At 45.8% G+C, this 71,742-nt stretch overlaps 1 protein-coding gene and 2 pseudogenes across 1 annotated transcript; 2 read left to right on the top strand and 1 right to left on the bottom strand.

The window, feature by feature from the left end:
• The first annotated feature begins 618 nt into the window (after nucleotides 1-618).
• PTGS1 (prostaglandin-endoperoxide synthase 1) lies at nucleotides 619-24,981 on the top strand. The gene is made up of 11 exons (XM_043469468.1): nucleotides 619-722; nucleotides 816-905; nucleotides 7,249-7,365; nucleotides 7,776-7,916; nucleotides 8,268-8,411; nucleotides 11,223-11,404; nucleotides 11,515-11,598; nucleotides 13,495-13,741; nucleotides 16,091-16,377; nucleotides 22,348-22,495; nucleotides 23,854-24,981. The coding sequence occupies exons 1-11, from the start codon at nucleotides 716-718 to the stop codon at nucleotides 24,207-24,209; spliced, it is 1,803 nt and encodes a 600-aa protein (XP_043325403.1). The 5' UTR covers nucleotides 619-715; the 3' UTR covers nucleotides 24,210-24,981.
• A 15,752-nt stretch (nucleotides 24,982-40,733) lies between these two features.
• On the top strand, nucleotides 40,734-41,912 carry LOC122442506 (annotated as a pseudogene).
• A 6,535-nt stretch (nucleotides 41,913-48,447) lies between these two features.
• Nucleotides 48,448-49,381, bottom strand: LOC122442667 (annotated as a pseudogene).
• Between the last annotated feature and the right edge of the window lie 22,361 nt (nucleotides 49,382-71,742).

The following is a 71,742-nucleotide window of genomic DNA, read 5'->3' on the forward strand; positions in this document are numbered from 1 at the left end:
TTAGAGGTGAGACTACTGAGGACCAGAGAGGTTAAGTATCTGGTCCAAGGTGGCTCAGCTAGTAAGCTGTAGACTCTCGATTCGAATTAGGTCTCCTGGACTTGGAACCTGTGTTCTTCCTTCTGGCAGTAGAGGTTCAGGCAGAGGCAGGTGGCCTTGGAGGGCAGGGTTTCAGCCCTTGGGAGATGCCAGTCTCCTTGTTGGATCTGAGGGTAGTGCATTTCTCCTCCAGGACATTACTTGAAGACCAGCCTGGACTGCTCTTTTTCCAGCCTCCTTCCACATGGGGTGAGGGTAGGGGAAGGGTATGTGGTTCTCAGCAGCAGATTCTAGTTTGAGATACCCCCAGCTCTGCCCTGAAGCCCCAGGTGGTCTCAGCCCTGCACATCACCTCTGGTCCTCAGTTTCCTATCTTACCAAATGGACACAATTCTGGGGCTACTGGGTTTTAAAAGCTCAAGTGTCTCAAAGATCGCGGGTGAAAAACCCACCTTAGTGGCCTGGCCCGTCACAGAATAATTGATAAAATGTCTTGGCTGGAGGCAGAGCCGAGGAAGTAAGTGGGAGGCGGCCGAGGTGACAGCTGGCTGGAGAGGTGGAGCCAGGGAATGGGTGGGGAGGGGGCGGGCCCGAGGGGCCGGAGCTCCGGGGCAGAGTTAGAGACGCGCTCCAGGGGCCTGAGTCCGTCTCCAGCTCGCAACCGCCACCCTGCACCATGAGCCGTAAGTCCGGCCCCGGTGCCTCCGGATTCCCTCGTGGCCTCCCCGTGGGGCCTTGAATGCCAGGCTCAGCCTTTCAACTCTCTCCCTTTGCAGGGCAGAGTATCTCGCTCCGATTCCCGCTGCTTCTCCTGCTGCTGTCGCCCTCCCCCGTCTTGCCAGCGGACCCCGGGGCGCCCGCGCCAGGTAGGCGGCCTCTTTGCTGCCCCAGAAGAGCCCCGGTCCTGCGTCCCTGCCTCAGCACCCCACACCCCCTCTCCCCTCCCGCCAGCCCAGCTTCCCCTTTCGGCTCGCGGTGCCTGGGAGGGGGGAGGGGGCTGTCTCTCGGTGGGATGGGGGCTCTGTGCAGACCCCCGGGGGTATGGCCTGGGCTAGGTCCCCAAGGGGTTCTTTTTGCCGGAAAAGGGCAAACTGGGATCTTGGGCGGCTTTGGGAAAAGGGACCGCGTCTCTCCAGGCCCCCTCACCTGTTCTGGGACCCCAGCGGTCCCAGCCGACTCGGTCCCCAACAATCCTCGCTGTTTCCCCTGCGGGCCCCTTTCGAAGGAAGCCGCAGGCGTCCGGGGAAAGCAGGCTGGCGTGTTCTCTTTCTCCAGCCTCTAACTTTCCAGGCCCCTTCTCAGCCCTGGTGGAGACGATCTGCCCGGGTGAGGACCCCGCGTACACCAGCCATTCCGGGGAGAGTGGAGGGGGAAACACACTTACAGGGCTGAGTTGCTTCCTCTGGAGACTGAATCTTCACCTGGGAGGTCCCCACTGCCCAGATGAGTTAAGGGAGGCTCAGGTTGGGGCCATAGCACCCTCAAGCTCACCCAGAACACGGTGGACTCAGGGCTGGAACTTTCTAGGCGTTTTGCAGGGTCTTTCTGCAGAGTCCTCCGTGCCCTCGTCTCTCCCGGCCAATGGACCCCAGTTTCTTCACCCCGAAGATGATGGGGAAAGTTAGATCCTGAAAAATTCCCCTGCCTGGCACCATGCATGTACCAGGTTCCAGGTGGAGGAATGCAGCTCCTCCTTCCCATAGCCTCCCTCCCCACGCAGTTTCTGTGTGTGTATGTGTGTGCACGTGTGTGTGCATGTGTGCACATGCAAGGTCTGGACAGAGCTTCACCAAACTATGTGAAACCTCCCCGGGGGTCTCCATATCCCATCTGCAAAATAGGGGCAGGAGAGGATGGGGAGTGATCTGAGCCTTCTGTTGTGATGCTCAGAGGAGAAAGAATTCAGTGCTCAGAGGAGAGGGGAAGGACATCTCTGTGGACTGGGAATCAGACCAGGCTTCCTGGAGGAGGGGGTTTGAGTGCGTGGCATTTGGGGAAGCCAAGGAAAGGGTGTTCTAGGCAAGAGTTTTGGCATGTGTAGAGGTCTAGTTTGTTGGAAGATGAGGAAGAAGACTCCTGTGGCCAGCACTTTACAGTTTACAAAACCTGGCTGTGGGCATCTCTGTTGTTGGTGTTCACAGCAGCCCTGCCAGGGAGACGCTAGTCCCATCCTACAGAAGTGAGCTCTGAGGCCCAGAGGGGCGAGCCATTTGAGTCTCTGCTGCCATTGGTCTGAGACCCCGGTAGCAGAGCCTGGACTGACCACGTCATCCCAGTGGCCCGTTGCGTTGGCCCCTGGACCAGCCCAGCACTTCCTCTGAGGCCCCGTTCAGCCCCATCCAGGCCCCCAGGGCCCCGAGGCTGACCCTCCCTGTCCTCCTGTGTCTGTTCACCAGCTCTGAGTGCGCCATAGTTGTGCCCTTTTGCTTTTAGCCTTTTCTGTTTATCTTTATATTGTAAGTGTTTAAACAGAATTGTGTTTTTCACACCACAAACATTCCCAGGGGATTGCTTTATGCCAGTTCTTGGCTGGAGCCTGGAGGCTGAGCTGGGAGGAGCTCGCAGGCCGACAGAGGAGACAGAAATGCCCACAGACTGCCATCCAAGGGGCTCAGGGCCATGACTGAGGGAAGCTCAGGGGTGTGTGGGGCTCGGGGGTGGGTAACAATTATGTCTCAGGTGTGAGGAATTGCAGGAGGCTTCTTGGAGGTGGTGACATTTGACCTGGACCCTGGAGGACGTGGTGAGTGAGAGGTAAAGTGGTGAAGTTTTACTCTCAGACTCTGGAAGGGCTCTTCCAGGCAGAAGCAAGGGTATGAGCAGAAGCCTAAAGGTCTGAGTGATGGGAGTGGACAGGCATAGGAAGCCGTAGGACAGAGGCAGGTGTTGGCGGACATGGGCCTTTGGATGCAGAGTGAGGAGTGGGACTTGGGGCTCAGGATATCCCCCTGGGAGCAGGGAAGTGAGATGGGGTAGATGACTTGGAGGCTGGGAGACCATGAAGGAGGCTGCTGTAAGGGTCGAGGAAAGGACGGAGGACAGGTTGGGGTGGGTTGAAGGTTTTGCTACCTTCCCATCGCCAAGTCTCTGGGTGAACTGAGGTGCAAGGTGCCCGGACACTTAGGAGAGGCATCTGCCCTGAAAAGCCAAAGCCTGTGTCTAGTCCCCAGAGTGGCAGCAAAGGCTGATCCCCCAGGAGATGAGGGCTTACCTGGGGGTAGATGGTGAGGAGGATGCTGCTTCTGCCTCTCTTGTGATGGGAGGTGGAGTCCGGCTTGGAGGACAGGACTGTGTCGGGGCATCCTCAATGCTCAGGTTCATCCCTTCCAGCTCTTGGACTTGGCTGAGTGCTCCCCCCTCGACTAGGGATGGGGCATGACCTAACCGGAGCTCCGTGCCAGGCGGAGGGGCCTGAGGCCAGCTAACCCTGGCACGTGGGGCAGGCTTCCTGTGGCCCGCCGCCTCCTATCTGAAGCACCAGCTGGGGCTGTGGGTTGGGAGGGGGCTTCCTTTCCAGCTGGGCTCTTCCGGCCTCTGGGGCCTGGTGCGGTGGTCCCTGGCTCCTGGCCGCTGCCTTCGCTGCGTGTAGGGGCTGGGGCCCACGTCTGGGCTGCTCGGGGCTCTTTTTTTTTTCTTTGGCTGCCAATCCCCTGGAACTTCTCTAAATATTATTCTTAGGGAATTTCAGTCCAGCCTCTTTAATGGGTCCTCTTGCTGCCTGGTGCCTCCGCATCCAGAGAACTTGGTGTTCCCTCACTCTGCCTAGAACCCTGACTCTGGGCTGAGGGACACTTCCTTGCCGAATCCTCAGAAAGTTCTGGAGCCAGGCAGCCCCAGACTGTCCTCATCAGTGGGCATGTGTGCGCTTTGGGCTTGCTGATCAACCCCACCTCTGGGGTGGCTTGAAGACTCAGAGCAAGCTGCTGGGTTCTTTGCTGATGGAGGGGCGGGGATCATGTTGATGCAAGGAATCGAGATGTTTGGAGATAAGTTAGCTTTATCCAGAGTTGAGAAGAAGAGAGAAAGAGGGGGAGGTTTCCTTAGAGCCTGTCTGTCCCCTCTCCTTCCTGGAAAACACTGAAAAATGAGGCCCACAGGACACAAGGTGTCTGCCCACGGACATGCTGTGAAGAGCAGGCACTCTCCCATACATCTTCATCCAGCAACTGCTTGGTGCCCGGCCCTGTGCTGGGTGTGGGGACTCCAGACGCTTTACAATCAGTGTCTGCATCTCCCCAGGTCTCTCTCTTGATGGTTTATTGTGCAGCATGTCCTCCACAGGACACATGGAAGCATGCGGGATTTAAGTTAGACTGAAGGAAGGCCTTCCTTTGTGACTAGTTCCCAGAGCTCTAGTGTGGCAGGGGATGGTGATTCCTCTGGAGTCCTGGTTTCATTCATTCAGGATTTTCAGGTCCACCTTGAAGGAAAGGTAATAGACCTGCCTCACCTAGGGTCATCCCCAGCCTATGAAACAAAGGGACTCGTCCTCCCTGCATCCCTTCCCCAAATCCTGGCCTGGGCACCTCCAGGAGGAGGAAAGGAGGGGAAAGGAAGCGAGTTCAAGTCTTGCCTCTAGCAACTTTGAAGCAGTGGGGCTTGGGTGAGTCCCCTCATCTGTGGTGGTGGCGGGGGGTCCCGGGGGAGTCTCACCAGCCCCCACAGGTGCAGATAAGTGAGGTGGATACACAAGGTTGGAGAGTCAGCAAGAGCCCTGGCTTCTGGCCTGTCATGACAGTCCAGCCATGGTCAGCCTGGGAGAGGGCGGAAAGTGACACCCAGCCTCCTCTCTGCCCACCCTGACACCCTGGGGCCTCCACCGACAGCTGCAGTCCTTATTGAGGGGGTACTTTTCCTGCCTTGGGGCCACTGGTGTTTATGGAAAGATCTCAGAGGAGGAGGAGGGAGGGAAAGTTGGACAGCTGGTCCAGGGGGAAGGGCCTCTCCTGGCAGGAGAGGGATGCCTTGGGCAGGAGCTTCTGAGTCTGGGGGGCACGGCTCTGCTGCTGCTGGGCTCCAGGCAGGAAGCCCTCAGGCAAGACTTCAGAACCAGCTGTGTGTGCGGGGGTGGGAGTTGGGGGAAGTGGATGGGGAGATGAGAGAGCCTCTTTGACCAAGCTTGGAGTGCCGGTCTCCTCACTTCATTTTAAATTCCACAAACATTTGTTAAGCTCTGTATTTCCTTGATGGCTGGATCTCTCCAGGACCTGGGGTTGAGCCCCAGCTGTGCGCACGGCCTCTGGGAGGGAGGAGAAAGCCCAGGAAAGCCCTTTCTCTTGGAGGCTTGTGGTGGAGCAGAGCAGGTTGGGACGTGGGGCCAGGGAGAGCGGAGTGTGGACGTTTGGGGAGGCTTTCTGGTGCATGCGCAGTGGGCAGGGTCGGGTTGATTAGGAGGGAATTTACTCGGGAGAAGCTGCAGCCTGGGTCAGCGAGGAACAGAGCTTTTCGGCTTTGCGGCTGCGAGATGGGCTGCCCCAGGACCAACTGGAAGGACTTCTTGAGTTGGGTTTGGGATCCCTGCTGGCAGAGGGATGGGGAAACAGCTCAGAAAGGGCTGGGCCTCAGCGCCTATGCCTGCCAAGTGCTAGGATGTTCTGTGTACCAGGGTTGGGAGCTGGGCAGTGTGGAGGCATGGCAGAATGGCAGGCTGTTCTAAGCAGGAGGGAGAGATAAGTTCAGGATCTCCGAACCTGCTGCAGGACTGATCCAGAGCTCCTTGGCGTTTCTGGACCTGTGGCTGTGGGAGGGGGAGGCGGGTTCTGCCAGGCCCCTGCCGTGGGTCCCCCCTGCACCTGCCTGTCCGCCTGTGTTGGTCTGATAAGGCCTCTTTGTCCAGACTTCTTCCCACTGGTTCCTTCCTTTTACACCCTGCAGGGGCCATAGAGTTGCTATTGTGGGGCCATGGGAGTTGCCAGGGCTTAAGCAAAACTATTTGCATGATTCTGTGACGGGAGGAGACATAAATCCTCTGATCCCAGCATCCCGAGGTGACTTCTCCAGCTCCTCACGCCTATTGCTGCCCTCTTGACCCCCCATAATCAGATGCACAAAGAATCGGAGTTCCCTGTCACGTTGGCTCTGAGCCCAGAGAAGGAAGCATGTTTGCAGGAGGAACCTGGCATTTTCTGCGTAAGGCCCGGGAAGGAGCTGCTGCCAGGAGCCGGGTGCCCTGGGTCTGCAGGAGGCCTGACTCTGTTCCATGGCCTTGGCCAAGCTGGAGAAGCTCTCCCTGAGCCTCTGTGTCCCTTGCTGAGCCCTGAATGAGCACCGAGTGAGCTCCAAAGAGTCTCTGACCTGGCTGTTGGACGATCACTAGAGCTGTGGTCGGGGAGACCTGGATTAGACACGAGGAGGGACTTCCTGGAGGTCCATTCTCCAGGGGGTTGGGGGGAGGGGTGATTCCAGAGCTCCACTCGCCCTCTGGAGAGAGTTTTCCGGCCACATGTCTCCTGTTCCCATGGGCCCTGATCTCCCTCAATGTCCTAGAGCCCAGACCCCACCCCGAAGTGGGCCAGGGCTGGATCTATCAGGAACGGGAGCCACGACTCCCCTCAAACCTATTCCCTGTCCACGGAGTTCTGGGAAATGTCTTTCCTTGGACTTGACTGCTGAGTCCATGAGGGTGGGGGTAGAAGGGAAGGGATGGGCAAGTGGTCTGGTACTACTTGCTGGGTGACCTATCTGGGCTTCCCCTTGTCTGGCCTCAATTTCCCCATCTGTTGAGACACCTGCTCTTCCTTTCCTTCTGCAAAAATAGAGGGATGGTGGGCAACCTCATCTTCTAAGTGTCCAGGTGCCCAGAGGCTAGGGGCTGGCCTGAGAACCCCGATCCTTTTCTGAACCCCATAAATTCTGCCCTTGGCTCTGACTTGGCAGAAAGTGAATGCTCTAGAAGCCTGTGGCCGCAGCATCTTATCAGCTGTGTGCCTAGCCTTCAGTGTCCCAGCCTGAGGCCTGGACGCGTCTGCACCACTTTGGTGGCAGTTGGGAGGGAAGGGGGACTTCCCTTGGGGGCCTGATGTGGGCAAGACTGAAAACGCAGAGTGAGGTCTGGAAACGGAAGGGCCAGGGGCTTTCTGTTCATGGCTGTGGGGACAGAGTGGGCGCTAAGGGGAACGCAGACGTCGGGTGAGTTAGAACAGAGCTGTGACTGGACTCCATGCCTCTGGCCCCAACGAGAGGGCTCCCTGATCTGTTTCTCCCCCACAGTGAACCCCTGCTGTTACTATCCATGCCAGCACCAGGGTGTCTGTGTTCGCTTCGGCCTTGACCGCTACCAGTGTGACTGCACCCGCACGGGCTATTCTGGCCCCAACTGCACCATCCGTGAGCAGGGCCTCCAGCCCATACTCCTTCTCCCCTGGGCTTGTCCCCCACTTCCTACCCTTGTCTCTGGCCACAGCCCTCTTTCCTTGCCTGCTTTTGACCTCTGATGCTGCCCCCTCCAGCACAAGCCCTTACTCTTGACACATCTCACTCCCTGCTTACGGGCTCTGTAGTGAGTCTACACTGCCCAGCTCCGGCCTTACTGACCTCCAACCCTGGTCCTGTCTCCTGGCCCCCGTCTGGTTCTGGCTCTGTCACGTGTCAACACTCCCAAGGTCCTATGCTTTACCCTGACTCCTAAATCCCACCCTTGTCCATCCTGGCTCTTGTCCCCAGTTCCCACCTTCTCCTCTGGCTGCTTCCAGTCTTGCTAGGAGGGCCCATCTGAGTGGCTCCCCCTGCCCCCACAGCTGAGATATGGACCTGGCTCCGGACGACTTTGCGGCCCAGCCCCTCTTTCATCCACTTTCTGCTGACGCACGGGCGCTGGCTGTGGGATTTTGTCAATGCTACCTTCATCCGGGACACGCTCATGCGTCTCGTACTCACAGGTAGGTGGCAGGGGGGTAGGGTCCCTCTAATCTAGGGGAGCAAGAAATCCTGCCAGTTGCTATAATTCTTGGCATCTGATCAGGGCAGTGGCAGGGGGTGAGGGGGTGGGGGTTGGGTGCCAAATAAAAAAGAAGAACCCAGGGAATTCCATGGTGGTCCAGTGAGTAGGATGTTGTGCTTTCACTGCTGAGGGCAATGGTTCAATCCCTGGTCAGGGAACTAAGATCCCATAAGCTGCTATGCAGGGTAGCCAAAAACAAACAACTAAGAAAACAGTCCAAGAGAGGTGGGGAAGAGGGGTGTAACTGGGGGCAGGAATCCCTCATCACCACCATTTTCACCCTCTGCAGTGCGTTCCAACCTTATCCCCAGCCCTCCCACCTACAACGTAGCGCATGACTACATCAGCTGGGAGTCCTTCTCCAATGTGAGTTATTACACTCGCATTCTGCCCTCCGTGCCCCAAGACTGTCCCACGCCCATGGGCACCAAAGGTAATGGTGATGGGGTGAGGAGGCTGAGCCTGGGGTGGGTCACAGGAGATGCTCAGCTCCCTTTGGGAAAAAGCAAGCAGAAGAGCAATGACTGACCCATTTCACAGATGGGTGGACCAAGGCAAGACATGCATATCCAGAACGAGGGATGAGGACAGGGCTGGGAAAAGAGGACAGAAAGAGGTTGTGGGAGGGTCTTGTCTGAGGTCAGTGGCAGAGTCGAACTAATGCTCCCGTATTTCCAGGGTTCCTCTTCACCCAAACTTTGTCTACTAAGTGGGTGGGATCCTGCTGCTATGAGGGTGACTTAAAAACTGGAATGGAGGGAAGAAAGAATAGTGATCTTTTTACCAGGTGCCAACTCTGAGTTTGGTTCATTATTAATGTGAATAGTCTTACGTGCTTCATCAGTACAGTTTACACATAAAATCGCAGTTTTTCTTTAGTTGTTTAAGAACCTACTTGATCTCATCGGCAGGAGTCTTCCTCCAAAGACCTTCTTCCTCATCCACTCCTGATTGTCCCCAGACCTGGGGGTTTACTCAATTTAGAGCCATCAGTTCAGCTTCAAGCCCACAAAGGGCGAGACATTAATCCACCACTGCCGCTGCTTCAGTTCCCACCACATGGTGTCGCTGTTGAGCACTGGGCCCGTGCAGCCCGGTACTTGTGAGCTTTTGCAGGTTCATAACCTTCCATATCGGAGAAGGCAATGGCACCCCACTCCAGTCCTCTTGCCTGGAAAGTCCCATGGACGGAGGAGCCTGGTAGGCTGCAGTCCATGGGGTCGCGAAGAGTCAGACATGACTGAGGGACTTCACTTTCACTTTTCACTTTCATGCATTGAAGAAGGACATGGCAACCCACTCCAGTGTTCTTGCCTGGAGAATCCCACGGATGGGGTCGTACAGAGTCGGACACGACTGAAGTGACTTAGCAGCAGTAGCAGCAACCTTCCATCAGTATCAGTGTCCTTATTTGGGTCTCAAGGGCACTACTCCGATAGTTTGCACTCACCCATGTAGCCACTATCCCAAAGCATGGTCATTCTGCCAGGAAAGCTAGTCTCTCAGAGCTTCTGGACTCTGCCAACACTTTGCTGGCCACCAGTCCTTTGCTGTTGTTCAGTTGCTCAGTTGTGCCTGACTCTTTGTGACCCCATGGACTGCAGTATGCCTGTCCTCTGTGTTCTTCACTATCTCCCAGAGTTTGCTCAAACTCATGTCCATTGAGTCGATGCTCAGTGACAATCTGAATGATAGATCCAGATTACAGTGTGCAGACTACTCCCTCTAACTTCCCTTTGGGGTACTTGATGACCTTTCCCGCTACAGGAAATCAGTCAGTCATTTCAATCTAAAGAGTTATTCTGTTGACATTGGGCCTCATAGATGTATTGTGAAAGATTGCCTTTTCTGTAAGGCAGTCTTGGGTACCAAGTCATCTGACACTGACTTACTTAAGGAAGGCTTCTTAATGCTTGTCCTCACAGTGATAGACACATGCTTCAAGATGACTTGTCTTTACCCGAGACATAGAAAGTTCTGGCATCTTTTAAAACAGATTGGCAAACTCCAGCCTGAAGGCTAAATCCGCCCCACCCCCTATTTTGCAAATAAAGCCTTGTTGAAACACAGTCATGTTCCCTAGGTATTATCTGCCTTCCTGCAGCACCAGCAAATCTGAGTAGATGTGACAGAGACCATTTTCAACAAATCCTCAAATATTGACTATCTGGACTTGTACAGAAAAAGTTTGCCAACTTTTGATTTGAGAGATTCCATCTCACTGGTTTTCTGTCATGCTTACATGGGCACTCCTCAAATTCATTCCATAAGATAGATATCATTTGCCCTATTTTATAGATGAAGAAATTGAGGCTCAGAAAGATGGAATGACTTCTCCATGTTCACACTCTTAGTAAATGGCACAACCCATTTCAAACACAGCAACCTTGTTCCAGGGCTGGGGAGTCCAAGTTTTTTTTGTTTGTTTGTTTTTCCTTTTTTCTTTTTGGAGGCAGGGAAGGGTTAACTTGTACAAAGCAGCAAACATACACAAAAGTTGAGAGAAAACGATAATGAAGTCCTATGCATCCATCTCCAGGTTTTAAGATTTGTCCACAATTTGCCAATGTTACTGCATCTATCCCCTTCACCTTATTTTCTTTTTAACTGGAGGATAGTTTCTTTACAATGTTGCATTGGTTTCTGCCATACAGCACCATAAATCAGCCATAAGTATACATACGTCTCCTCCCTCTTGAACCCCACCCCCACCCCATCCCACCCCTCTGCTGCTGCTAAGTCACTTCAGTCATGTCCAACCCTGTGTGACCCCATAGACGGCAGGCCACCAGGCTCCCCTGTCCCTGGGATTCTCAAGTCAAGAACACTGGAGTGGGTTGCCATTTCCTTCTCCAATGTGTGAAAGTGAAAAGTGAAAGTGAAGTTGCTCAGTCATATCCGACTCGTAGTGACCCGATGGACTGCTAGGATGTCACAAAGTAGTGGGTTGAGCTCCCTGTGTTATATAGCAACTTTCCATTAGCTATCTATTTTACATATGGTAATGTATATATTTCAGTTTTAAAAGCATATTCCAAACATCTTTCCATTCCACCCGTGAATACTTCTAGGGTCTTTTGGTAGAGAAGGTGCAAGGGGTGGTCTGGTGGGAGGGAGGTGGTCCTGTGGGGTCCACTCTGGGATTCCTGCGTGAATCAGTTTAGTCTGGAAAACCTAGAAGGCTCTGGGGCAAGGAAGATCCAGACAGGAGGCAGCTACTGCTCTTTCCTACCTCCCCAATCAGGGAAGAAGCAGTTGCCAGATGCCGGGGTCCTGAGCCGTCGCTTCCTGCTCAGGAGGAAGTTCATCCCCGACCCTCAAGGCACCAACCTCATGTTTGCCTTCTTTGCACAACACTTCACCCATCAGTTCTTCAAAACTTCCGGCAAGATGGGTCCTGGCTTCACCAAGGCGTTGGGCCACGGGGTGAGTACCTAGGAGGGGTCTGGACTTCTCTGGGCCGCATGTGGCACAGGTAGGTTGTTGCTGGTGGGGCAGGACCTGGGGATCTGAGCAGACTCTGTCTGTGTCTTTAGGTAGACCTCGGCCACATTTATGGAGACAATCTGGAACGTCAGTATCAGCTGCGGCTCTTTAAGGATGGGAAACTCAAGTACCAGGTAGCACTGGGCCTGGGGATGGGGCGTTGGAAGGGTCTTCCACGGTCTCCCCTGGTAGAGGGTGTTGGTGGGGGGCCTTGGTGGTGTGCTATGGCAGAAGCCGTAGGTGCATGGGAGGAGAAGAGACAGTAAACCCTGGGAGAAGGTGCCAGGCAAGAGAAGCAGACAAGGAGCAGACGTGGGCTCTCGTGTTCTCTTGGGAGGTGGGTTTTGGGGCTCCACAGAAAATGGACAGTTACAGTCTGCATTTGGGCACTATGGTGTGCTGGGCAGGTGAGCAGTGGCCGTGATAGTTGTAAGCCCTGCCCTCAAGCCCACAGACACAAACCCTAGGGTGCTAGTTCCATGAGGACTTTTTGTTTAAACTCACACTGTCCAGTTATGTGAGAGCCACATAGGTGATTATCTCATGCACTCCTCAGATCTACTGCATAAACTAGGTACCATTTGCCCTCTTTCATAGATGTGAGTCACATCCAAGTTATTAAAATTTTTCTAGTGGCCACATTAAAAAATGTAAAAAGCAACAAGCAATATTGATTTTAATAATATATTTTGAATTTAACCCAATATATCCAGGATATCCTCATTTCAACATTAATCAACACAAAAATTGTCAATGAAATATCTCACTTTTTATGCTCAACCTTCACATTCTGACCCATGTCTTATACTTACAGCACATCTCAATTCGGGTGCCAAGTTTTCATTGGCGATTCTGATCAGCATTTAGATTTCATAAAATTTGCAGTTGAGGAAGTAGATTCACATGTCCAAGTTGTTCTAAGCATAAAGACTTTCCGATAGCTGGGCTCTTGATTTAAAAATGTAAATCTGAAGTAAATGAAATTAAAAATTGAGCTCTTCATTCACATTGGCCACATTTCTAGACCTCAGTGGCTGCACGTGGCTAGTGGCTTCCACGCTGGACCATGCAAATTGAAACAAACAAAAACCAAGGTGGAAAGTTCACTGCTGAATCTTTCGAATTAAGAGCAGAATCTGGCATATCATAGGTCCTCGATGTTTATTGACTGAGTGAATGAGGAAACTGCCATATAATTAATTACACTTGTGAGAGCTACCTCAGGGGGAGAAGCCAGGAGAGTGTGCAGGGGCTGGGGAAGGCTTCCTTAGGAATTATGAATAAACCACGAGTTGCATGAAGGATAAGGAGGAGTCAGGGAGGCCAAGAAGGGCCCAGGGCTGTCCAGATTCTCAGGTATCAAGGCTGGAGAGGGGCAGTCGCTTGAGTGACTTTGAGGCAGTGAAACAGGGGAGATGCTGCTGGACATCTGATGAGCATGGGTCGTATTAAGGATTTCTGATTTCTGCCAAGAGCTGAGAGAAGACTTGGAAGGTTTTTAAAGCCAGGGTGTGATGCTAGATTTGGATGTTTTAAAGCAAGGGTCCCCTACATTTTTGGTACCAGGGACCAGTTTCGGGGAAGACTATTTTCCCATGGACCGGTGGGAGAAGGGATGGTTTCAGGATGATATGAGCGCCTTATATTTACTCTACACTTTATTTCTATTATTATTACATCAGCTCCACCTCAGCTCATCAGGCATTAGGTCGTGGAGGTTGGGGACCCCTGTTTTAAAGCACTGCTCCGGCTACAGAGCTGAGAAGAACGTCTAAAGGATAGAGTCACTTACAAGGGGAGTCAGGGTGGAAGATGAGGGTGGCTTGGAAGAGCATGGTGGCCGTGAGGAGACAGAAAGGGACTCATGTTAGGAGAGCTTTAGGAGATAGAATACACAGGCCTTGGTTGGGAAGGCCGGACAGCGGCCCTGCGTGCTATGGGCAGCTGTCAGTGGCAGTGGGCAGATGTCAGCCATGTAGGTGCTGGCTCCCCGCCCCCTCCCCAGGTTACCAGGTGGCTCCATCCCGCAGATGCTCAATGGAGAGGTGTACCCGCCGTCGGTGGAGGAGGCTCCGGTGCTAATGCGCTACCCCGAGGGCATCCCGCCCCAGAGCCAGATGGCCGTGGGCCAGGAAGTGTTTGGGCTGCTTCCTGGTCTCATGCTCTACGCCACCATCTGGCTGCGTGAGCACAACCGCGTGTGTGACCTGCTGAAGGCTGAGCACCCCACCTGGGGCGACGAACAGCTCTTCCAGACGGCCCGCCTCATCCTCATCGGTGAGGCATCCCCCCAGCCCTGCCCTGGAAAGTCACCCTCTCTGTCCTGAGAAGTGGCAAGTGGAGGGTTTGGGGATAGTGAGATTAGAATCCTGAGCAGGACCCTTCCCCTAGGCGAGCCTCACTTTCCAAATCTGTACAATGGGAATAATGATGCTTTTATTTTATTTTTTTTTGGCCATGTGGTGTGGCAGGTTGGATCTTAGTTTCCAGACCAGGGATTGAACCCACATCCCCTGCATTGGAAGGCAGAGTCTTAACCACTGAACTGCTGGGGGGGTCCTGGGAATAATAATGATTTTAAGGATTAGTTGATATGATGAATGGGAAAGTATTAGGCACATAACAGGCCTTCAGAAAATGGGACAGTGTGATAGTTGATTATTCCCTGGGTGGCTGACAGCAAATCTGATCAGCCACCCTAAGTCTCAGTTTCCCCATCATACTGCATCCAGGAGCACTTGAGGGCATCCTCAGCAAGTACAGGTCAAACCCCAGCTTGCCTAGGCTTCAGAATACTTGGGTTTCCTGCCCTGCATGCATCTGCCTTCCTGAAGGTTGGTAGCTTCTTGATGACTCAAGGACAAGATATTTTTGTGTCCCCTACGGGGGCGAGTCTGTAGCCTAAAATGTCAGATGGTTTCCTGCCTGGGAGCTTGGCCCCCAACACTCCTGTCCAGACCGTGTTCACTCTGAGTCACCAGTGAGCCTCTGCCCCCGCCTCTGGGCATCTCTGGGCATGGCTGTTACCAATTTTAGTACCCGAGTCAATGGAGCCTGGAAGAGCCACGCACCAGGTGTAGGAATGACCTAAAGAACGAGAAGGGGCTGGTTCAGAAGTCCCAGGATTGCAGAGACTTTGACCAGAGAGGGCAAGTCTGTGTCTGCGGGCTGCCCAGCACACTGACAGGTGATGAAGCTGTGGCCAAAGGCAGGACTCCGAAGGCAGGGCACCTCTAGTGCTTCATTCAACCCTCCCCAACAGCCTTACGACTCAGCCGTGATTATCCTTGTTATGAAAGTTAGGATGCAGAGAGGGTAGGTGAATTCTCCAAGGCCTTTCAGCGGAGAGAGACTTGAACCAGATCTGGTTGCCGCCAGACTTTATGCTGCTTCTACCATGTCACGCAGGGAGTACTTTCCTGTGTGGGGAGGGAGTGTGAGCCTTAGTCTGATCTTTTGTGACATGTGCGTTTGGGGAGGGGATTCCTACTTCTACACATGTGGACCCTCCCTATTATGCCAGGCCCTGTGCCAAGCAGTACAGATGTGTTCATTGTCTACTCCTCCCAGCGACCCTGTGAATATTATTACACTGATGTCATTATTTTTTTAAAATTTCCTTTGTGAACATGTTTTGCTTATTTTCTTATTTATTTATGTTTTGGCTGCATCATGCAGCATGTGGGAATCTTAGTTCTACCCCCGGTGCCCCACCATCCCACCAGCAATTGAACTTGCTCCCCCTGCAGGGGAAGCATGGAGTCTTAACCCACTGGCCTGCTAAAGAAGTTCCTATAGTGATGTTATTATAATACACATTTTACAGATAAGGAATTTAGGGTAAGTCACACAGCTCCAGCCCAGGTGGCTGGAAGTGGTGACGTCAAGATTTAGACCGGAGTCTGCTGCTTGCAATTCCAGTGGCTCCCACTCAGTTTGCTAAAAGTCAATTTGTCTAGTGGCTCATTGGCCAAAATGTGTTTCTTTTAATGGCTAGTTCACCAGTTTTCATTTTGCTGTGGAAGATTCATTTTGTGTCTTCCTTGGCTCTTTGCTCTGAGCTGGTTCCAGAGAGGGCAGAGGAAAATTACTCATAAGAATTCAATACATAGGAACATATGGGGATTATATTCGGGAGGAGATTCACTTAGGTCTGCCATGTCCCTTGTTTGTTGCTGCAGCTCTTAGAATGGTCTCTTGGGAGCTCCCATCACCCTCCCCCAGGTCAGGCCTGCTGAGATTCCCTCACTAAGTTAATCTCCACCCGCCCATCTTTTGTGGCCTCACTAAGCCTCTTTTAATGGGACTGTGGCCACCATGGGTCACAAAACCCATCCCCAGGTACTTCTTCTCCATCAGTCAGGCCTGTGACCTTCCCATGGAACATGGGACTAGCTGGTGGCTTCTGTCTTGGGACAGTCTCCTGTCTTATCCAGCCTGAGACAGAAGGTTCCATTTTCACAACCGGTGACAAAAAGACAAGGTGAAAGTGGCCCAACAAAGTCAAACAACCTTAACAAGGAGAAAGAAGTCGAACCAAGCCCTTTGCATGAACCAGCCTGTTTCCCAAGCCCGATGGCTAGCTCCCTGTGCTCTGCTGACCCCGGGCCCCATCCTTCGTCCCAGGGGAGACCATCAAGATTGTGATAGAGGAGTACGTGCAGCAGCTGAGCGGCTACTTCCTGCAGCTCAAGTTCGACCCAGAGCTGCTGTTCGGGGCCCAATTCCAGTACCGCAACCGCATCGCCATGGAGTTCAACCAGCTGTACCACTGGCATCCCCTCATGCCCGACTCCTTCCGGGTGGGCCCCCAGGACTACAGCTACGAGCAGTTTCTGTTCAACACCTCCATGCTGGTGGACTACGGGGTCGAGGCCCTGGTGGATGCCTTTTCTCGCCAGCCTGCAGGCCGGGTGAGCCTCAGGGGAGCGCTGGGGAGGGAAGCTGGGCTCCAGGATCCAAACCCCAGTTTTCTGTGAAAGGGAGAGAGTGTCACCCCTCCAGGGTGGTGGTGGGAATCATTCCTTCTTTCATTCTCTTGTTCTTTCATTCATTCAATGATATCAAGCTTTACTCCAGGCGCTGGGGATACAGTGGTGAACAAGGTCAATGTCATTCTTGGGTCCTTGTATTTTTTTGGCACATGCCACCTCTAGTGGCTCAAACGGTAAAAAAAAAATATCTGCCTGCAATGCAGAAGACCTGAGTTTGATCGCTGGGTTGGGAAGTTCTGGCAAAGGGAATGGCAATCCACTCCAGTATTCTTGCCTGGAGAATCCCATGGACAGAGGAGCCTGGCAGGTTACAGTCCATAGCGTCATAAAGAGTCCAACATAACTGAGCGACTAACACTCACAGTCACCCTAAAAGGGCTTCCCTGGTGGCTCAGTGGTAAAGAATCTACCTGCCAATGCAGGAGGCTTGGATTTGATCCCCAGGTCAGGAAGATCCCCTGGAGAAGGAAATGTTAACCCACTCCAGTATTCTTGTCTGGGAAATCCCATGGACAGAGGAGCCTGGCAGGCTATGGTCCCTGGAGTGGCAGCAGAGTGTTAGCGACTAAATGACAACAGCTGACCCTAGAAAGGAACAAGTCATGTGATGACTAACATAGTCAGAGCACTTACTACAGGTTAGGTGCTGTGCCAAGGTCTTTCCCGATATTCTCAGAATTCTAAGAGCAGGTGAAGAATCACATTATAGAAGCCCACAATGCTCTGGGAACTTGGAGACAGACTTTACCCCCCAGAGCTGGGGGTTGTGGATAAGAAAGCGATCGTTGAGCAGGGATCCAAAGGATGGATAGGGGTCTCCCAGGGCAAGAAGTAACATTTGTGACCTGGGGTCATTGTGTTAGGATGGAGGGGGTGGCATGGCAAAGGCCCGGGGTCAGAGGGCATGGCAGTTTGAGGACCAAGAAGACATTCAGGGTATGGTGATGTATGCAAAAGTGCCTACATAGAGTAGGTCTTTATTAACTTATAGGCCTCTGTTTTGGGCTGAAGTCCCCCTTGCCCCAAATTCACATGTTGAAATCTTAACTTCCAAGACCTTAGCATGTGACTATGTCCGGAGGCAGGGTCTTTAAAGAGCTGATTAGGGTAAATGGGGTCATTGGGTGGGTCCTGCCATGACTGGTGTCCTTAAAAGAAGAGGAGATTAGGATATAGGTGTGCAGAGAGGGAAAGCAAAGGGAGAAGATGGCCATCTCTAAGCCATGGAGAGGCCTGAGAATGAAACCAACCCTGCTGACACCTTGGTCTTGGACTTCTAGCCTCCAGAACTGTGAGGAAATACATTTCTAGTTTTTTGTTTGTTCGTTTTTTAAGTAATTTATTTATTTATTCTGGTCTGTGCTGGGTTTTCGTTGCTGTGCGGGCTTACTCTAGTTGAGGTGTGCAGGCTTCTCATTGAGGTGGCTTCTCTTGTTGGGGAGCACAGACTCTAAGTGCATGGGCTTCAGTAGTTGGGGCATGAGGGCTTAGTAGTTTTTGCTTGTGGGCTCTAGGGAACAGGCTCAGTAGTTGTAGCACGCGGGCTTAGTTGCTCTGAGGCATGTGAGATCTTCCCAGACCAGGGGTCGAACCTATGTCCCTGGCAGTGACCCGCCCCCCCCCCCCCCAGCCTTCTGCCACTAGGAAAGTCCTATTTGTTTTTATTTTAAGTTTTTGCTTATTTATTATCTGTTTTTTTGGCTGTGCTGCCTGGCATGTGGGATCCTATCCCTGACCAGGGATAGAACCCATGTCCTCCACAGCGGAAGCATGGAGTCCCAACCACTGGATTACTAGGGAAGTCCCCATTTCTACTTGCTTAATCCATCCATCTGCGGCACTTTGTTACGGCAGCCTGAGCAAGCTATTAGTCCTACCCATGGGATGTTTAACCAGCTCCCTCCTCAATCTTCCCTTCCCCACGTTTGGGAGCTCCCATCTCCTCCATCCTAGCTTCCTTCCTATCCTGCCACTCTCTGCTTTATCCCTAAGCCCTACCATGAAGGTGTGGCACCACGTGGATTTGGGTTTCCTCCTGGTAATTTGACTGCAATTATCATAGGCTACCACCAATGGGGTTAAGGTCTCTGTTCTTAGTGGGGGCACAGAAAGGAGCAGAGACAGTCGCTTGTGTCGGTGGCGGCATGGCTCCCAAAGACTTTTCAAGCAGTGGCCCTGGTGATGTGTGTAAAGAGTTCTGCTGTTTCCTGACGCCAGGCAGAAGGACCAGTGTACCAAAGGTTCTCGGGATATTTCAGGATAACAAAGAATGTGAGAAGTGATAAAACAGGGCTTCCCCCGAGAATTCCCGCACCTGGTCGCACTTCGGGGTTACTGTGACCAACACTGAGATAGCTGCTTTGTGTTCTTTATCTCAATTTCACCACAGCCATATCAGATAGAGGCTTCCACCTTCCTCATGTTTGCATAGGCGGAAACAGAGCCTTAGCATGAGTAATTTGCCTGTGGTCCCTGTTTTTGTTGCCCAGAGCTACAAAAGGACCACAAACCAAGGGGCTTTAAGCTGCAGACATTTATACTTTTCCTTTTTTATTTTTCTTTTTTAGAGGTTTAAAATATCACCTTTATTACTGATAAAGCTGATTCTAGAAAACTTAAATAATCTATGCTGACAAGCAGGCTTTTAAATACTAAACCCCCAAATTAGACAAATTTGGTTACCATGACATGGAGGCATCGAACCAAGGAAAATATCTCCCAACCTCCTCCTCATCCCCCAGAACAAGGAGTATGAGAGGAAGCATACTCTGGTGTCAACTGAGTTCAGAAGCAGTAGTGAGGAATGCTTGTACAATGCACGCCTAGTTATTGCTCTAAAACTCACCAGTGATACTACGTCACTCCTCTTCTGATAAGCAGTGAGTGGGAGAGCCTGGAAAAAGATGCTAAGACTGTTAGGCTACTGGGGTTTCTCCATAAACAAAGTAGTGAAGTGAAATCATTAGTTGCTCAATCATGTCTGACTCTTTGAGACCCTAGGGACTGGGTTTCCCTGGTGGCTTAGTGGTAAAGAATCTAACTGTAATGCAGGAGACCCAGTTTGATCCCTGGGTCAGGAAGGTCCCCGGGAGGAGGGCATGGCAATCCACTCCAGTACTCTTGCCTGGAGAATCCCTTGAACAGAGGTGCCTGGCAGGCTATAGTCCATGGGGTGGCAGAGTCTGACACGACTGGGCATGCATGCATGCACACATGGACTGTAGCCCGCCAGGCTCCTCTGTCCATGGGATTTTCCAGGCAAGAATACTGGAGAGAGTAGCCATTCCCTATTCTAGGGGATCTTCTTGACCCAGGGATTGAACCTGGGTCTCCCACATTGCAAGCAGATTTTTTACCATCTGAGCCAGAAACATCCAGAAAAGGAAATAAATATTCCCAGCTGACACCTGAGAATTAATGCCTTTTATTCACTGATCCACTCAAACCTCCATTAAACATTTATTAAGCATTACTAATATCTAGACCATTAAAAGAGATCCATCTTTAAACATTTCTCTAGAAAGCCCTTAGAGTTAACTCCCACAAATGGTAATCATAAATTCTTTCTTTCTAGTTCTGGAGGCTAGAAATCCAAAATCAGGGTATGGCAGGGTCATACCCTTGCTGAAGTCTCCAGGGGAGAATTGGTCCTTGCCTTTCTCTCAGTTTCTGGTGGTGACGGACAATGCTTGGGGTTCCTTGGCTCATAGAAGCATCACTACTACATGGAGTCCTCCTTGTGTCTCTGTTTCCTCTTTTTATCAGGACACCAGTTATTGGATTAGGGCCCACCCTAATGCAGTATGACCTTGATCACATCTATGTCCATATAAAGTCACATTCACAGGTGCAGAGGGGTTGGGACTTCATTGTATCTTTTTGCAGGGGGGTTGGGACTTCAATGTATCTTTTGGGACACACCCAAGTCAACATACAATAGCCTCCCAGTTCAGCTGAGATTGGTACCAGCTTCTGTTGGCTTTACCTCAGGGTGTATGCTTTTGGCCATGTATGTTTTTCCTCTTTCTTACCCAGTTGTTCTTGTTTTATCCAAATTGAACACTTTCTTGAGCATTATTATCAAATCATCCAGAGCAATAGAACTTTCTTTAGACCTATGCTCCTTAACAGTTATGAATCAGATTTTTCTGGAGTCCTTTTTTTTTACTTTTGGGCTGTGTTGCTTGGCTTCCCAGGTTGTACTAGTGGTAAAGAATCCACCTGCCAGTGCTGGAGACATAAGATATGTGGATTTGATCCCCGGATCAGGAAGATCCTGTGGAGAAGGGCATGGCAACCCACTCCAGTATTCTTGCCTGGAGAATCCCATGGACAGAAGAGCCTGGTGGGCTACAGTCCAAGGGGTCCCAAAGCTTGAGACAGGACTGAAGTGACTTAGTATGCATGCATGGCTGTGGAATCTTAGTTCCTCGGCCAGGGTTGGAACCTGGACCCTGGGAAGTTAAAGTGCTAACCACTGGACCATCAGGGAATTCCGTTTGAAGCACCTGCTTTGTGTCACCAGATTACCTGGGCTTTGAACCCCATTTCCATCCCTTCAGAGGATATTGCCCCTTGGTCTTGGAGTAAACTCTATTTACTTAAACTAAATGTGCTTATATATTACACTTTTCATGGTGAGATTTTCGCTCCTTCCCTGCTTACAACAATTCCTCTCCCAGGAGGCTTGGCAAAAAGAAGGAGAAGCAGATGGGGTCACCTGCATTCCTGTGTGCAACTTTTTCTGGTCTGGATGAAGTGACTTAATGCTCTGTGTTCCTACCTCCTAGCTCAGTTTCTCTTTTCTAGTGGCAGCCGGTTCTTAGGGGTTCACTTTTTAATACCAGACACTCAGTAAATTTTGTTTAATCTCAATTCTGTGCTACAGAGAGTGGAAAACAATAGAAATAGGTTCTTCAGTATGTGTTCGTGCTGAGTTGTTTCAGTCCTGTACAACTCTGCTGGACACTATAGACTATACACCAGCCGCCTCTATCCATGGAATTCTTCAGGCAAGAATACCAGAGTGGGTTGCCATGCCCTCCTCCAGGGGATCTTCCTGACCCAGGGATTGAACCCGCATCTCTTAGGTCTCCTGCATTGGCAGGCAGATTCTTTACCACTGGCACCACCTGGGAAGACCTGGGTTCCTCAGCAAGAGCCATTAAAAGACTAAATATCTTTGTTCTGTGATAAGAACTGATTTGGGGAATGGCAGACACATCAGTTCTGCCAGGTAGAGTTTAAAAAATATCCTAGGGAAGTCATAAAGTTTTGGCCCCCTCAAACTAATGTTTGTCCATTCATCTGTTTCCATCACTTAAAAGCTTAGAAACCTTTCTGCCTTTTATTTCAAGATCTGAAATGCCAGTCCCCTCTGCTTGAGCTCTTGACTGTGGCCATTTTGGCCATCTCTCTGCAGAGTCCTAGTTGTTGTACCTAATAGCTCCAGAACCTTCCTTAACAGGATGTTGGAGGTCCTCACCTAAATTCAAAGGGCTGGGGAACCATGTGTCCAGTGAGTGACAAGAGGAGTCCTCCTGGCCCACTCTACAGTCTAAAGATGAGGAAGCTGATGGGACTTCCCTGGTGGTCCAGTGGTTAAGACTCTAAGCTCCCAGTGCAGGGGTGCATGGATTCCATCCCTAATTGGGGAATTAACATCCTGCTTGCCACTCCATGTGGCCAAAAATGCAAACACAAATACAAATAACTAAATAAGATGAGGAAGCTGAGAAGCATGGCCATGCAGACCTAGGTCGGGTTCCCAGCTTGGTGCTTGCTCGACTGAGCAATACTTTCTACTCAGGAAGGACTCCTGACCTGAAGGTCTTCTCCAGGACAACATGGCTTGGCTCTCAGACCACCGCCGTGTTTATCTCTTGGCAGATCGGTGGGGGTAGGAACATAGACCACCACATCCTGCACGTGGCTGTGAATGTCATCAAGGAATCACGGGAGCTGAGGCTGCAGCCCTTCAATGAGTACCGCAAGAGGTTTGGCATGAAGCCCTACACCTCTTTCCAGGAGCTCACAGGTGAGCAGCTGCTTCCTGGCCATGATTCTTGCCCTCCAGGGGCTCACGCTGAAGTGAGGGAGACCTTGAGGAAACAGAAGGGGTGATCCATGTGGCCAGCCCTGTGACCGTGGGATTTGAGGGGTGAGAGAGTGCCGGGGTGGCAAGGGTTGCCGATGACTCAGCCTGGGGAGAGAAGGTGGCTTCTCATCTGGGTTTGAAGGATAAAAAGGGATTTTCCAGTGAATAACAGAGGGAAGAGCTTTCTAGGTGGAGGAACAGAAAGTACAAAAGCAGAGGGGTTAAAAAGAACGAGCCTTGCAAAGGTCCTGGCCTATTCAGGAAAACAGTCCTAGGTGTGGCTGGAGCAAGAGGCTTGTGAGGAAGAGGGTGGTGTTGGTGATAGGAGGCTGGCTCATACCATGTGGAATCTTGGATTCTATGCTAAGGTTTTGAGTTTTATTCTGTCTAGTGGCTCCTAAATCCCATTTATGGACCAGCTTCCTAAAACTCACTTAGAAAACTAATTAAAAATACCAAATCTGAGATGTCTCTTCTAGAGATTCTGATTCAGTAGGCCTAGACTTAGCACACAGGTGGTGCCCAAGAATATATATGTGTGTGTGTATATACAGATACGTATATAGACACAATAGTATGTATACATATATACATATGTGTGTATATATAAAATACAAATATGTATATAACACTCACATATATAATATATGTATTATATATATATATAAATATTTGTTGTTGCTCAAGATACCCAGTTGTTGGGAAGCCAAGTTCAGAAACTCTTGTCACAGATGATGAGGGGGCCACTGAAAGGCTATGACCAGGGTGTGACCTGACCCCTGACGTGTACTGGTGCCCCATGGAGGGTGGACTTGAGGAAATGGGTAGTGATGCTTCACGTCTGTTTCCCGTGACAGTCCAGAGAGACAGAAAGAACACTGTCGCTAAATCTTTATGTGAACTTGGACAAGTGTGAACTTGAAGCTCCAGTGGAATGCAGGGTGTTGGACCAGGATAAGGCCTTGAAACCTGCCCATGAAGGAAACTAGATGGGGAGCTTCTCTCTGTTGTAAGGATCAGGTAATCAGGACACAGAAATATGGAGTGAGTTGTTTCAAGGTACACACTGGTTGCAGATCTAGGCCCTTGACTCCGTCTGCAGTAGCAAATTCCTTATCTCCAGGCAGCCCTAGAGCAGGGTCAATCAGCCAGGTCAGATTTTAGGGCACCTGCTCATTTGCTCAAGTTGATCTTCTGAAGTCCCTTCTTCTCCCTGGAACAAGGTGCACCTAGAAGGTTCCCTCCTGAACCTTAATGGATGGCATTGTAATTCTGACTCTGGCTCCCCACTCTTGCAGGTGAGAAGGAGATGGCAGCTGAATTGGAGGAGCTATATGGAGACATCGATGCTTTGGAATTCTACCCAGGGCTGCTTCTTGAGAAGTGCCATCCGAGCTCCATCTTTGGGGAGAGTATGATAGAAATGGGGGCTCCTTTTTCCCTTAAGGGCCTCTTAGGGAACCCCATCTGTTCTCCAGAGTACTGGAAGGCAAGCACATTTGGTGGTGAGGTGGGCTTCAACCTTGTCAAGACGGCCACGCTGAAGAAGCTGGTTTGCCTGAACACCAAGACGTGTCCATATGTCTCCTTCCACGTGCCAGACCCCCGCCAGGAGGACAGGCCTGAGCTGGAGCGGCCACCCACAGAGCTCTGAGGGGGCTGGGCAGCAGCATTCCGGATGGTAGAGCTTCCTGCTTGTCGTTCCAGAATGCTGAGGGGTGGATCGTCTTTGATGTTGGGTTTCTGATTTGGCGTCGAGAGCATCAGCGTAGACATTTAGAACTCTAGGTCTCTCACCCATGGTCTGGAATACTGTGGTTCTTGTTTGTCATTCTAAAATGCTGAATTCCTGGTGAACCATCGAGAATGTTAGGAGTGGTTATCCCTTCAGCATGCCAGAACCCTGGGTTCCTGGGTGACCACCCAGAATGTCAGATTTCTAGTTGATCCGGAATTTAGGCATTCTGAAATCTGGGACTCCTGATTGGAATCATCTAGAAAGTGAGGGGGTTCTTATTTTGCATTCTAGAGTTCTGGGTGGCCCTCCAGAATGTCGACTTTCTGACTGGTTATCCAGAATGTTGTGCTCCTAGTTGCTGATCCCGAACAGTGGCTGGCATTCTAGATCAGTCCTGATCTGAATGTCTTGAGTGTTGAGAATTCATTTTCCTGTTCAGTGAGACAGCCACGGAGCAGGAGGATCTCATGTCCAACAAGAACGCATTGCCTGGATCTGTGCCTGCATGGAGGGGGGCAAGGAAGTGGGGTGTCCGTCTTCTCAGTGGGACCCCAAATGAGACCCTGGATATGGAGAGAACAGGTGGCTTTCTCCAGGCCATTGGTTGGAAGCCACCAGAGCTCTGTTCTCATTCAGGTCTCAACTCGGCAGCTGTTTTTCATGAAGTTAATAAAATGCTTTTTCCAAATTGCCTGCTATCTGTATCTCTTTTGATCCCATCCCCAGAAGCAGGGGTAATACAGTAGTGACCTTTCTCCTGACCACAGGCTACAAGTGCTGGAGGTTTGCAGGAGGAGATTTTCCTCTGGGATTCCCGGGGCCTGTCACTGTCTAGATCTTTCATCACTGATGTTTCATCCTGCCCCTCCCAACCCCACCCCCACCCTCCTGACATGGGTTAGGCATTGCCTTTTCCAGGCTGCTCTCCTAAAATACACAACTTCCCAGCCCCAGGAAATGTGGCATTCAGTTCCCACCATCTGATTAGAGCAACTTCCTCTCTTAACTGAGCGTGCAGCAGAGTTGAAAGGCATTTGGGGAGGAGAACATTTACTCTGTGCCAGTTTTACATATTTCATTTCTCAGTTATTTTCAACCCAACAGTGTGAAGTTGGTGGTATAATTCCTGTTTCCAAACCAAGGGAACCGGGACTTCCCAGGGGGCCCAGTGTTTGAGACTCTGCCCTTCAATGCTAGGGGTGTGGGTTCCATGCTTGGTTGGAGAATTAAGATCCCGCATGTCACATGGCCAAAAAACAAAACAAAAACATTTTAAAAAACAAGGAAATTGAGACTTAGGGTGGTTAAGTGACATCCCTCAACATGCCAGAGCTAGATTGGGACCCAGGTCTGGCTGAATCTAAAGCTGGGCTCGTTCCCCCAGCTGGCTTCTTTTGCTTCCTGATTTGACTAACTTCCAGGCCTGATCTTGCTTGTCTGGCTCAGGGTTAAGGGCAGAGGTGGGGTGTATCCTCCACCTTACTTGTAAGGTATTTGTTTAGTCACAAATGTTTATATTCCTAATTGCGTGCTAGTTACTGTCTCAGACTTGGGGCTACAGCAGTGAGTGATCAATAGATAAGGTTGTGCAATATGTCTTTTGTTTATTTCATACATTGTACAGCACACAGAATGTAGCCACTATTTTATAATAACTTTAATTGGAGTATGGTGGCTCAGATGGTAAAGCGTCTGCCTACAATGTGGGAGACCTGGGTTCGATCCCTGGGTTGGGAAGATCCCCTGGAGAAGGAAATGAAACCCACTCCAGTACTTTTGTCTGGAAAATCCCATGGACGGAGGATCCTGGTAGGCTACAGTCCATGGGGTCACAAAGAGTCGGACACGACCGAGTGACTTCCCTTTCACTTTAAATGGAGTATAATCTATGAAAATACTGAATCACTATGTTTTACACCTGAAATGTAATAAAGTAAATCAACTCTACCTCAATAATAAAATAATAATTAAAAAATATCTCCTGTAAAAAAAAAAAAATATCTCCTGTAAAGTTCAAAGTCTTAAGAAATGACAGGCTTCAGTCTGCATGGAGCTCACATTCCAGCGAGGGCAGAGCAGACAATAAAGAGGAAAACAATGAAAGATGAGCACTCAGGTGAGTGTGATCTCCCTTCTAGCTCACACTGTCCTACCCTGCTTGACTCTGGAGCCCTCAGACTCTGCCCAGCCACACAGACCCCCATAGCCAGCAACAGAGGAGGAGAGGTCAGAGGGATGAGGTAAGAGATTGGAAAAGCTTCTTCATGCTCCCACGTTGGGTTTAGAGTTCCTTGTGAGGAATGATGACAGAAACAATGCAGGAAATTGGGGTCCAAGCTGAGGGTCCCTGGCTGGGTCTACTGTCTTGTGGTCCAAAAAGTCCTTGTCTCTCTTTAGCTGACTGGGGACTGCTTCCATCATTTCTCTCTGGTCCTGCTGAATTAAGAGAATGCCACCCTTGCCTGCTCCCCCAGCCGCTCTAAAGTAGAAGGACCCTTTGGGTGCTTGGAGTGGGCATGGCATAGCTGTGTCTTGTCCTTGCAGGGCCTGTATCTATTTCCTCTCTTCTTCTAATGCTTTGACTTTGCTGAGAATCCTTCGCTCTGTGTTAATTTCAGTCTGGTGGCTCCATCCAGGGTCCCTTCCTGGCCAAGAGGTGGGCCTGTGAATCCATCCTGGTCAGTGAAACACCCTCTTTTTATACACCAGCCCCTGTGTAAAGTTGCATGGAGACTGAGAAGACTGGGCTTTTCCCCCACAGCTGGGCTCTCTCTCTTCTCTCTTTCTCTCTCTCTCTGTTTTTGGCTGTGGCCGATCGTCATGTGGGATCTTAGTTCCCTGACCAGGGATTGAACCAGCGCCCCATGCATCTCCGCATTGAGAGCATGGAGTTTTAATCACTGGACTGCCCCAGAAGTCCCCACAGCTGGGCTCTGAAAACACTGTCCATTTGTTCTTGCTTTCAACATCTCCAGGGAAGCCTGGATTGATAACCTTCTCAAAACCTTAGCTGTTCCTTCCATTCTGGGGGGCTGGTCCATGAATTCCTCTGTCACTTAAATTGGTCAGAGTTGGGAGTCTGCTGCTTATAACCAAACACGAATAGCTGCTGACAGATGCAGTAGGATGGCTCTGGAAGGAATTGAATCAGCAGAGACACAATCAGCCTAGAGATTTAGAAAAAGCAGCCTCGGGTAGGGTGGATGGCAGAGTAGAGCAGGAAGGACCGCAGCGAGGCAGAACGTACTGAGGCTGTGGCTGTGGTCCAGCCAAGACAGGATGGCCGCTGGGTGCCAGGTGAAGGGCTGTGGGGATGGGAGGATGGGATAGATCCTAGAGATAGTCTTTTTTGAATAAAGATTCCTAGATTAAGGGGACTTTGTTTTGTATGGACAACTGTGTGTGGAACTTTTGTAAATAGAAACTCTATCAAATGTACCAAGAAGACTTCTTAAGAATGAAGGATCTTTGCAACTCTGTTTACAATAACTAGGACACAGAAGCAACCTAGATGTCCATCAGCAGATGAACGGATAAGGAAGTTGTGGTACATGTACACAATGGAATATTACTCAGCTATGAAAAAAGAATGCATTTGAGTCAGTTCTAATGAGGTGGATGAAGCTGGAGCCTATTATATAGAGTGAAGTAAGTCAGAAAGAGAAACACCAATTCAGTATATTAACGCATGTATATGGAATTTAGAAAGACGGTAACGACGACCCTATATGCAAGGCAGCAAAAGAGACACAGATGTAAAGAACAGACTTTTGGGACTCTGTGGGAGAAGGTGAGGGTGGGATGATTTGAGAGAATAGCATTGAAACATGTATATTATCATATGTGAAATAGATGACCAGTGCAAATTTGATGCATGAAGCAGGGCACTCAAAGCTAGTGCTCTGAAACAACCCAGAGGGATGGGGTAGGGAGGGAGATGGGAGGGGGGTTCAGGATGGGGGACACATGTGTACCTGTGGCTGATTCAAGTCGATGTATGGCAAAAACTGCCACAGTATGGTAAAGTAATTAGCCTCCACAATTAAAATAAATCAATTAATTAAAAAAAAAAGAATAAAGGATCTTTAAATTTACACCCATGGCTGATTCATGTCAATGTATGGCAAAAACCACTACAATACTGTAAAGTAATTAGCCTCTGATTAAAATAAATTAAAAAAACCTTTTTTTTATATTGGAGTATAGCCAATTAATAATTTTGTGATAGTTTCAGGTAGACATTAAAGGGACTCAGCCATGCAAACACATATATCCATTCTCCCCCAAACTCGGCTCCCATCCAGGCTGCCACATAATATTGAGCAGAGTTCCTTGTGCTATACCAAAGGTCCTTGTTGGTTATCCATTTTAAATAGAGTGTGTACATGTTCGTCCCAAACTCTCTATCTTTTTTCCCTGTCCTTCCCCACTGGCAACCACAAGTTCACTCTCTAAAAGTGAATCTTCTGTTTTGTAAATAAGCTCATTTGTATCATTTCTTTTTAAATTCCACATATAAGGGATGTCATATGATATTTCTCCTAGGAGTTGTTGTTGTTTAGTTGCTAAATTGTGTCCAACTCTTGCGACTCTATGGACTGTAGCCCTCCAGGCGTCTCTGTCCAAGGCAAGAATACTGGAGTGGGTTGCCATTTCCTTCTTCAGGGGATCCTCTTGATCCAGGAGTTGAACCCATGTCGCCTGCATTGCTGGCGGATTCTTTACTGTTGAGCCATCAGGGAAGCCCTCCTAAGAGTGAAGGATCTTAATGTTCATAATTTGAGTGCTCATTCCTGGAATTTTGATTTGAAGGGTGTGGTGATTCATTTTCTGTGTCAGCTTGGCTGGACTACAGTTATTTAATCAAACACTAATCTGGGTGTGGCTGCCAAGGTATTTTGCAAGCTACTTAATACTGCAGTCAGTTGATTTTGAGAAAGGAGATGACTCCTGCTAATGTAGCTGGGCATCATCTAGTTTGAAAAGCCTTAAGAACAAAAGCTGATGCTTCCAAGAGAACATATGTGTATGTAACTGAATTGTATATATAACGCATATATGTAATATATATGTAACAGAATCATTTTGCTGTATACCTGAAACTAATATAACATTTTAAATCCACTCTACTAAAAATAAAAAAATAGTAGTAGAGTGGATTTAAAATTTTAAATTAGTTTCTGGTATACAACAAAGTGATTTAGTTACATATATATTACATATGTGTATTATATGTATATATTCTTTTCCAGATTCACTTCCATTATAGGTTAATACAAGACATTGAATATAATTCCCTGTGCTATACAGTAGGTCCTAAGTTGTTTACCTATTTTATATATAGTAGTGTGTATGGGTTAATCCCAAACTCCTAAATTCTGCTTCAAAACAACAATATCAACCCCTATCTGAGTCTCCTGCCTGCTGGCCTGCCCTATGGATTTTATTCTGCCCTTCTGGATTTTGAGCTTCCCAGGTGGCTCAGTCGTAAAGAATCTGCCTGCCAATGCAGGGGTCACAGGTGACAGGAGTTCGATCCCTGGGTGGGGAAGATACCCTAGAGGAGGAAATGGCAACCCACTCCAATATTCTTGCCTGGAGAATTCCATGGACAGAGGAGCCTGGTGGGCTACAGTCCATGGGGTCCCAAAGAGTCAGACATGCCTGAGTGACTGAGTGCGCTGTGGATGTTAGACTTTCCAACCCTGACAATGGTGGGAGCCAGTAAACCAAAACAAAGCCATTTGTATCTATATATATCTCTGTATTTATGTCTATATCATCTCTATTTATCTATCTCCCGCATATACACACACATACATATATATATTTATTTTTATATCTATATTATTTCTATATATCCATCTCCCCCATATACATACATACATATATAAATATATGTGCTATTGTGCTAAGAGCCCTGAGTGGATCACCCCCTGTAGCATTCAGGGTTCTCCAAAGAAGTAGAACAAATGGGTTCCTCTAGCCCATTTCAGCAGGAAGGAGTTGATTAAAGGACATTGTGTAGCTCATGGAAACAGCTGTTGGACCAGAGAACGAGACTCAGAGGCGTCACACCCAGGAACAGCAGCTACTGCCCGAGTGAAGATGCCTCTGCTGCTGCCGCGGGACACAGACATCTCCGACTGCACCTCTGCTGACTGGACCCCACCACTGCTGCCCCTGAAAGCTGGCTACTGCTACCCACCCTTGCCAGAAAATGCATTCATTCTGCACAGTGCCTACTTGCTCACTTTTCTCTACTTCGAATTCAAGTCACTTTTACTTCACGTCTGATTGGTAGAGCCTAGCTCACAAACCTGCACTCTGGCTCCAAGAGGAGGTGGGAAAGTGAGTTTTTTGGCTTGAACATTGGGAAGGAGGGACCCATAATGTGGGATAGTCTCCATCCATGGGAGGGTGTTCAAAGAGGCTGGCAAGCAGAGATAGTCCACCTTGGTGGATCTGAGTTCTTAAGTTCTGTTTTGCACCTGAGAACACTCCAAAGAACATCACAATGGCACCACTGTTGACCTGAACACAGCTCAACATTATTGCCAGCCAAGAACTTATCAAGTGAAATCACGGAAGTGCAGAAGATCAGAGATACAGCACACAGCATACAGAACACTACTGTGATACAGAATGTACCCTTTTGTGTCTGACATTTTTGCTCAGCATATCAGTTGACGTCAATGTTGTGTGGATCAGCCACCTGATATTATTTATTGCTATGCAAATGTTTAATGTATAGCACAGTCGACAATCTTTTCTGGTCAATTGTTCATAGACATTTTTGTTGTTTCTTCTTTTTTTTTCTACTATTGTGAATAAAGCTTCCTCTAGGGCAGATTTTAACCCTTCAACAAGGACTCTCTTTTAAAAAGTCATCTTTTAAACTAAAAGAATAAAAAAAGAAAAAAAAATTTTAAAAATAAAGAAAAATAAACTAAAATAAAAATGTCTTATTTTCACAGACATAGAAAATGGACATGTGGACACAGGAGTGAAGGGGAGAGTGGGACAAACTGGGTTGACATACAGACACAACCTGGTGTAAAATGAATAGCCAGTGGGAAGATGCTCTATAGCACAGGGAGCTCAGCTTGATGCTCTGTGATGAACTAGAGGGGTGGGAGGGAGGATCAAGAGGGAGGGGATGTGTGTATACATACAGCTGATTCATTTTGCTGTACAACAGAAGCTAACACAACACTGTAAAGTGATTATACGCCACAAAAATAAGTGAAAAGTCACCTTTCAAACACATTTATCATGGGGAATGGTTCTTGTTCTCTATTTAAAATCCCCTGCTATCCCTTCTTTTGCTTTGTGACCTGATGGAAAGACTAAATGGATTCAGTGTGACATGCGCCATTGGAGAAGTGGAAAGGGAATAAGTATTTATTAAGAGCCTACTCTGTGGCATGTACTTGACCTGTCAATTTCATTAACTCTTACCAACAGCCTGTGAGTAGATTTTCCTGTTTCATAAAGGTGAAACTAAGATGCAGAAAAATCAGGTTAGCTGTCCAGAGTGGTACAGCTACAAAGTTGTGGGAGTGCGATTCCAATGTGCAGTCAATTTTCACCACAGGCCCTAAGGCTCAAGACCTTCAGAACCAAAGACTCAGCAGGGATGGGCGTGGGGTGAGGATGAAGGGTGGAGGGTGCGGTGATGCGGTGGGCATTGGTGATGGTGATATATTTCCAGATGATTCTGTTAATGAGCCGCAGATGGAGACCGCGCACCCTACTGGGCTGCCTCTTGGTCATTCATTTCCTCTTTAGATGACACGTTTTTTTCGTTCCTCTCCTTGTGACTCACTTTTTCCAGGCCTGCTATCTTCTTTCTGATCTGTGACTTGCACTCTACCCAACATGATAATGTTCGCTGAAAAGCTGTCCCCACAAACCTCCCATCTGCTGCTAAGTTCCCCTCCCCGCCTCCCTTCTGGCCACTTTGGGTGAAGCTCCGATGCAGAGTCCCCCCTTTCCTCACCCAGGGATACTCAAGTGCCTGCTCTTGTCTTAGTTCTCAGTTCTCGTCTCTGTAGGAGGGACTCAGGACAGATCCTGGTTTCTACCTCCTACCCACTCACCCTATGAGGTAGAGAGGTGGGAGGGATAGCAGGGCTTTTCTTGTTTTTTAACATAAAGTTGACCACTTTAACTGTTCTAAAGTATATTATTGAGTGGCATTTGGTGCGTTCACTATGGTGCAGTATTTAGTTCCAGAACATTTTTATCATTCCGAAAGGAAACCCTGCACCCACTGAGTAGTCTCTCCATTTCCTACTCTTCCCGCTACCCCCCAGCTGTCCATCTGCTCCCTGTTTGACAGTGTTGCACTGTGCTAATCTCATCACACACGATATCTTATTAATTATCATGAAAACAGCTCTGTGAAATTAGGGTTCTTCCTTGTATTTCCAGATTAGATGACTGAAGCTCAGAAAAGAGAGATTTCTGTGAGGTCATAAAGCCTGTAAATGGCAGAACCAGGAAAAGAAGTCATGGCCAAGTGCTGTGTCCAGACTGTGCTCACTGATGACCCAGATCTAAGAGGCTTTTCCTGTGATGAGCACGGCATACGTCTGAGTGGCGCCTAAGCTCCATATTCTTTCCATTCTGAAGGTCAGTGGTCACAAAAAAAATGCAGTTAGCACATGTTCAAATGATTTAGGCTTTTGGAATTTTCCAGGATCTGGGATGCTGGCTTGAGGGAAGTAGCTTGGTGGCAAGATCCCAGATAATGTGACCCAAGATACTGTCGGTTGCCTTTTCAAATCTTGGGACCGCACGCAAGGCAGCAGAATAAGAAGAAATCGAGTGACTCCAAATGTGCCCCAGGCTGAGGAGGGGTCCCTTGAAGGGGAAGACTCTAATGAGTCCCAGATGCCTAGGTCTTGTGTGTTGGTCATCTGGACTCTCTCTTCAAGAGCTTGAGCTCCTGGTTCCCAGACCATGTAGACTGACTTCCCTTGTGGTTCCAGAAATAGCAGAAGAAATTGCAATCTCCTTTTGCACAGAGATTTAATAGAAAAGTTATCATTGATATGTCATCAACATTTTCTTGGGAAATGTTGCTATAAGGCTATTGCTATTAAGGCTAATAGAAAACCTCCTTGCTATTAAGGCTAATCCTTTCTGGACACTTCATCCTACATCCTACCAAACAGATTAAAAATGCATCCATATGCCACAGATAATATAATTTCCATATGCATAGTCTACATGTATTTTGAGGTGGATTTTAGTTGACTTGTTGTTCATAATGAGTCGATAAGCTGTGTCCAACTCTTTGCCACCCCAACGGTGCACCGGCACCTTTGTAAATGATTAAGCCACTCTATTTGTGTGGGTCTATTTCTGGACTCTGCTATGTTTCACTGATCCGTTTATCCTTATGACAAGACCACACTGACTTTTAGCTTTATAGTAGGTTTTTTTTTTTTTTCATTTGGGATATAATTGCTTTATGGGCTTCCCAGGTGGTGCAGTGGTAAAGAATCCACCTGCCAATGCAGGACACGAGGGTTCGATCCCTGGGTTGAAAAGATCCCCTGGAGAAGGAAACGGCAACCCACTCCAGTATTCTTGCCTGAAAAATTCCATGGACAGAGGAAACTGGCAGACTATAGTCCATGGCATTGCAAAAAGTGGGACGTGATTGAGAGACTGAGCTAAAGCATGATAATTGCTTTATAATGTTGCATTAGTTTCTACTGAATAATGAAGTGAATCAGCTATATTTACGTATACATCCCCTTCTTCTTCGACCTCCTTCCTAACCTCCCATCCCACCCATGTAGGTCACCACAGAGCGCTGAGCTGAGCTCCCTGTGCTATACAGCGGGGTTCCACTAGCTGGCTATTTTACACATGGCAGGGTGCACACATCAGTGTAAGTCTTAAAACTGTTCACTGCAATTCTTCAACTTTGCTTTCCTCTTTAAGATTAGCTTATTAGTTATATATTTTAAACTATTTTCTTAGTGCTTACCTTAGACATTACAACATATAGCATTTACTTATTAAAGTCCCGTATGTATGTATATTTTTTACCACGTCCTGGTTAATGCAAGAACGCTAGGATATTTGAACTCTATTTCCTTTCCTCTTGCCTTTTATGCTATAGTGGTAATATATTTTAATTCAAAATGTATTTTAAACTTCATAAGACACTCTTACTTTTGGTTAAACAGGCAATATTCACTTTTAATGAATATTAATTCATTAATATTCATTTACCTGTATTTTTGCTCTTTACGAGGTGCTTCATTTCTTTCTGCATTTTGTGCTTCCCTCTGGGGTCATTTTCCTTCACCCTTTAGTGTGTCCTTTTCAGAGACTTCTAGTAATATAAGATTACGCTTTTTTTTTTCACCAATTACTCACTCTCTTCTGAATACTCAGTAGCTACACCCTCAATTGCTTTAAATGGGAGAGTCTCTCGAATTTTTGTTTTGACTATTCACATTTGTATTTGTATTTACAAGTACATCAACATCAGATAGTACCACTTTAGTTGTTTCAGGTTGATATGAAATGAAGTCAGATTTTGTAAACTATGTGATTTGGTCCTATACTAGGTGCGTGGTACATAATGTAATTTCTTGGTAGTTGGAATAAAGTGGTGGGAGAAGTGAGTCATCCCACAGCATACAATAAGATGTTATGCTCAATATGCCATTGAAGAGTCACTTCATGTTATGAAATGTAATTTAGTTTCAGCAAAATGATATAACGCATAGCATTAAATTAATGCTGTTTTTCTGTTTATTATTTTGGTTTTATAATTGTATAAGTACTGTTAGCCTAAGACATTTATTTATACATAGCTCTACTATTATTTATGTTTAAGTAGCATTATAATATGGGCTTCCCTGATGGCTCAGTGGTAAAGAATCCACCTGCCAATGGAGGGGATGCAGGAGACTCAGGTTTGATCCCTGGGTCAGGAAGATCTCATGAAGAAGGAAATGGCAACCCACTCCAGTATTCTTGCTGGAAAATTCTAAGGACAGAGGAGCCTGGTGGGCTACAGCCCATGGAGTCAGACGTGACTTAGTGACTAAACAACATCAACAACAAATTCCTATAGGTTCTATTTTTTGTCTCCTATTCCCCCACCACAAACATCTCTACTGTTTTTTGTTTTCCTTTTCCCGTGAGTGTCACTACCAGTCTCTGTTCTGGTCCATCCACCAAGAACTTCTCTCTAGTTTATTCTTGCATAGCATCCCAGCATACCCAGATCAGTGTGGTACTTGCAGTGATAATCCAATACTAAAAGCACAATGGAGAGAGTTATTAATCCCATTTGGACCCAAGGATAAGAGGAATGCTCAGAGAAAGCTATAGAGGCGATGTCAGGCCTCAAGGGATGGTAACTAGGCATTAACTAAGTGGAAAGGGCTTCCCTGGTGGCTCAGATGATAAAGAATCCACCTGCAATGCGGGAGACCTGGGTTTGATCCCTGGGTTGGGAAGACCTCCTGGAGGAGGGCATGGCAACCTATTTCAGTATTCTTTCCTGGAGAATCCCCATGGACAGAGGTACCTGGCAAGCTACAGTCCATGAGGTCAAAAAGAGTCGGACATGACTGAGTGACTAAGCCCACACAACTAAGTGGAAAAGAGAGGCAAAGATAATACAATCCCATATGAAAACATGGAGTTGTGTAAAAAGACGTGTTTGGGGAATGCAGCATAGTCCAGAATTTGATATAGGATATTGATGGTGAATTGGGCTTCCCAGGTGATGCTAGGGGTAAAGAACCCACCTGCCAGTGCAGGAGATGCAAGAGATGGGGATTCAATCCCTGGGTTGGGAAGATCCCCTGGAGGAGAGCATAGCAACCCACTCCAGTATTCTTGTCTGGAGAATCCCATGGACAAAGGAGCCTGGAGGGCTATAGTCTGTGAGGTCATAAAGAGTCAGACATGACTGAAGCAACTTAGCACACACACACTTGGATGGTGAATACATAGCTGGCTTGCTGCAACCTCTTCCCATTCTATATCCATGGCAGACATAGCTAATCTATCACAGAGCATTTTCCTCACTGGGATTCAGCAGAGGCCTTGAACCATTCTCAAATTAACATTACTAGACAACTACTCTTAATTAAGTGGTGGTGGCATAAGAGGTGAAACCTATTTGTTGTTCTGGGAATGAGAAAATGAGATGTCATGAAGAGTAAATGAGGCTGGGGAGTTAGTTAGCCAAGAGCCAGGCTGGGAAATTGCTTTTGATGATGGAGCTGGTGATTATAATCTCTTGGGGAAAGAGAAAAGTTTCTGTGCTTCGAATGTGAAATATCAGAAAAGTTTCAGTGCTCTGGAAACTGTCTCTTTGCAGCCTGGTCTAGTCTATGACCTTGTTAACAAGGCTCGGGAGAAATTCTGTTTGAGAATTCCCCAGCTACCCTGCTTTGGTCCTAATTAGCCACTCAGGGAAGTTTGTGGTTTAATTAAGAAACATCTATAGCTAAAAGTTTGGCTTCTCCTAACTGAGCAGTGATTAGGAATTAAGCAGTGTCTCTCCACTGAAACGTAGTCTTTGGCCATCACCAATTCAAAACCATAGGGACAGAGGTCCTTTCTCAGGCTCATCTATCTGCCTCACTTCCCAATCAGATAAGCTGGGCCTATCTGGGTCTGCCCTGGAATTACACTTGGAACTGCGGCGCCAGGTTGGAGGATGGGTCTGGCATGGCTGTAGACATCCCTTGAAATTAATTTCCTTTGTGTTGAAGGAGACCTACAGTTATAAGACAGAATTGGTGAAAGCCCTGAGGCAGAAGTGTGCCTGATGTGTGTGACGAATAATAAAAGGGCAAAAGGACTGGACTGAATGAGCAGGAAGAGGCAGGAGATGAGTCCAAACTGATCAGAGAACCAGTTCATGTAGGACCTTGTAGACCACTGTGAAGATTCTCGCTTTAGTGCTACGTCAACTCTGTCAGTATTTTGTTGTCAATGCATTTTCATTTTACTTAAGAAACGTTTCTCTAGCCCAAGACCTAAAATATGACTATTTTTATTTTCTACAATGTTTTATTTTTAATATGAAGTGTTATTACACATAAAGTACAATTTATATACAATAAAATTTATCCATGTTAACTATTTTGTCGATGAGTTTTGACAATTGTATTCTGTTTTGTAGCAATTACAATCAAGACAGAGAACATTTTCAGCACCCTGGACATTTCTCTTGCCCCTCTGTAGTAATTTTTCTTCTCCCACTCCCAGCTCCAGGCAAACACTGATCTGATTTCCTGTCTCCCCTACCTCCAGAAAAAATGTCATACAAATAGGATCATACAGTATGAAGCTTTTTAGTTTGTTTATTTAGCTTCTTTCACTTTGCATAATGCTTTTGAGTTTCATCCAAGTTGTTGTATCATCATAGTTCTTTCCTTTTTAGTTCAGTATCATTTCCTGTGTAGATATACCATTATTTGTTGATCCATTCATCAGTTCCTAGACTGTCTTAAATTTTGGCTAGTATGAATAAAGATGCTACAAAACATTGGTATACATTTCTTTGTGTAAGCACATTTTTCATTTCTTTTGGAGTACCTAGGAGTGGGTTTTCTGGGTTACATGGTAGGGGTATGTTAAACCTTTTAAGAAACTGTCAAATCATTTAAATCAACTGTTCCATTTTGCAATGAATGAGATTTCCAGATGCTTAGGACTTGGTATCATCAGTCTTTAAAATTTTAGCCATTTTATGGATTAAAGATCTAAATGAAAGACCAGAAACTATAAAACTCCTAGAGGAGAACATAGGCAAAACACTCTCTGACATAAATCACAGCAAGATCCTCTATGACCCACCTCCCAAAATATTGGAAATAAAAGCAAAACTAAACAAATGGGACCTAATTAAACTTAAAAGCTTTTGCACAACAAAAGAAACTATAAGCAAGGTGAAAAGACAGCCCTCAGAATGGGAGAAAATAATAGCAAATGAAGCAACAGACAAAGGATTAATCTCAAAAATATACAATCAACTCCTGAAGCTCAATTCCAGAAAAATAAATGAACCAATCAAAAAATGGGCCAAAGAACTAAACAGACATTTCTCCAAAGAAGACATACAGATGGCTAACAAACACATGAGAAGATGCTCCACATCACTCATTATCAGAGAAATGCAAATCAAAACCACAATGAGGTACCATTACATGCCAGTCAGGATGGCTGCTATCCAAAAGTCGACAAGCAATAAATGCTGGAGAGGGTGTGGAGAACAGGGAACCCTCTTACACTGTTGGTGGGAATGCAAATTAGTACAGCCACTATGGAGAACAGTGTGGAGATTTCTTTAAAAACTGGAAATAGAACTGCCATATGACCCAGCAATCCCACTCCTGGGCATACACACCGAGCAAACTAGATCTGAAAGAGACACGTGCACCCCAATGTTCATCGCAGCACTGTTTATAATAGCCAGAACACGGAAGCAACCTAGATGCCCATCAGCAGACGAATGGATAAGGAAGCTGTGGTACATATACACCATGGAATATTACTCAGCCATTAAAAAGAATTCATTTGAATCAGTTCTAATGAGATGGATGAAACTGGAGCCCATTATACAGAGTGAAGCAAGCCAGAAAGATAAAGACCAATACAGTATACTAATGCATATATATGGAATTTAGAAAGATGGTAATGATAACCCAATATGCAAAATAGAAAAAGAGACACAGATGTACAGAACAGACTTTTGGACTCTGTGGGAGAAGGCGAGGGTGGGATGTTCAGAGAGAACAGCATTGAAACAAGTATACTATCAAGGGTGAAACAGACCACCAGCCCAGGTTGGATGCATGAGACTAGTGCTCAGGGCTGGTGCACTGGGAAGACCCAGAGGGATGGGATGGGGAGGGAAGTGGGAGGGGGGATTGGGATGGGGAACACATGTAAATCCATGGCTGATTCATGTCAATGTATGGCAAAAACCACTACAATATTGTAAAGTAATTAGCCTCCAACTAATAAAAATAAATGAAAAAAATTTTTTTAGCCATTTTAGTGGATGTGCAGTGACATCTCATTGTGGTTTTAATTTGCATTTCCCTAGTTACTATGAATGACTACGGATGACTATAATCCTAAAGGAAATTAGTCCTGAATATTCATTGGAAGGACTGATGCTGAAGCTGAAGCTCCAATACTTTGGCCACCTGATGCAAAGAACTGACTCATTGGGAAAAGACCCTGATACTGGGAAAGATTGAAGGTGGGAGGATAAGGGGATGATAGAGGATGAGATGATTGGACAGAGAAGCCTGGTGTGTTGCATGCAGTCCATGGGTTGCAAACAGTCAGACCTGACTGAGTGACTGAGCTGAACTGAGTGATTAATGGGGGCTTCCCAGGTGACGATAGTGGTAAAGAGCCCACTTGCCAATGCAGGAGACATAAAGAGACTTGGGTTTGATCCCTGAGTCAGGAAGATCCCCTGGAGAAAGGAATGGCAACTCACTCCAGTATTCTTGCCTGGAGAATCCCTTGGATAGAGGAGCCTGGAAGGCTATAGTCCATGGGTTGTAAAGAGTCGGACACGACTGAAGTGACTTAGTTAGCATGCACGCAGTGACTAATGAAGTTGAACACCTTTTCATAAGCTTATCTGTTATCTATATGTCTTTTTGGGTTAACTGTCGAGATCTTTTGTCCATTGTTTTATTGAGTTATCCAGTGTTGAATTGAGTTGTCTTAATTTTGAGATTTCCATATCCTGGATATGAGTTCTTATCAGATGCCTGTGTTTATATTTTCTCCTTGTCTGTGCCTGTCCTCACATTCCCTAAAGAGTATCTTTCAAGTAGCAGAGGTTGTAAATTTTAGTGAAACTGATTTATCAGTTTTTTTCTATTATTTTTTGTGCTCTTTGTCTCTAATTGAAAAAAGTGTTGCGAATCCAAGTTTACAAACTCTTTTCTATGTTTTCTTCAAGAAGTTTTTTTTGTAGATTTAGCTCTTAAATTTAAGCTATGTCAAATTAATTTTTGTACAGTGGTATAAGGATTCAGCCTTTTTTTTTTTTTTTGGCATATGGATATCCAATTGTTTCAGCAGCAACTGTTGGGAAAAAAAATAACACTTTCTCCCTGGAAGTGCTGTGACACTTTTGTCAAAAGTCAGTTGCCTATATAGATGTGGATCCATTTCTGAATTTTCTGTTCCATTGATCTATAAAACCAATAGCACACCGCTCAGGTTTGCGGTGCCTCCCCACGCTGCACCCGCCAAACTTGATGTGACTCTCACCACCACCCCGCCCCGCACCCCGGGAGCGCACCGCTCACCGTGCCCCCTCCCCACTTACTCTCCGGGCCAGCGCAGAGCTAGCCCTCAGCACCCCCTTCCCCTCGCCAACCCCAGCACCATGAGCAGCCTGAAGCCTGACGGTGCGGCACGGGCTCCGGTGGCACCCTGGAGGAGGACGAGGTCAGGACGCTGTTGGTCAGTGGGTTCCCTGTGGATATTAAACCCAGACAACTCTACCTGCTCTTCAGGCCTTTCAAGGGGTATGAAGGGTCCTTGATCAAGCTCACATCAGGACAGCCTGTTGGTTTTGTGATCTTTGACTGTCGGGCAGGAGCAGCAGCTTCCAAGAACTGAAAGGTATTCGCTTTGATGCTGAAAACCCGCAGACTTTGAGGCTAGAGTTTGACATAAGCAACATCAAGATGGCCAAGAACAAGCTAAAGTGAAAGTCGCTCAGTCGTGTCCGACTCTTTGCCACTCCATGGACTATACAGTCCATGGAATTCTCCAGGCCAGAATACTGGAGTGGGTAGCCGTTCCCTTTTCCAGGGGATCTTCCCAACCTAGGGATCAGACCCAGGTCTCCCGAATTGCAAGTGTATTCTTTACCAGTGGAACCACAAGGGAAGCCGATGAGCCAAAGGGAAGAACAAGTGAATGGTTACACCAAATCCTACCAAAGCCCACCCCACCCTTGGAGCACACTTCATCGCAGGGGACACCTATAACCCGATGGGGGCCCTCTGATCCCCACATCCCCAGAGGCCTGGGCCCCCTACCCTCTGTACACCGTGGAGCTGACCCCAGCCATCTCACATACTGCCGTTCACCTACCCAGCCGCCACCGCTGCTGCCGCCACCCTGCATGCTCAGGTGTGCTGGTTCATTCAGTTCAGTCGCTCAGTTGTGTCCCACTCTTTGCGACCCCATGGACTTCAGCACGCCAGGCTTCCCTGTCCATCCCAACTCCTGGAGTTTCCTCAAACTCATGCCCATCGAGTCTGTGATGCCATCCAGCCATCTAATCCTCTGTCATCCCCTTCTTCTTTCATCTTCAATCTTTCCCAGCATCAGGGTCTTTTCCCTATGAGTCAGCTCTTCGCATCAGGTCACCAAAGTATTGGAGCTTCAGCTTCAGCATCAGTCCTTTCAATGAATATTCAGGACTGATTTCCTTTAGGATGGACTGGTTGGATCTCCTTGCAGTCCAAGGGACTCTCAAGAGTCTCCTCCAACACCACAGTTCAAAAGCACCAGGTGCGCTGGTACCCGTCCTCCGACACCATCCAACCAGGATGGAAATATCGGCACTTCTGTTAGCTCTTCAACCTTGTCACCAAGCTCGAGGCCGCCACCCCACAGGGGAGGAAGCCACCCTGAGCTCGCCCTGTGGAGCTGCTGCTGCTGCCGCCCTCCAAAGACGGAATTCTAAGCCTGACTCAGTGGCCTCTTTTTCTTCCTCTCTTCCTCCTCAGCCCTGTCCTGCCCCACAGCCTCTCTCCAAGGCCTCAGGGCTGGATTCAGGGGGCTTCTTGCTGGGAGGGCTCCTTGGGGACTGAGCAAGGCCCAACCTCCCAAATCTGCTTCCGTAACCCCACCTCAAGACCCTGAGGCATTTAATTTTGAATGTTTTCTGGCATGAATTAAGACACTTAAAACTTGTGTGTATGTGAGTGCACAGTTTGTTTTCACATTGCTTCACCATGGCAACAAGACCTGGCCACTAAGGGCTCATCACTCCGGGTCCCTCTCCCCACCCCTCTGCCCCACACCCACCTGGCTTCATTGAGGACCAAGCCCCGTAGCCAGTTCTGCTCGATGGCTGGCACTCCACCACCACCCACTCACTTCCAGGCTGAACAGGAAGGACCACCCAGCCAAGACAGAGCATTTTCCTGGTCATTTCAAATCAGGGGCCTCTGCTTCCTCCTCCTCAGATGGGCCAACAACTGTTAAGAAAATCCTTTCTTTGCTCATTTCACTTACCTCTCCCCGGTGCACCCTGGCACACCCCACCCCTGCCATGGCTCCTCAGTCTTTCCAAACTTTGAAATCAACCAAGAAAGTGAAAGTATTTTTGTACCCTGTGTCACAAAATATTTATGCAACATGAAAGAGGAGAGTGAAAAGGCTGGCTTAAAGCTCAACATTCAAAAAACTAAGATCATGGCATCTGGTCCCATCACTTCATGGCAAATAGATGGGGAAACAACGGAAACAGTGACAGACTTTATTTTTTGGGCTCCAAAATCACTGCAGATGGTGACTGCAGCTATGAAATTAAAAGATATTTGCTCCTTGCTATGACCAACCTAGACAGCATATTAAAAAGCAGAAACATTACTTTGCTGACAAAGGTCTGTCTAGTCAAAGCTATGGTTTTTCCAGTAGTCGTGTATGGATGTGAGAGCTGGACCATAAGGAAAGCTGAAAGCCGAAGAACTGATTATTTTGAACTGTGGTGCTGGAGAAGACTCTTGAGAGTCCCTTGGACTGCAAGGAGATCCAACCAGTCCATCCTAAAGGAAATCAGTCCTGAATATTCATTAGGAGGACTGATGCTGAAGCTGAAGCTCCAATACTTTGGTGACCTGATGCGAAGAACTGACTCATTGGAAAAAACCCTGATGCTGGGAAGGATTGAAGGCAGGAGGAGAAGGGGATGACAGAGGACGAGATGGTTGGATGACATCACCGACTCAATGGATGTGAGTTTGAGGCAGCTCCAGGAGTTGGTGACGGACAGGGAATTCTGGCAGTGCTGTAGTCCATGGGGTCACAAAGAGTCGGACATGACTATGACTGAATTGAACTGAACTGAACTGAAAGCTTCATGTGTGCATACAATTAATTATTGAAGAGCTCTTGTCTGCCTTGTCAGGTAAGTTTAACGTTTTCTTTTGAGGCATGAAGAAGAAAAAGTTTTTCCGTTCTTCAGCAGTGAGCCTTAGCATCAGCCCTTAGTTTAAGAAAAGTGAAGAAAAAATTGTGCAATTTTTTGTTTTGTTTGCTGTTGGCTGCAGCTGTGGCTGTCTTGCCATTTTCAGACTTAGAAGACGAGGTGGCTGTTGTAATTGCTGATCCTGTGAGAATGTGAAACTAGATAATATATGAAACACAAAAGAAATCATCCAAAGTAAAAAAAAAAACAAACAAAAACCAATAGCACACTGTCAATTTTTGTAGTTTAGTAAGTCTTGAAGCTAGGTAGTGTGAGTCTCCTCCTTCTTATTTTTTTTCAAAGTTATTTTGATTCTTCTAGGTTCTTTGGCATTTCCATATAAATTTTAGAATAAATTTTTTAATTTCTGTAAAGAAAACTGGTAGAATTAGAGTAACTTTTGGCTTTTAATATTTTTATCTTATTTTGATATCCCTTATGAGGAAGTAATGGAGAAGGCAATGGCACCCCACTCCAGTACTCTTGCCTGGAAAATCCCATGGACGGAGGAGCCAGGTAGGCTGCAATCCATGGGGTCACTAAGAGTCGGACACAACTGAGCGACTTCCCTTTCACTTTTCACTTTCATGTATTGGAGAAGGAAATGGCAACCCACGCCAGTGTTCCCTGGAGAATCCCAGGGATGGGGGAGCCTGGTGGGCTTCTGTCTATGGGTTGCACAGTGTCGGACACGACTGAAACGACTTAGCAGCAGCAGCAGCATGAGGAAGTAAATTTTAAAAAACTATACTTCTGCTACCCAGAGATGACCATTGTTTTTCCAGTTTGGTGGGTTTTCTTCTCTGACTTAAAAATTATTTATGTTTATAGTAGATCTACTCCTGAAGAGCTTAAGGCAGCTTGGAGGAACATATAAACTACAAGATGGGTAAACTGAAAATAAGGTTAGACAAGCACAAAAGAAGGAATAAACAAGGGTGGGGACATAAAATTGAGCCAGGAATGACTCTGAAAATGCAGATGGTAATGACCCTTGTTAGGGTGAGCCTTAGATTTGGCTCCAAGCCAAAGAATTCAGTCACAGAATTCACAACCAAAGATAAAAAAATAAACAGTTGCTTAGATGAAATACTAACATCTGTGTTCTAAGAACAGACACAATGCATGAGCTTTCTTTTAATCAGCTTCAGTTAGAGGTTTTTGGAAATCACATTGGTGCATCAAAATTAATATCAGTAGTGGTCTGGAGACAAAAATCATGCTGTCTAGATGGCACTAATGGTAAAGACTCTACCTGCCAATGCAGAAGACACAAGAATTGTGGGTTCAATCCCTGAGTAGAGAAGACCCCTTGGAGTAGGAAATGACAAGTATTCTTGCCTGGAAAATCCCATGGATAGGGGAGCCTGCTGGGCTGCAGTCAATGGAGTTGCAAAGAGTTGGACATGACTAAGTGGCTGAGCACACAGACATTTATGTCTCCAGTGATCTGCGTTGACAATACACTGGCTATCAGATCCGTGAGAAAGTATGGCTGTTATACACGTCATTTGGGCAATCTTCTCCAGATAATTTTTCCTTTAGTTAAACTTTGATAAACATCAAGTGTCAGTGAGCTCTAAATATTATTTCCTGGTTGGTGCTTCAGCTATGACTGGTTTTTATTATTAGTTGAATATAGATGAGTCTCATTTAGAGTTAGTGATCAAATAACACATTGTAGCGTTGAGAGCAGAGTATCGGGCCAGACAGATGTTTTAAATCCTAACCCCATAACTCTACTAACTGTGTAGACATAAGAGAGTTATGACATTTCATCAAATCTCAGGGGTCTAACATGTCTGAAAAGGTTACATGTTCTGTGATTACAACTACATGACATTCAGGAAAAGGCAAAGCTGTCGAGATAGTTGAAAAGATCAATGGCTGCCAGATGGTTTTTTAAAAAATAGTTTTATTTATTTATTTTTGGCTGTCCTGGGTCTTTGTTGCTTCATGAGAACCTTCTCTAGTTGTGGTGAGCGGAGGCTATTCTCACTGTGGTGGTTTCTCTTGTGCACATGCTCTAGGCCTGCGGGCTTCAGTAGTTGTGGCTCAGGGGCTTAGTTGCTCCAAGGCGTGTGGAATCTCCCCGGACCAGGGATTGAACTCGTGTTTCCTGCACTGGCAGGTGGATTCTACACCACTGCACCACCAGGGAAATCCCGGAGGGTTTCTTGTTTTTCCTGGTGGGAGGAAATGAATAGGTGAAATAGAGAGCATTTTTAAGGCAGTGAAACTAGCCTATCACATACCTCATAGAGCTCAAATTGCATCTCACTACACTGTATTCAATTTTAGTATTGAAAAATGAGGGCAATTGTTCTCCACGTGACTAAACCAAATTATACTCCTTTGTGCACTGTCATAGACTTTCACTGTTCCCTACACTCAACAATGTTCAGAATTGCCAGAAATATTTTTTTCTTATTCATCTGCTGTGTGTAAAATAATATCTCACCCTGGTTGTGAGTTTTCCTAATCACCCCTGAGGGTGAGCACAAACCATCTTTTTATAAACAATCTTTCTGAGTGATTATGTTTTCTTTCTTCTGAAAGAGTGGCAATGGCATGTAATTTGACTACTCTGATGAGCCTAAATGCCCATCTTTCTTCAGGGCATAATGGAGAGTGGTCTTCAGGTGTGTAACACTTAAAACAAGGGCCCCCAGGGAAGGTTGGGCAGAGAAGTAAAAAGTGGATCTAAGAGAAGAATCATAACGGAGTCAGTGGGTTTGGGAAGGCAAATGGGAGGACAGTAGAGATGTCCACTAGGGTGCTGACAGGCTACTTTTATACTGTAGCAGGAATTGATGGCACAATAGTAAAGAATTGATAGTAAAGAGTCTGCCTGCCAGTGAAGGAGATGCAAGATGAAGGTTCAATTCCTGAGTGGGGAAGATCCCTTGGAGGAGGAAATGACTACTCATTCCAATATTCTTGCCTGGAAGATTCCATGGACAGAGGAGCCTGGCGGGCTACAGTCCATGGGGTCAGACACGTTTGAGCAACTGATCGCACATGTACAGGGGCAATTAAAGTGGAGCTCTAGCTACTGAGTTCTGATACTTTCTATCTTCTGTGTCTCTCAGAGCCCCTTCTTTTGTCAGGTAGCTGTGGAAGTCCTGGTGTAGAGTTGTCATATGTAAATGCAGTTCCAGTACATGGTGTAGTGCCAGTTGCCTCAGATCATCTGAGAAGCTTATGAAAAATCCGTGAGCCTCTCCTCTGTAGATTCTTTTTTTAAAAAATTTGTTAATTAATTTTATTTTAGAAAATGTTTATCCGACTGCACTGGGTCTTAGTTGCAGCTTGCAGGATCTTTAATTGCAGCATATGGGATCTAGTTCCCTCACCTGGGATGGAACCCAGGCCCCCTGTATTGGGAGTCTTAGTCACTGGACCACCAGGGAATTCCCTCCTCTGTAGATTCTGATTCACCTAGTCTAGGATGGGACCTAGAAGGCCACATCTCCCCATTTCCCAAATTTTTCTGAGTATTTTCCCAGGACTGGCCTCAGAGAATCAGGAGCTGACCCTTGTGCTTTTGCTGCTAGACTCTGATGTGGCCAGAAGTTTTTGCAGATGTCCCAATCTGGCCAGAAGGAAGGAAATACTGCTGTACCCTGCTCCATTTTGTCAGGCATGGGCACAGAGTCTTCCCCAGGTGGCCAGAGTACAGTAAAGAAAAGGCTGTATCTGTTGACAAACCTAGACACCATATTAAAAAGGAGACATAACTTTTCTGGCAAGGGTACATCTAGTCAGAGCTATGGTTTTTCCTTTAGTCAGGTACGGATGTGAGAGCTGGACCTTAAAGAAGGCTGAGCACCAAAGAATCTATGCTTTCAAACTGTGGTGCTGGAGAAGACTGTTGAGAGTCCTTTGGATTGCAAGGAGATCAAACCAGTCAATTCTAAAGGAAATCAGTCTTGAATAATCATTGGAAGGACTGATGCTAAAGCTGAAGCTCCAAAACTTTGGCCACCTGATGGGAAGAGCTGACTCATTGGAAAAGACCCTGATGCTGGGAAGGATTGAAGGCAGGAGGAGAAGGGGACGACAGAGGATGAGATGGTTGGATGGCATCACTGACTCAAAGAACATGAGTTTGAGCCAACTCTGGGAGATAGAGAAGGACAGGGAAGCCTGGCGTGTGTTAGTCCATGGGGTCACAAAGAGTCAGACCTGACTGAGAGACTGAGCAATAACAAAAGCCTATCGATAATATTTTATTGAAGAGTTGCACCATAGAAAGGGGAAGTACACCATAGAACCCTGTACTTCCAAGTACAACAACAGGCCTTAACTTCTAAGAAATCATCAGGCCAGCTGCTAACCTGTCTTCAAGTGGACAAAGACATTTCCTGTCCCTAGATGTGGAGGTCTTCTCAATGTCTACTACAGTCAGAACTCAAGTGCTTCTCAAGAGCCCTGAAAGGAGAAGGTTTTCCCCTTACCTGTTTCTAGGCTCCAGATCCTCATGTAATCTGTGCCATTCTGTGCCCATGACTGATTGAATAAGGAGATATTTGGTCAAGAGAAATTAATGCAGGATATTCATTTTCAGCTGCACTTGAAAGGAGTGAATGACAAAAGAGAATGGGAGGGGGAGATGAGGGCTGGGCATGAAGACTCTGGCCAATTGGGGGGCCCCAATAAGGTGGCTTTGATTGGTGGATATATATATATATGTATATATATATATATATGAATATATTGTATACTTATATAATTATACTATAAATAAATAAGACTGTAGATTCTAGTCTTGTCAGTCATCCATACCATTTCTAATGGACTCTTGGCTTAGGTGTGCTAACCTTCAGTAGCTCGATGTACACACCAGGAGTCATCAGAAGTGAGGGGCCTCAGGAGAAGACTCACCCCTGAGCATGCCCACAGGAGTGATGCCTAGGACATCCTCCTGCTCATCAGCTTCCTCAGACCCCTCTTCATATCTTTGTTCCTCAGGCTGTAGATAAAAAGGTTCAGCATGGAGGACAGAACTGTGTAGATGACTGTTGCTACTCAGTCCTTGATGCTGTAGGTGGACAGGGGTCGGAAATAAACATAAATAATGCTTCCATAAAAGAGGGTCACCATGGTGACATGGGAACCACAGGTCGAGAAAGCTTTATGTTTCCCGGCAGCTGAAGGGATCTTAAGAACAGCAATGAGGATTCGTAGATAAGAGATGATAACACATATGAAAGGGCTCACCAGGGTTATCAGTCCTTCAGTATTAATCACAATTTCATTGACAAGTGTGGAGGAGCAGGACAGTTTCAGTAGAGGGTTGATGTCGCAGAGGAAGTGGTGGATGACATTGGAGTCACAAAAGAGAAGACGATTTATCAGGAGAACCAGTAAGAGGGAGTGGAGGTGAGAGATGGAGCAGGAGAAGGTCACCAGCAAGGGCACAACGTCGGTGGCTCATGGTGGTAACATAGTGGAAGGGGTCACAGATGGCCACGTAGCGGTCAATAGCCATGGCTGCCAGGAGGTAACTCTCTGTGTTGGCAAAAGCCAGGAAGAAATACATCTGGGTCATACACTCAGCATAGGAGATGGACTTCTTCTTTGACAGAAAGTTCACCAGCATCTTGGGAACTATGGTGGTTGTGTAGCAAACATCAATAAAGGATAAAATGCTAAGGAAAAAATACATGGGTGTCTGGAGCTGAGTGTCAGAGCGGATGGCCAGGATGATAAGCACATTTCCCGCTATGGTGACTACGTACATGATGAAGAACAGGGCAAAGAGTGGCTTCTGGTCCTCAGGCCGGGAGGAGAGTCCTAGGAGGATGAACTCGGACACACTGCTGGTTTGGTTAACTCTCTCCATGGTCCTGCATAGGCCAATACATATATTCAAATATATAGTAAAAAATATATTTTAATTCAACAAATTTCAATTTATTCCTCTCTTTCCTAGGATTCCTATAAGAAGTCTATGATTTTGTCATCCTTTCCACAGTCCACAAAAGTAAGTTGAACAATAAAATTGAAACTGTGTTAAGTGCAAGGACATCAGAGAGTGAATTTCCTTTCAGAAAGAATCCCAGATAGACTTCAGCAATGCACAACTCTTATTTCCCCACAAATATTTATTAGATTTGCTGAAGTTCATCTCTCTACCATCCTTGCAAACAAAACAAAACAAATAAACAAAAAATTAAACAGTGAATCAGGTAAATAAGATAACTGCTGACATAGGCACACAGTGTCAATAGTCACCCTTTCAAAGCCAATATTTTAATTCAAACTTGGTTTGGGGAAAAAAAAAAAAAGCTGTATTATAGGGTTGGCCAAAATTTCATTTGGGTTTTTCCATAAGATGGTATGGAAAAACCCAAATGAACTTTTTGGTCAGCCTAATATTTGAACCTATGCATTAAAACATTCATAAACATTGAAGATTTATGCTCTCGCAATTATTCAGTATCACTGTTTTAAACACTCACTAGGAACCCAACACAGATTAAAAAGATGAGTGATTCTCAGCTCCTATTCTTAAGGTGGTTATAGTCTGGCAGGAAAGACAAACTTTTAAACAAATAACTGCCACAAAATTCTACAGGTATGGTGATAGACATGCTGAAAAGCAGCAAGCATCATGTGGTGTCTTTGAGAAGAGCGTGCATTTTGAAATCAGCTCCTTCGCTTTCTGGCTGTGTGGCTTTGGGCTGATTGCCTAACATCTCTGTTTCCTGGTGTCCTTCTCTGTAATCTGGGATAGTAAATACCTCTCTTCTCGGCTTCCTCTTCTCCTGCTCCATCATCGTCTTCACGTCTTCCTTTACTTCCTGTCCAATTCCTCTCCTTTGTCAGGGGTACCTGGATGCTCTTGAAAACAGTTATTCTGTACTTCTTTGCGAAACCTCAGAGCTTTCATATTTTTCATTGCTTGACTGTGCTTCACCCAAGTTTATGAGACTTGGTGGGAGAAATATTTATTTGTGCTTTGTATGATTTGAAAATGAGTGCACAATTAAGAGAAACAATAGTCATGCTTAAGACCTATTAAGCCTTACTGTGTATTAGGCAGTGAGTTAAATGCTTTATGTATATTACAGATAGCAACTCTCTAATCTGGTTCTCAGCAGCAACAGTCCCTTTCAATAGATGAGAACATTGAGGTTACATGTTGAGCGCTTTCCTCAAGATTACGCAACCCAGAAGGGCCAGAGCCTAGATTCCAAACAGGATAGTCTTAAGCACAAAATGCTCTCATAAAGCTTCAAAAGTTTATGCTAGAAACAAATGTGCAGGGGTGTTGTTTTTCACTGTGGAATTTTCCACCATAACATCTTTATTCCAGTGACGACAGGCTTGCAAAATCGGTGTTCTGTGTAGTCTCTTACTGTAACTGCTAGAGACAGGACCTCTCCCAAACCTTGTGTGGACTGGGAGCTGTGGTTCTGTGGAGCTGTGCCAGGGCGGAGGGAAACATTCAGGAGATAGAGCCAGGAGATGTGGGTTCAGATCTGGGCTCCGCCGTCTACTCACAATGTCACTGGCGAAATCCCTTCATCACTCTGAGTTTCACTTTCCTAATCCTTAAGATAAAACCTGAGAGAAAAATGAGGAACATGCGTATGAAAACCACAAACACCGTATGTATCAGCAGGATGACTGGGAAATGCCTGATAAAGAAGAAAGTAGCACCAGGGGAAGGCGAGGTGGAGATAGATGGAATGCAGACACAGGAAAGGAGTTTGGCCATGAGAACAGACCAGACTGAGTCTAGATGCATGGTGGGTGGATGTTACTGGAATCAGTGATTTTCCTATTTTATTCCATTCCGTGTAGTACCCATCAGCGTGGGCTTTGTTTCTTTAAGGATCTCCGTGGTTACGCCTGCTAGGTATCTCTCGAATCTTGCAACTCTTCCTCTCCCTGGTCAGCACTCTGCTGAAAGCCGTCATTTCCCATTCAGATTGTTGCAGCCTCATCTAACTGATGTATCTGGTTCCCCTGTCCTCTCTTGACAGCCCCTCCCCCATCGTTCTCTGCCCTGCAGCCACAGTGATCTTTTAACAATAAACGTGATCACGTAACTTTTGAGATTCAAGTCTGTTTCTTTCCTAGGGCTACTGTAACGAGGTATCACATCGGAGAGATGTGGTTGGGAAACTCTCCCCAGAGGGTGAGTGTAGCTCTGGCATCACCCTTCCCCCAGAATCCTTGGAGAATGGGCCTCCAGGAAGTCCCTCCTTGTATCTTATCTGGGTCTCCCCAACACAGCTTCAGTGACTATCCAATAGCAAGGTCAGAGACTCCTTGGAGCTTGCTCAGTGCTCATTCGGGGCTCAGTGAGGGACACAGAGGCTCAGGGAGAGCTGGTGACTTGGCCAAGACCATGGAACAGTCAGGCCTCCTGCAGACCCAGGGCGCCCGGCTCCTGGCAATGGCTCCTTCCTGAGTTTTACACAGAAAATGCTAGGTCCCTCCTGCAAACATGCTTCCTTCTCTGGGCTCAGAGCCAGTGTGACCAGAAACTCTGACTCTTCATGCATCTGATTATAGGGGGTCAAGAGTGTAGCAACGGGCGTGAGGAGCCCGAGAAGTCACCTAGGGATGCTGGGATGAGAGGGCATGACCTTCTGGTTTAGGTCTCCTCGGGTCACAGAATCATGCAAATAGTGTTGCTTAAGCCCTGACAAAGCGATCAAAATGCCTTTTCTCATGGTTCCGGAGGCTGGAAGTACAAAGTCAAGCTTGTGGCTGAATTGGTTCTTTCTAGAGATGCTTAGGGAGGGTCTGCTCCAGGCCTCTTGCCTAGCTTCTGGTGGATACGGGCAATTCTTGATATTCCTTGACCTGGAGATGCCTCTGCCTCTGTCTTCATATGGCCACCTTTGCTCTGTTTCTTTACACGGGCTTCTCCTCTCTGTGTCTGTGCCCAGAATTCCTTCTAAGAAAGATACCAGCCTCTGGGGCCCAACTGACTCCACTCTAACCTCATCTTAACTTGATTATATGTACAAAAACCCTACTGTCAAGTTAGGTCTCATTCTGTTTCCATACCAAATCCTATCTGGAAACAGTGTACTTAAGAATCTTCACAGCTTCTGTTAGAGACATAATTGACATAATTCCTTTTTAGGAATGAAGGGAAAATACTACCATTTTTGAACCATCCTTTTATGTCAATTCTACACAATTGCCTGTTACTTTATACATATTTTAAAAGATATAGTTTTGTAAATATTTAATATTCTGCTAATTTGATTTTGAATTGTAAATGTCAAGTATCTTGCTATTATACTTTGTTAAAAAGGAAACAGCGTACATTTTTAGAATATTTTTATGAGTAAATTTAATGCACTGAAAATAAAAAAGTTAGGTCACTTTCTGGAGTTTTGGGTGAATATAAATTTGGTGGGAGGGGGGACACAACTCAAGCCCCTCTTCATTTAATATTAATTGAGTTCCTATTCCCCTCCAATTTCATGGCATTCCTGTTTCCCCAGGGACTTCCTCCTGTTCTTCAAACACATTCCTATCTGGACGGTCCTTGCCCCTTGCCCCACACGCTTTTCCTCTCTACTGTCCTTTGGGTATCAACTCAGCCGATACTTTTTCCGGGTCAAGTCACCCTATTTTATGCTCTCATGGAACTCCTTTCCCTTCCTTTATGTAATTATTCATTTATTTATGTGAGTGGTGTTTGTCTTGACCAAACGCAGGAATCCAGTTTCCTTTCCCTCACCATTCTGTCCCCAGAGTTTAGCACAGAGTTTGTGGAGGAAACGAAGCCACACCTGGCTTTGAGGCTGGGGCATCGCGAGACAAAAGTCAGAGTTGGGTGTTGCGATGAAGGAGGTGATGATGCCTTGTGTCCTCAAGTTGCCTGTCTGTGTAGAACTTGTGTCTGTGATGCCTGATGGGCTGGTTGACTAGACTTGGCAACGTGTTTACCTGAGCTACAAACTTAGCCCAGACATTGCTCTTGATTCTGCATTTTCTCTCATTTCCCACACCCCACTGATGATCACATCCTAGAGATGTTGCCTGTCCATCTCTCTCGATCTCTGCCAGCACTGCTCAAATGGAGACCTTTATCATCTCCAGCCTCCGAAATAGCCTCTTTGCAGCCATACTTGTCTTTCAATTTCCTCTCAGCACTGTAGGCAGGTCAGTTTTTCTAAAGTGTAAATTTGAATAACTCGCTATATTAGTTTGCTGGGGTTGTTGAAACAAAGTACCATGCATTGAGTGGTATAAACAATGAAATGTACTGTCTCACAGTTGTCGGGACTAAAAGTCCACAACGTGTCAGCAGGGTTGGTTCCTTCTGAGGGCTGTGAGGAAGTGTCTGTTCCATGCCTCTGTACTTGACTTGCAGATGGGGTCTTCTCCCTGTGTCTCTTCTCATCCTCTTCCATTTTGCATGTGTGTTTCTGTGTCCAAATTTCCCCTTTTAATGAGGACACCAGTCATGTTGAGTTAGGATCCACCCTGATAACCTCATTTTAACTTCATTACCTCTGAAAAGTACCTACCTCTGGGGGACTTCCCTGGTGGTCCAGTGGTTAAGAATCTGCCTTCCAAGGCAGGGGATGTGAATTTGATCCCTGATCCAGGAACCAAGATCCCACATGCCACCAACTACAGAGCCCATATGCTCTGGAGCCCCCAAGCCACCACTAGAGAAAAGCCTCTTCACTGCCACAAAGATCCCATGTGCTGCAACTAAGACCAGATGCAGCCAAAAATAAATAAATATTAAAAAAATAATTTCAGAAGCTTAAAGATCCTGTTTATGAATAAGGTCACAATCTGAGGTTCTGGGGATTAGGGCTCCAATATATCCTTTTTTGGGGGGGGGGGACCAATTCAACCCATAACAGTCACTTTTCTACTGCAGAGGGCTCCTTGTTGCTAAGTTGCTTCAGTCATGTCCAACTCTTTGTGACCCTGGGAACTGTAGCCCACCAGGCTCCTCTGTCCATAGGATTCTCCAGGGAGAATAGTGGGGTGGGTTGCCATTTCCTTTTCAGGGGATCTTCCTGACTCAGGGATCAAACTGGCATCTCTTATGTCTCCTGCATTGGCATTGACAGGCAGGTTCTTTACCACTAGAGCTAACTGGCCTCCAGCCTTCCTGTTACCCATAGACTGAAGGCCAGCTCCTTCCTGAGCTTACAGGGCATCCTATGACGTGTCTCCTGCTGGGCTCTGCAGCTCATCTCTTGCCTCCCTCTCTATTCTCTTTCATACCAGCATTTCTTGCTTCTTCTTGCCTTGGGGATTTACTGTTCCATCTGTTTGAAATGCTCCCCACCCCGTTTGTTAGCTCTGGTGGCTGGTGGTCACTCAGAATGGACACCCCATTCCTTCTGAAGCCTGGCCTGCGCATCTCCCTGGATAGGCACCTGGATGAGGTGCCCCTTTGGCACACATAGCCCGGAACTGAATCTCAGTACTTACAAGGCTGTCTTCCCTACTTAAGCTGCACAAGAATGAGGATTGTGTCTGGTTCTTCGTTACACCATCCACTCTGGCACCGTGCCTGGAACATGAAAATCCCTTGATAAATATTTGCAAAATGAAAGCATGCCTGGATGGTCATTTAGGAATCTGAACAGATGGAAGTAAGAGTGGCGGCAGATCTCAAGTCGCAGTCTTAAGAGCAATGTTCCATTTTATTTGCCGCCTGCGGTTGGGACAGAGTCCAGGCAGGAATAGCTTGAGCCTGCTCTCCTGGAAGGTGCCTGTTGATTTCTCATGGCTTCAACTTTAAAGCACACACAGTGGGGCTCTGAGCCAGAGAAACTCTTAGAGATCCTGTAGTCTAATTTGTGGGTGCTCAGTTGCCAAATCCTGTCTGACTCTGCGATCCTGTGGGCTGTAGCCTGCCAGGCTTCTCTGTCCATGGGAATTCCCAGGCAAGAATACTGGAGTGGGTTGCCATTTCCTTCCCCAGGGGATCTTCCTGACCCAGGGATCGAACCGGCATGTCTTGCATTGGCAGGTGGGTTCTTTACCACTGAGCCACCGGGGAAGCCTGTAGTCCAATTTGCTTGTCTTAAAGAAGGGGGAAATGAAGGAATGGGGTGGTGGGAAGACCTTATTATCGTGACATTTTAATTGTTAGAACCGGAACTGGAACCCAGGCAACTTGGCTTCTCCCTGAAGGTTATGCTTTGCCTGTTATGGATCCAGAGAGGCTAAGAGCTTGGGCTCTGGCCCACTTTCTAGGTATGGGGTCCTGTCCTCATCAGGTAAATTGTCTGTGGCAAGTTACTTAACCTCTCTGGGACACAGTTTCTCCACCCTTAAAGTGGGGATAATGGGAGTCCCTATCTCATAGAGTGGTTGGGAGAACTCAGAGAACTAACGTCAAAGCACAACACCTGGCAAGTGGTCAGCACCTCCACCCCCAAAGTTAGCTACTTATACTACAAGGCAGAGAAAAATATTTTGATCAAGTAAGCAACCAGTCATGGTTAAATGTTGGAAGTCTGCCTGGTCTGCAGTTAGGTAACCAAACATGTGAAAACCAGAGGCTTACTCACAGTGGTCACTCATTTCTTTGTGTACACATAGATAGCTCTCGATTTCATTGGGTTAATTTTGACAATAACACAAGGATAGCATTTTCCTGATTCATTGACATCAAAACATTCAAGTTTTTTGACAAGGTTTGATTCATGGCCACTTTGGGACTCACTGATTTCAGATGGCAGGCAAGGAGGAAGGCATGCCCAGTCAGTGTGGATTGTTTAGTCCTGGTTGTTTCCTGAGTCCAGATGTTTTCACTCCAACAACTGTCTCTCCAGATGTGGAAGCCTTTTCCATGCCACGTTGGCAAGTTTATTCAGAACCCACACTTCAGCTGAAGGTCCCAGCCTCCTTACCCTCTTCCCCAACCCCTGTTAAAGGAAGCCACTGAGAACATGGTCAATAAGGGTGATGGGTTTCCCAACACTGTTTCAAATCCTTTCTCTTTCCCCACCTCTGGTGTCCAGCTCCATCCTGACTCCTCTTTTCAGAAGACAGAGATCCCCAGAATCAGTGAGCTGAGGATACTCCCAGCCCATAATAATTAAGCATCCTTTTGCCTGGCCTCCTTATTTCTGAGAGAGAAGGTGTTCTCTCTTCCTGCTAGACCCCAGGGAACTCTGCTCTGTGCCTTCTCCAAGTTTTGGCAGCAAAACACAGCCCAAGGGGGATGGAGAATGTCAGGTGCCTCCTGCTTAGTGTTGAGAATATTCCCAGAGCCTCCTTGGATTCACGGTCACGTCTCACATGTGAGACTCAGCTATCCTGCTTATTGACCACTAGGATTGAGGAACAATGGTGGGTATTCTGCAAAATAGGGATTTTTTTAAAAGGTAGGGGATAGAGTAATATGTTGTTGCTGTTCAGTTGCTCAGTCATGTCCAACTTTTTGTGGCCCCCCTGGACTGCAGCACTCCAGGCTTCTTTGTCCTTCACCATCTCCTGGGGTTTGCTCAAACTCCTGTCCATTGAGTTGATGATGCCATCCAACCATCTCATCCTCTGTCACCCCTCCTCTCCTTCTGCCCTCAATCTTTCCCAGCATTAGGGTCTTTTCCAATGAGTCAGCTCTTCACATCAGGTGGCCAAAGTATTGGAGCTTCAGTTTCAGCATCAGTCCTTCCAATGAATATTCAGGGTTGATTTCCTTTAGGATTGACTGGTTTGATCTCCCTTCTGTCCAAGGGACTCTCAAGAGTCTTCTCCAGCACCACAGATTGAAGGCACCGATTCTTCAACACTCAGCCTTTTTTATTGTTCAGCTCTCACATCTGTACATGACTACTGAAAAAACCATAGCTTATAGTCCATACTATACCTCTGGACCTTTGGAGGCAAAGTAATGTCTCTGCTTTTTAATATGCAGTCTAGGTGTGTCATTGTTTTTCGTCCAAGAAGCAAGCATCTTTCAATTTCATAACTGCAGTCACCATCCACAGTGATTTTGGGACCCAAGAAAATAAAGTTTGGCACCGTTTCCATTGCTTCCCCATCTGTTTGCCATGAAGTAACATGGGAGGACAGTAGACTTCAGGTGATGAAAAAGTGTGTGATGTGTGTGTTTGTGTGTGTTTGTGCTAATGGTAATCCACAGACAAGTGATGAACGTAGGATAGAATTCTAGGTTGGTTTATGAAGTACCATCAGCTTCTTTGGGTTCTAGACATATTGATGTCAGGTGCCCCCTAGAGTGAATTTTCAGTATGGAGTTACAATAATGTTTTATATGATTTATAAATTGGGATGGCTCTTAGCATTAATCATTCCAGTTTCAACTGCAGTATTGGCCCAACAGCTCTTTCCAGTAATCTGTTAGCTGATGTGGAGTCATTGGTTTCCAGGGAACACCTCTGGCTTCCAGGCCAAGGAGAAGGATGTAGGCTTGGCCCTTTGAATTCTGGGAAGCATCCTCAAGAGCTTCTGTACGTATCACAGGAGCAGGGGTCTTGTTCTGGAGAGAGACCTGACTTTCTGTTCATCTATATCTTGGGGTCACTAAGTCATACTTAGTTCACATGAAAAGAAACTGACCGAGTATGTGTCTGGCTGGATTTCTTCCTCCCAATCTCCTTTCTTTTTTTGGCTTGTTCTCTTCTTTTTCTTCCTTTTGTTTCTTTTATTTTTTTCCCACTGTATTTACTTCTAAAAAGAATGGGATTGTTTAGGAAGGGAGATACAACAAGCAAGGTAAAAACATAAAAAATAACAGAGGCACAAGAAGGAAAAAAGTAAAAGTGTAGGATGGAACTCCCCTGTTGGTCCAGTGGTTGAGAATCCACTGTAGGGGATGCAGGTTCAGTCCTTGGTCCGCGAGCTAATATCCCACATGCCTCATGGCCAAAAAGCCAAAACATAAAACAGAAGCAATATTGCAACAAATTTGAAAAAGGCTTAAAAAATGATCCACATGAAAAAATCTTCAAAAAAAGTAAAGTGTAAGAAAAAGATCAACCTTGAATATTCATTGGAAGGACTGATGCTGAAGCTGAAGTTCCAATACTTTGGCCACCTGATGCGAAGAGCCTACTGATTGGAAAAAGACCCTGTTGCTGGGAAAGAATGAAGGCAGGAGGAGAAGGGGATGACAGAGGATGAAATGGTTGGATGGCATCAATGGACATGAGTTTGAGCAAACAGTGAAGGACAGGAAGCCTGGCGTGCTGCAGTCCATGGGGTCACAAAGAGTTGGACATGACTGAACGACTGAACAAGTGTAAAATGAGTGTTCAAATTCAGAAAGAAGTTCTGATAACTTGGTTAGAAGTTCAATTGACTCTAAACTCACTAATGACCCACGTAAAGAAGGTGAGAAGATGATTTAAATGATTCTTAGTATCTAAGAGATAAAAACAAGTAGATTATTTAGGACATGCATTACCAATTCCGGCTCTGTGATTTAAGAGAACTGTGTCCCATGGATTTTCATGAAGTGATTACTGTGCAATGCAAAGCTAAGCCTTTTCAACAAGATCCTTAGAGGAAACATTCTTCTGAATTCTTCTAAAGGTCCTTAGTGGGACCTAGGGGGCAATCTGCCAAGATCTAATTTAGTGGCAGTGATCCTAACGGGATCCATAGTATTTGCAGGTATTCTGCCCTCTGATGGTGTGGCTTATTTCAACATTAGTCTTTACTTAAGGGCAGTGGTTCTCAATTTAGAAATGCCTTTGACTCTCCAAGAAAATTGTTATATGGGCTACACGGGACTATGTACCCTCTGACATTGCATGTGCCTTTTGTATATATGTAGAAATGTGCTTCCTACTCCCTCCCTCCAGGATGATGTGCATTATTATCATCAGATGCTCACAGTGATCCTTGACCTAAAATAGACTGAGCCATCAATGCCAAGGGCTGGTGCTTAGGAAGCCCTCCATGAGTGTCATTTATCTCTATTAGGTATTTATCATTTATTTAGCTGCTCCAGGTCTTAGTTGCAGCACAGGGATCTTTATTTTTCACTGCGCTGTGTGGAATCTTTAGTTTCTGCACACAGGCTCCTCAGTTCCCTGACCAGAAATCAAATCTCGGTCCACTGTATTGCAAGGTGAATTTTTAATCCCTGGACCACCAGGGAAGTCCCTCTGTTAGGTTTTGATAATTGTGTTAGTGGTAATGAGTCCTGTATTAGCAAGTGCCCAGAGGGACACTCCTCTGCGTGTCTATGAAAGTGTGTTCAGTCATGTCCAACTCTTTGCAACTCCATAGCACCAGGCTCCTCTGTCCACAGAATTTTGGGGACAAGAATACTGGAGTGGGTTGCCATTTTCTACTCCTGGGGATCTTCCTGACTTAAGGATCAAGCCAACATCTCTTGTATCTCCTAAATTGGCAGGTGGGTTCTTTACCACTAGACCCACTTAGGAAGTTCTGTATGTCTAGTAAGGGTTGGACAATTAGCTTTCACTGTCCCAGGTGGCACTAGTGGTAAAGAACCTGCCCACCAATGCAGGAGATGTAAGAGATATGGGCTCCATTCCTGGGTTGGGAAGATCCTCAGGAAGAGGGCATGGCAACCCACTTCAGTGTTCTTTCCTGGAGAATCCCATAGAGCAGAAGAGCCTGGTGGGCTACTGTCTATAGGGTCACAAAGAGTCAGACACGACTGAAATGACTTGGCATGCCCATGCACGTGGCCTTAGAGCACACGTCAGTCATGAAAGGATATGGCTGAGATCTTGCTGTGGAGATTGAGGAGTTGTCGGGAAGATCCCCTGGAGAAGGAAATGGCAACCCACTCCAGTATTCTTAACTGAAAAATTCCATGGACAGAAGAGCCAAGCAGGCTACAGTCCATAGGTTGCACAGAGTCAGACACAACTGAAGCGACTTAGCAGAATGAGGATGGGGCCTTTGCTCATTCTAGTTAATGATGCTGGTATCCTGTGGAACGGGACAATACACTCTTACCTGCTTAGGAGGTTAACTTACTTTTGCTTGGATGTGAGTCTGTAAAGTTCCCCTGATATATCCGAGCATCCCATAGAAGAGAAATCTGGTGGGTGTTCTAACACAATGTTTAAGGCCACTAATTTTTCATGCCAGAGAGCAGGGCCACCATCATTTAAGCCTGGAACTTCCCTTCTGTAGTTCCGTGTTTAAATTTCGGAAGTAGTATATGCTCATTGCCAAATATTCAAATAATTCAGATGTTTAGTTAGTAAAAATGAAAGTCTTCACCTCCCAGTTCCAAAGAACTCTTCCAGTTATGTACAAAGTAGAAGCTCAAATGAAACTATGCTGTTTATATTGTTCTATAACTTCTTCCTCCCATAGAATATTGTTTCAGTTCCTACAGACAACACTGATGTTAAGAATGTTTAACAACTGGCATACTAATGTGGCTCAGATGGTAAAGAATCTGCCTGCAGTGTGGGAGACCCAGGTTTGATCCCTGGGTTGAGAAGATCCCCTGGAGAAGGGAATGGTTACCCATTCCAGTATGCTTGCCTGGAGAAGGCCATGGACAGAGGAGCCCAGTGGGCTACAGTCCACGGGGTCACAACAAGTAGGACATGACTGAGAGACTAACACTTCCACTTCCTTCCATCTAACGTAAATTAATTTATAAATTAAAAAAATAGATTTCTATTTAGTGTCTAAAGCTAAACTGTAAACACCAAGGGTCCATAAACTATGCCCTGCTGTGAAAACAGGTCCACCACCCATTTTTGTTATATAATATATTTACATTATTTAAATAAAAAGTTTTATTGAACACAACACACTCATCCACTAACATATTGTCTATGACTGTTTCTGCACTATGACAGGGAATTGAATAGCTATGACCAAGATTGTACGGCTTGCAAATCATTCACTATCTGGGGCTTTCCGCGAAAAATTTGCTGAACTCTGACAAATATTATAGAATTGCTTAACAAAAATAAATCATTAACAGCTGAAAGCCAAGTAGCTTGTCAAATCATTTCAATACTTTCAAAATAATTTATTGGTTTATATATAGTTTATGGATTGATTTAAAGATATTTTGTGGACGTGTGATACATATATAGAAAATTATACAAGTCCTCAGAGATTTGAGTAATCACAAGATGAAAACATCGACTTAACCACGGCTGAACTCTTACTAGCATCTCAGAAGTCCCCCTTCCCCATGGCCTCCTTTGTCATAGATTAATTGCCCATGTAAGTGTGGCTTTAATTCTGGATAAAATTCTAATTTTATCCACTGAATAATTTTTGTGTGAGTACCATACTATTTTGATTACTGTTGCACTGCAGTATAATTTAAAATAAGAGAGTGTGTTACCTCTAGTTTTGTTCTTCTTTTTCAACATGGCTTTGGCTATTCAGAATCTTTTGTGCCTCTGAACAAATTTTAAAACCTTTTATTCTAGTTCTGTGAAAAATGCCTGTGGTATTTTGATAGAGATTGCATTGGATCTGAAGATTGTGCTGGGTAGTATGGTCATTTTAACAATATCAATTCTTGCAATCCATATGCATGGTGCATCTTCCCATTTATTTATGTTGTCTTCAATTTCTTTCATAAGTGTTTTACAGTTTTCAGAATATAAGTCTTTTAATGATTTGATTTGATTTATTCCTAGATATTTTATTCTTTTTGATACAATTGTAAATAGGATTGTTTTCTTAATTTCTCTGATACTTCATTTTTAGTGTATGAAAATGTTACAAATTTCTGTACATAATGTTGTATTTTGCAACTTTAATGAATTCATTTATTAATTCTAATAGTTTCTTGATAGTATCTTTAGGATTTTCTATATATACCATCATGTCATCGGCAAACTTTTTCCTTTCTAATCTGTTTTTTTTTTTCTTTCTCTTCTGACTGCTGTTGCTAATACTTTCAATATTATGCTGACTAAAAGTGGCAAGAGTGGGCATCCCTTGGCTGCTATCCAAAAGTTTACAAGCAGTAAATGCTGGAGAGGGTGTGGAGAAAAGGGAACCCTCTTACACTGTTGGTGGGAATGCAAACTAGTACAGCTGCTATGGAGAACAGTGTGGAGATTTCTTAAAATACTGGAATTAGAACTGCCATATGACCTAGCAATCCCACTTCTGGGCATACACACTGAGGAAACCAGATCTGAAAGAGACACGTGCACCCCAATGTTCATCGCAGCACTGTTCATAATAGCCAGGACATGGAAGCAACCTAGATGCCCATCAGCAGATGAATGGATAAGGAAGCTGTGGTACATATACACCATGGAATATTACTCAGCCATTAAAAAGAATTCATTTGAATCAGTCCTAATGAGATGGATGAAACTGGAGCCCATTATAGAGAGTGAAGTAAGCCAGAAAGATAAAGACCAATACAGTATACTAACGCATATATATGGAATTTAGAAAGATGGTAACGATAACCCTATATGAAAAACAGAAAAAGAGACAGATGTACAGAACAGACTTTTGGACTCTGTAGGAGAAGGCGAGGGTGGGATGTTTAGAAAGAACAGCATCGAAAAATGTATATTATCTATGGTGAAACAGATCACCAGCCCAGGTTGGATGCATGAGACAAGTGCTTGGGCCTGGTGCACTGGGAAGACCCAGAGGAATCGGGTGGAGAGGGAGGTGGGAGGGGGGATCGGGATGGGGAATACATGTAAATCCATGACTGATTCATGTCAATGTATGACAGAAACCACTACAATATTGTAAAGTAATTAGCCTCCAACTAATAAAAATAAATGAAAAAAAAAAGAGTGGGCATCCTTGTCTTGTTCCTTATTTTGAAGGAAATGCCTTCAGCTTTTCATTATTGAGTATTATATTGGCTGTGGGTTTGCTCTGTATGGCCTTTAATATGTTGAGCTATGTTCTCTTAATACTGACTTACTTGAGATTTATTTTTTTAATTTATTTTATTTTTGGTTATGCTAGGTCTTCATGGCTTCCTCGGGCTTTTCTCTAGTTTACTCTCTCGTTACAGTGCATGCACAGGCTTCTTGTTGCCATCGTTTCTCTTGTTGTGGAACATGGGCTGTAGGTCATGTGGGCTTCAGGAATAGGGGCTCAGTAATTGCAGCTCCCAGGCTCTAGAGTGCAGGTTCAATAGTTGTGGCACATGGCATGTGGGATCTTCCTGAATCAGGGATTGAACTCATGTCTCCTGCATTGGCAGGTGGATTCTTTACCACTGAGCTGCCAAGGAAACCTTAGAGTTTTTTAAAATTAAAAACAGATGTGGAAATTTGTTGATAGTTTTTAATACATCTATTAAGATGATTGTAAGGTTTTTATTCTTCATTTTGTTAATGTGATGAGTCAGTTTAACAAATCTGTGGGTATTAAACCATCCTTGCATCCCTGGGATGATTGCTACTTGTCTGTATGACTGTGACTCACTTATTTGATGGCTGTGGACCCACTGGAGGGTGGGATAGCCTTCTTGCACAGTTGACTGTAGCCCAGGGGCTAGGGGCTGGTGCCTGCCTGCTGGTGGATGGGGCGGGGTTTCTGTGCAGCTGTCTGCCTGACCTGGATTGGGGCGGGGGAGGGTGGGGCTTGGGACTGGTGTGGCCTTTACTGTGTGCGGCCAAGTCCTGGGCACTAATAGAAGGAGAATTCCAAAATGGCATTTGCCAGTAGTGCAGGCGTTATTGTAGAACAAGCTCAAAAATGGCTGCCATTATCATCTCCATCCCTAAGGGGAGTCCCGGTTGTCCCTTGCCTCTCTAGAAGTCACTCCAAGATCAATGTGGATCTGAACCAGGCCACTTTCAAACTACTTCCTTTGTACTGGATTTGCATCATGTGAGATCTTGTAGATGCTCGTTAAGAGTAGAATCTCTCTTTTTAATATTAATAGCAGTCTAGCTCTTCTAAATGTAGTCCTGCTGGTTTTCAAAGCTGCATATTCTAGGAGCCCAGCTTCCTAGTGCAGGACCTCCTGCTGGGCAGCCTGCTGTGAAGCTCAGACACCTTGCTCCTGGGGAATGATCTCTGCAACTGTGGTATTCCTCTAATTTGCAGATTGCTGACTTGGGTGGCACTAGTGGTAAAGAACCCATCTGCCAATGCAGGAGACATAAGAGATGCCAGTTCAATCCCTGGGTTGGGAAGATCCCCTGGAGGAGGACTTGGCAACCTACCCCAGTATTATTGCCTGGAGAATCCCATGGACAGAGGAGCCTGGAGGGCTACAGTCCATAGGGTTGCACAGAGTCGGACACAACTGAAGCGACTTAGCATGCACCCATGCACTACCTGGCTGTATGGGTCCTGACTGCCCTGCATCTCCACCGTTTCTACCTGTCTCATTGTGGTTCCTCCTTTATGTCTTTAGTTGTGATAAATCTTTTCTGCTAGCCTTCAGGTCATTCTCATAGATATTTACTCTGTGGGCTCAATTGCTAGTTCAGTTCAGTTCAGTTCAGTCGCTCAGTCGTGTCCGACTCTTTGCGACCCCATGAATCGCAGCACGCCAGGCCTCCCTGTCCATCACAAACTCCCACAGTTTACTCAAACTCATGTCCATCGAGTCGGTGATGCCATCTAGCCATCTTATCTTCTGTCGTCCCCTTCTCCTCCTGCCCCCAATCCCTCCCATCATCAGGGTCTTTTCCAATGAGTCAACTCCTTGCATGAGGTGGCCAAAGTTTTGGAGTTTCAACTTCAGCATCAGTCCTTCCAAATGAACACCCAGGACTGACCTCCTTTAGGATGGACTGGTTGGATCTCCTTGCAGTCCAAGGGACTCTCAAGAGTCTTCTCTAACACCGCAGTTCAAAAGCGTCAATTTTTCAGCACTCCGCTTTCTTCACAGTCCAACTCTCACATCCATACATGACCACTGGAAAAACCATAGCCTTGACTACACGGACCTTTGTTGGCAAAGTAATGTCTCTGCTTTTTAATATGCTATCTAGGTTGGTCATAACTTTCCTTCCAAGGAGTAAGCGTCTTTTAATGTTACGGCTGCAATCACCATCTGCAGTGATTTTGGAGCCCCCAAAAATAAAGTCTGAGACTGTTTCCACTGTTTCCCCGTAAGTTGTGTCCAGTTCTTTGCAACCCCATTGACTGTAGCATGCCAGGCTCCTCTGTCCATGGGATTTCCCAGGCAAGAATACTTGAATGGGCTGCCATTTCCTCCTCCAGGTTTTTTCTCAGACCCAGGAATCAAGCGCATGTCTCTTGCATCTCCTGCATTTGTAGTAGGATTATTACCACTGTGCTACCTGGGAAGCCCATTTCCTCTGTAAGTAGTTGTAACTTTAGTGTGTCCATGGGAGGAGGTGCGTTCAGGGTTTGCCTCCTCTGCCACTTTGGCTGCCTCTCTGGAACCATTTCATACCTGTGTTTCCATTTTCATTTATTTTTATAATTTAGTCTAAAACTCTTTACTATGCTGTGTAGCTGTGGCAGAGAGAACAAATCATTTGCACATACATATAGTATATATTGGTTGCTATAACAAGGCCAATTTTTTAAACTTTCCTAGAAAAATATCATTTGCTCATGTATCTTTTATTTCTCATAACTGGTATAATTTCTAAAAGTCATGGCTCAGTAAACTCTAGGTTGCGTCTGGTCTTTAGGCATGATTATATTTCATCCACCAAAGAAGAAGTTTTATATTCACTCAGGGTCTAGGTATCATTTTGGAGCACTGCCCATCTGTACCCCATGGGGATATCCCAAAGTTCATCTGTAACCTGTTCAAACTCTACCAATTGTATCGTAAAGAGTCAATCACACTTTTGAACACTGTCACTCTGATGGAGATTCAGCAAATGTCAGGCTTACCAGTAAAATCTTGCCTTGGTTTATCCTGTTCACAGTGTTCCCACAAATAAACCTATTCTTGACTAAGCCTGTAGCACAACTAACCACTACTGTTTAAATATATCAGATGCTATTGCCATCATATCGCAGTTGTTCCTTCCTGGCTGAAGGTATGTGTTCTTTCCCATGGTTATGAACAAGATACAGACTCAGTTTAGCAAATGCATGGTCTATTCAAATATTGCTTCATCATATTTCTGAGTCAATTGCCAAGTCAGCCAGTTTTCTGGAGAGGACTCCCTCTAGTGACCAACAGACTATAATGGTGAGTCTCCAGGAAAGTTTCTACTTAAGTCAACACACTTAACCAAGTTCCCAACTTCCTAAGTCCCTCTTAGCTCTCTGGGCCAATGTTATATGATCACAAGTGTTGTTGCCATAGTATTCGTGGCCTGAAACTAATTCAAGTACACTGCTTGCACTAAAGGGCTTCCCAGGTGGCACTAGCGGTGAAGAATCTGCTTACTAATACAGGTAGCCATGAGAGACACAGGTTCGATTTCTGGATTGGGAAGATCCCCTGGAGAAGCACATGGCAACCCACTCCAGTACTCTTGACTGGAGAATCCCATGGGCAGAGGAGCCTGGAGGGCTACAGTCCATGGGGTCGCAAAGAGTCAGACGTGGCTGAAGTGACTTAGCATGCACACATACACAGGCACCAAAATGGTGTTGAGTTCCTCAGAAGATTGTCAGGTGACTGTATTCACTTAACAAATGTGGTTTAGTTCAAATAACTCAAAGCCTTCCCCGAAATCATTTTTTATTTTTTTTTTTAAGTTCCAGAGTGAAATAATTGATGTGTGACAACTCTGTCATGTCAACTTTCCACTCTTGGACATCACTGTGATCCTTGAATTTCTGCCAGTATAGTCTTTCATCCACAATCATATCTGGTACAGTTAAAAGAGAAGATTCAATTTGCAGAAGACAGCAACGTGTCTCATTCATACTCAGGTATCTGCTTTAACCAGGGTTTCCCTGGTGGCTCAGAGGGTAAAGTGTCTGCCTGCAATGCGGGAGACCCGGCTTTGATTCTTGGGTCAGGAAGGTCTGCTGGAGAAGGAAATGGCAACCCACTCCAGTATTCTTGCCTGGAAAATCCAATGGACGGAGAAGCTTGGAGGGCTACAGTCCATGGGGTTGTAAAAAGTTGGACACGACTTAGAGACTTCACTTATTCTGATTACAGAAATACAATGTTTGATCCCTGGGTCAGTCAGGACAATTCCTTGGAAATGGAAATGGCAACCCATTCCAGTATTCTTGCCTGGAAAGTCCCATGGACAGAGGAGTCTGGCGGACTACAGGTCCTGACCCTGAGGTCAAAAAGAGTCCGATACAACTGAGCAACTAAACGAGAACAACAAAGCAGGTCCTCAAGGAACTCACTAATGTCTTCTCTCCAAATTGTATACTTAAGGTCTCAGGAAATTGTTGTAATGTGACCTAGGTCCGATTCTTTTCAGTAGAGAATAAATCCTGGAGCATCTTGTTTTGGCCCTGACTCAGTACCATGTTTGAGAGAAACAGCTGAGAATATTACTGTCTTGCTGTGAGATAGTTTCTTATGAAACTACCTTTCCTGCTATTATCTCCCATATGTGATCTCTTTTCAGCACTCATAGTCCTCCCATTTTTCCCGGTTAGTATCTGTCAAACCTGATTAAGTTTGTTTCGCATCAATGGCTCAGCTATACTGCCCTCTAGAGGCATTTAGCAGCATGTCTTTTCATATACGGTATTGGCCATTAGAATATCTTTTATTGTAAAATGACTGTTCAACTTTGTGGCCACCTGAACAAATTGAGTATGTGTTTACTTATGATTCATGTGAGTTCTCTGTATATTCTGGTATGTCTTTAGTCAGGTACATGAGTTGTGAATATTTTTTCCTTTTTCATTTTCTTATGGTGTCTTTTGATGAAAAAAATTAAATTAATAAATCCAATTTAATAATTTTTGTGTGGTTAGTCCTTTTTGTTTCTTGATCAAGAAATCTTCACTCATCTAAAGATCACAAATGTTTAAAAATATATTTTTCTGTTTTCTTCAAGAAATTTTATAATTTTGTTCCTTGCATTCAGGTCTATGAGCCCCTCTGAATTAATTTTTGTGTGTGGTATAGAGTAAAGGGTCAAGGTTTAACTGTTTCCTGTGTGCACATAAAGTTACTCTATGCCTCCTCTTCTCCACATTAATGGCACTGGCACTCTGCCAACAATAAAATGATTGTATATTTAAAGATTTATTTCTGAGTTCTCTATTTTGTTATAGTATAGTGAGAGTCGCCCAGTAGTGTCTGACTCTTTGCGACCCCATGGACTCTACAATCCGTGGAATTCTCCAGGCCAGAATACTGGAGTGGGTAGCCTTTCCCTTTTCCAGGGGATCTTCCCAACCCAGGGGTTGAACCCAGGTCTCCCTCATTGCGGGCAGATTCTTTACCAGCTGAGCCACAAGGGAAGCCCAAGAATACTGGTGTGGGTAGCCTATCCCTTCTCCAGCGGATCTTCCTGACTCAGAAATCGAACTGGGGTCTCACGCATTGCAGGCAGATCCTTACCAGCTGAGCTATCAGGGAAGCCCTGATATTCTCTATTCTGTTACATAGATCTATTTATAGGTTCTTATAAAAATATGCATACAAATCACTTTAACTTTGGAGTTGGTTTGGTAATGTGTGTCCTCCAACTTTGTGATTTTTCAAGGTTGCCTTGACTGTTTAAGGACATTTTCATTTCTGTTCAAATTTTAGAATTGGCTTGTCTGTTTCCATGGACAATAACCAAGATTCTTTGCCTAGGCTTTGAGTAAATGAGTGAAATCAAGGTCTTCACTCATAAGGTCTAAGTAGAGGCAACATGGCCACGTTAGATGTAGGGTGTAGACTATGCTTAGGTGAGAAGATCATGAAGGATACATTAGAACGGCCTCTTGCTTCTCACCAAAAACACCCGATGGCAGTACAACAGCGAGATACGTCCTCAAAGTTTTAATAGTTTTGGTACTGAGAACGCTGTATCCCATCAAATGATCATTCAAGAGAAAGAGCCAAACAATGATGTTTTCTAGTTGTAACACCTAGAAAATTTCCCTTCATATGAGTCTTACAAAGAATGTCTTTCACCATTGCATCGGTCATCTGATTGATTAGTAGTCTTAAATTCCACAAGCTATGAAGATTTATTTGAACAAATTCAGACTTTACCAATGTGAATCAAGAAGTGGAAATTTTCTCCCTCTGCCTCCCCCCACTCTTACATTCTTACTCCAGTGACTGTACACACATACGTATTCATATAATAGTTATTACTTTTGGCCTATTCTCTGCAGCACGCAGGATCTTCCTTACCCAACCAGGGATTAAACCCAAGCTGCCTGCAGTGGAATCGTGGAGTCCCAACCACTGGACTGCCACGGAAGTCCCATGTTCAGATAATTTTTTAAAGCATAATGGATTAATGCTTTTACACTTTGGTCTACATCTTTATATTTTTACTTAATTTCTTTTCAAAGAAGGAATAGAGATCTGTTTGATTCTTTCAATTTGTTGCATATGGTTACATTCTGTGTAAATGATCTGTTTCCTGTTATTAAGATTTTAGGTTTTTGCCAGTTTTTATCTCTTAGACTGAGACTCATTGAAAAAAAGCCTCAATATTGCCTATATATTTATGATAATATTTTTATAAGTCAGACTTCTAAGAGTGGGAATTTCTAGAATAAAATATTAAATCACATATTTTTATTCCACAGCTTTATGGATAGATGGAGAGAACAAAGTTTCCAAAATCCCCACTGTGGGATGGATAATTTTCATGTTATCATTGTTGTGTTTGTTCTTTCTGTCCATTAGCATTTTTTATTGTTTGGTAAAAAAATAATTGGAAAAAAATTCATTGGAAAAGACCCTGATGCTGGGAAAGATTGAAGGTGGGAGAAGAAGGGGATGACAGATGATGAGATGGTTGGATGGCAGCACTGACTCAAAGGATATGAGTTTGAGTAGGCTCCGGGAGTTGGTGATGGACAGGGAAGCCTGGCGTATTGCAGTCCATGGAGTCACAAAGAGTTGGACATGACTGAGAGACTGAACTGAACTGGAAAAAATAAGAGGAATTTGAAAAGAAATAAAACCATAGCAATATAATAAAGGAAGGGTAGTTAAGAAAAGAATAATAATGAAAACAATTTTTTTCTTTTCTTTTTATTTTTTTTCATTTATTTTTATTAGTTGGAGGCTAATTACTTCACAACAATGCAGTGGGTTTTGTCATACATTGACATGAATCAGCCATGGAGTTACATGTATTCCCCATCCCGATCCCCCCTCCCACCTCCCTCTCCACCCGATTCCTCTGGGTCTTCCCAGTGCACCAGGCCCGAGCACTTGTCTCATGCATCCAACCTGGGCTGGTGATCTGTTACACTTTAGATAAGATACATGCTATTCTCTCGAAACATCCCACCCTCACCTTCTCCCACAGAGTCCAAAAGTCTGTTCTGTACATCTGTTTTATATAGTTATCATTACCATCTTTCTAAATTCCATATATATGTGTTAGTATGCTGTAATGTTCTTTATCTTTCTGGCTTACTTCACTCTCTATAATGGGCTCCAGTTTCATCCATCTCATTAGAACTGATTCAAATGAATTCTTTTTAATGGCTGAGTAATATTCCATGGTGTATATGTACCACAGCTTCCTTATCCATTCATCTGCTGATGGGCATCTAGGTTGCTTCCATGTCCTGGCTATTATAAACAGTGCTGCGATGAACATTGGGGTGCACGTGTCTCTTTCAGATCTGGTTTCCTCAGTGTGTATGCCCAGAAGTGGGATTGCTGGGTCATATGGAAGTTCTATTTCCAGTTTTTAAAGAAATCTCCACCCTGTTCTCCATAGTGGTTGTACTAGTTTGCATTCCCACCAACAGTGTAAGAGGGTTCCCTTTTCTCCACACCCTCTCCAGCATTTATTGCTTGTAGACTTTTGGATAGCAGCCATCCTGACTGGTGTGTAATGGTACCTCATTGTGGTTTTGATTTGCATTTCTCTGATAATGAGTGATGTTGAGCATCTTTTCATGTGTTTGTTAGCCATCTGTATGTCTTCTTTGGAGAAATGTCTGTTTAGTTCTTTGGCCCATTTTTTGATTGGGTCATTTATTTTTCTGGAATTGAGCTGCAGGAGTTGTTTGTATATTTTTGAGATTAATCCTTTGTCTGTTGCTTCATTTGCTATTATTTTCTCCCAATCTGAGGGCTGTCTTTTCACCTTGCTTATAGTTTCCTTTTGTGCAAAAGCTTTTAAGTTTCATTAGGTCCCATTTGTTTATTTTTGCTTTTATTTCCAATATTCTGGGAGGTGGGTCATAGAGGATCTGCTGTGATTTATGTCG

Source organism: Cervus canadensis, chromosome 5 (assembly GCF_019320065.1).
Source record: "Cervus canadensis isolate Bull #8, Minnesota chromosome 5, ASM1932006v1, whole genome shotgun sequence".
Classification (NCBI taxonomy): Eukaryota; Metazoa; Chordata; class Mammalia; order Artiodactyla; family Cervidae; genus Cervus; species Cervus canadensis.

Bases quoted from the DNA above. Each gene is read 5' to 3' on its own strand.
- PTGS1 (XM_043469468.1), top strand. The intron at 906-7,248 runs GTAGGCGGCCTC...TCTCCCCCACAG, and splicing joins CCCCGGGGCGCCCGCGCCAG to TGAACCCCTGCTGTTACTAT. The intron at 7,366-7,775 runs GTGAGCAGGGCC...CTGCCCCCACAG, and splicing joins TGGCCCCAACTGCACCATCC to CTGAGATATGGACCTGGCTC.